This window comes from Melanotaenia boesemani, chromosome 13 (genome assembly GCF_017639745.1).
Source record: "Melanotaenia boesemani isolate fMelBoe1 chromosome 13, fMelBoe1.pri, whole genome shotgun sequence".
NCBI lineage: Eukaryota > Metazoa > Chordata > Actinopteri > Atheriniformes > Melanotaeniidae > Melanotaenia > Melanotaenia boesemani.
The window spans coordinates 31,324,106-31,396,194 of NC_055694.1; the positions used below are offsets into that span (position 1 = coordinate 31,324,106).

Sequence of the window (72,089 nt, forward strand, 5' to 3'; positions counted from 1 at the left end):
GTTGAGTTGCATGGTTGAGATTCACATTTAGGGGAGCACAAGGATTTGTGGTGTGCATGATCATATACAGTATGGGTGAGTCCGGGACAAATTTCCAGGGCCAAATTTTTTGTCCCAGTCCGCCCCTGCCTAAAGGGTAAACTATCAATCACAATTTACCCTCACAGAGATACACACTTCCATTCCTGAGAAACAGGTGATGATGTAATAGTGCTCAGGTCTGCCTGAGATCTCATTTTAAGGGTTAAAGCAAGTGTCGATATTTCTAATAAATATTTCTGCACCATAGAAATCTGATCAGTCAATAATATGATTATTACTGGTTTGTGAAGATAAATTTCACAATAAAGTTTCAGTTTTAGTTGTATCGTGTGTTACTGGGGAGTCAGTTTGTGTCCTGTAGTGACCCTGCCTGGGTCCTCCAGCCAGAATGTGAGCCTCCTCCCCTCCCTGGCAGATCTCCAGAGACCACAACACCGACAACCTTCCCCCAGGCGGGCTGCCGGAGTTTGCATTAAACAGGGACAGTACCAAAAGGACAGAGGAAGAGGAGGATGAGGGAACGAGTGAGCGAGTGAATTGAGGAGATGAGGAGAACTAGAGGTATAAAAATTTAGAGAGCAGAAAAAAAGAGTCACCGAAGCTGAAAGGATTCACTGTGACGAGGTCTCCAGTTGGCCTCTCAGTGTCTTTCAGTTCATCCTGTTGTATTTCTTTCCTTGCTCTAGTGATGCAGCTTCCTCTTCACCTACTCCTTCCTCCTACATACATGTTAGTGTTCACATCTCTTATTTACCTTCTTCCCTCCTCACCTGCATGTCGCCATCCCTGATATTAGCCATATTTAATTTCAGCCAATCTTCTGAGGAGGTTCCTCTGGTTCTGGTTCTTATCCCAGTTGCTAGAAGATGAGAAGGAGGACGCGGGACGGGTTGAAAACAAAAGAAAATTATTACCCAAGATTTTTCCCAGTCCTCTGTTTTTGTTTTTCCAAAAAGGTTTTATTTTTACCAACTGGTAGTTTGGTAGTGAAGCTGAAAGGCTTCAAACTTTTCTTCCTGATAAATCTTATAGTAGGTTTGGCTTGGTGACCATTATCCATCCCTTTAGTCCTGCTCTTATAGGCCAAGGCTGCTTGGGGTTGTCCCATGATGCACTGGGCTCCTCTTTGTTCTCTTTACTTTCCATGTAGAAATATCTGACATTGTTGTAATTACTCTTCTTCATTCTCTCCTCTTGTAGCTCAGGATGGAGGATTATATCAGAGAGAAGATTTGATGCAATCTGTGCAGCTCAGCAGGGAAGCCCTAAGAAGGTTTTCACATGTTGCCATGGTAACATGGAAAACATGAGCAATGCTTTTTGTGATAAAATGTATTTCAATACCTGACATAAACAAGGTATTTTTAAGTATAAAAAGATGGAGAGCCGCAGGTTGATCAAAAGAAACATTTCTACCCCCTCCATCCCCCTGACCTATTTAAACTGTGAAAAATAGTCAACAACAGTTTAAAAGAGAAGAGAGAGAGAGAAATATGTTCTTAAAATTAATACTGGAATATTTCCGCATTCCCATGAGTCTTTGCGGCTCTAAGGGACTACTGTAATTGCAATTCAAGACCACTAGGGGGCCACAGCACTTTTTATTTGTATTTTTACAGTTTTAAGAGAGAAGCAGATCTATCAGGATGTAATGTAAAACACTGTTCTGTAATAAAAACAGTTTTCAAGAAGAGAAAGTATGTCCATCTGATAATTGATTTCCTCAGGATATCAAAGTATGTATCATGATTACTGTTTTGGATGTGTAGTCAACACAGAGAATGTGCAGGTCACGCTGCTGCTTCAAATCAAAAATTCAAAATTGGATCAGAGTGCTTGATATCTGGAAAGCTGTTATTCTTTTTTTTTTTTGGATTAGGAAACAAACAAAAACAAAAAAAAAAAAATAAAATGGATTTGTAATCTTTACTTTCAAATAATAATAATAAAAAAAAAACAAAAACAAAACTGCCTGAATTTACACGGACCCATCAGACTATGGCCGGGAAGTGACCTACATGTGCAGAGGAAGACATGACAAGAAATTGTGGTGGGTATCCCTGCTTACGCCCCAGCGTGGCACCCATTTCACAATGTCAGTTCACGCCTCTGTATCGTCCATTGATTTATGATAATGGGCACCTCGAAGGGCATTATCCCGCTTATACCATGGTCACTTACGAAAGAAAAAAAATATTTAAAAAATTATTGTTGCGTTAATGTTGTTTTTTATTGTTAAAATTGTAAGTTTTTCATAAGAAGCGGCTGAGTGGACAATTTCGTTGTGACACGTTGCCAAGGTAATGGCTTTAACACGGAACCTACAGCTCAGTCGGCTGCATAATATTACATGACACAAACATTTCAGAGGGCGGGTGCAGCTCTTACAGTTTGTGTGTGTCCAGAGGATGATGCGACATTTTGTTTCAAACAGTCAAATCCACAGATAGTTTCCTACATGTTCAATAAGCCTGCAGGCGGCTTTCATAGCAATGCCCCGTCACAGACGGGATCTGTCATGTCTCCAGCGGCGACTCTTAACCGGTTCTAACAAAGAACCTGCAGCTCGGCCGAATGATATATTAAAGTTTGTTGTTATTGACCTTTGATGTTGTTACACATTGCACCTTTAAGCATTACATTATAAATACTAAAATGCAAACAGATGGCAAATCCGAACACATAAATAGCTCAACAACAGTGTTAAAACAGAGTAAGTTACACAAGTCTCTGTGTTTTTAAATATAGGTATGTATGTATGTGCCATATGTTAGTCTGTGTTAGTGTGTGAGTGTATTAAGGTCTTCCTGAGTCAGTGGAGCTCCATTCATCTGCATTAATTTAAATTATATAATCATGTCCAGCTCTGCACCTTCCCCTCACTCTTGTGAAATCAACCTGAATTCTTCGTGAGGAGCAACAGTAACCGACCGAAACAATCAGCAGTTCAGTCGTTCATCCAGACAAATGAATGAAGTCATTTCACTTCAGTCTCTTATTATTGAGCTGAAAGGGATTTTTGGAACTTGACTTTACTTTAATGATTTCAAAGATTATGTCAGACACAGTGGGTGAGATTTTCCTCTGGAAATATATAAATAGTAGAAGAGGGTCTTTTCTTTGAAAGGTGATTGTGTTCATACATGTCAGCAAATCAATACATTTAGTCATGTAGACATGATGAAGACAACTTGCTGAAGTTCAAATTGAGCATCAGGATAAAAAAAGAAAGGGAACTAAGTGACTTTCAACGTGACATGGTTGTTTATTTGTTTATTTAAAAGGATCCCCATTAGCTGACGCCAAGACGTCTAGTCTTGCTGGAGTCCAGACTATAAACTATCAAAGAACAAGCACTACATTAAAATAAATAAATAAATAAACAAATAAATAAATAAATAAATAAAAACACAAGAATAATAGAAAAAAATAAGATAAGTACAAAAAAATTACAAGTAAATGTACATAAAATTACACATAGAAAAAAGAATAAAGGATAATACACAAAGAAAAATACAGACAGTAAAACTGAAATATACATACACACACACACACATATACATACATACATACATACATACATATGTATATATATATATATATATATATATATATATATATATATGTATATATATATATATATATATATATATATATATATATATTTTTTTTTATTCTTCCATGAAAAGAGATGACATGCAAGTTATTACTTGTTGTTCGATCCTCATGGCTCTGTGGTGATCCTAACTAACACTGTTAGTGGAGATAGCAGCTATGCTAGATGGTTGAGGCAGCCTGGTGGCTGCTGGTGGGCCTGGTTGCTGCTGGACTGGTGGTTGCTATTGGGCCTGGTGGCTGCTGGTGGGCCTGGTGGCTGCTGGACTGGTGGTTGCTATTGGGCCTGGTGGCTGCTGGTGGGCCTGGTGGCTGCTGGTGGGCCTAGTGGCTAATAGTGGCTACTGGATCTGATGATGGTGGTCATACCAAGCTTCAGTGTACTATCAAGATGACGATGGTAAGAACCGCCCAACAAGCTTCACTTTTGCTCTTCAGAAACCTACGGGTGACGTCACGGAGACTCCGTCCATCTTTTATATACCGTTTATGGGTGGATGCAGCCGACAAACCTACAGCAACTGTGATGCTGTCATATCAGTGTGGAGCAAAACCTCTGAGGAAGGTTTCCAACACTTTGCTGAATCTATGTCATCAAGAACTGAATTAGATCTGAAGGAAAAATTGGGTCCAACAGGGTATTAGAAGGTGGACCTGTGTCGATGGTGAAGGATGCTTAATTTTTGAACATCATTTGTAGAATTGTAGCATTGTTTAGCCACCATTAACTAGAAATAATTGAATAAAAGAGCAAAATCACATCAGTTTAGGTTCTTTCTAACAGTTTTCATTCATTTTCTACTTTGACATACAGTCTGGAGATGTTTTATTTAATGTGGTGGTTCATAGTCAGAGGGGCCAACCAGGACGTTTTGCTTCATTCCCGATGGAGCACTCAACATTTGGGTCAGCGTCAATGGAAAATAAAAAGAGCCAACATTGACTAAAATTACTCTGTTTAATCTGCTCAGTCAGCACATGTTTCACATTCTAAACCTGGTTTCTACCACCTAAAGCAATTATACCTCCCAGTTTGTCAAAGGTTAGGTCAGGACTAATGTTTAATTCACACTAATAAATTATTGAAGGGCTGGAAAGCGCAGCTGTAAAAACTTAAAAGTGCTGAAGTGAAACAGCTTAAAAGTGATGGATTTTTCAACAGAGTGAAATGGGGACAGAGTATGTTGTCTAAGGACAAGAATGAGATGATGCTTCTGGTTATTGTTATGAGATGTGTTGTCAGCAGGTTGCCACGTTAAAATGTCAAATCACCAGCCATAGGATGTTCTTCAAATGTAAGTTAAAGTGAAAAAATTGAACAATATCTTTAAACCTTTTGAAGCATGAGCTGCATGTGCAGTAAAATAATCTCTTTGTCAAAAGTTTTTACAGCCTGTGAGCAGCAGATAAGAAAATCCTGAATCTCAGTCAGGAGGACTGCAGAAAGGATAAAGATGGACTCTCCATGAAAGATTCAGAGGTTTTACGAAGCAGACTGCATTCACCGGGGGAGAGGAAAGAACAGCGCTGGTTCTCATTCTAAGAAAAAGACTAAAACAAACAATTCTTGTTTTCAAAACACTCTACACTAATAAAAACATTGTTCTGAATATTTATACTTCTGCTAACACATTGTCCTCAATGTAACTTTAACTCTTTCATTCGTAAATTAAAAAAAACAGCACCACATTTTTTTTTACAATATTTTACATCTACAGACATGTACAATGATGATTTATCAGTGGTAAATGGTAAATGGACTTGTACTTATACAGCGCTTTTCCAGACCTACTAATGTCCAAGGAAATGGTTCACTTACAGAAATACCATCCTTACCCATGCACATACATAGGTGTCCACTGTTCACAATAACTATTATGTATTAAAGGATCAAAGAGACAAAATGCAACTATTACTGACATCTAGTGGTCAAGTTGGAGATAGCAACCATCTCCAGTGCAATCCAAATGCATTTAAATTAGCAGGCTAAATCTGAATGGAGAAGAAAACAAGCAATTTTACAATCAATCACAGTGGTAACGTAGTACTCATCCTTGCTTAGGGAGTCATTGTACAAATACATATACATGGTTTTATTTAAATAGTTTCCCCTGTCATCCATGCAAATTAAATACATGCATGATATGAACTCTGCGGCACCTCACAGCCTCCTGTCTGTCTGTCATCATTATCAGACAACATGGAGTGCTATTATATATAAACAAATGTTGCTGAAATGACTGGTCACATGATCACTAGAGGGCGCTTAACAACAAAATGATGAGAAGTAAAAAGCTGGTGAGCATGCTGCATGTGGAGATGACAGACTCAAACTGCAGCATCACAGCACACGGGGATGCTGAACCACTCTGTGTCTCACATTTTAGACGCCTAAAAAGCCAAATCACACAGACAGACACGTGATGTCAACACACGCACACACATGATCAGCATCAGGGAAAGCTGGAGGTGGGGGAGTGAGAACGAAGAGAAAAAAAAGAGATGGTTAAAGGAAAAAAAAAAAAAAACAACAGACCCACAAAAATAAGGGAAAGGCAGAGGGAGAGGAGGAAAAAAAACCCTGAATGGATGCTTGAACGCGCTCTGCTCTCAGCCAATCAGAGCCTCAAATTCCCCTCCTCCTGCATCCGGGCTCTGTGATTGGCCAGTGGGAGCAGAGATGCAGGGAGCCAGGGGAGAATAAAGAAGAAGCAGCAGAAGAAGAAACTGTCAGATGAAGACGGCTGTTTTTCACACTTCCACTGCTCTCTCTTCCTCTCTCAGTTTGTCAGCAGCTTTTCTGCCTCGCTCGCCCCTCTCCGTGTGTTTTGCTTGCCCATGCCGCTTCCTGAGGAGAGAGAGGGCTTTATTTAACGCGATGGACCTGCAACCCACCGACCACAGCTGCTGCAGCTGCTGTTTACCCCGCGGCATCATGGGAGCTGAAGTCTCCTGGGCGGCGCAGGAGGACAGCTGATCAGCCAAGGATTGTGGGTCAGCAGAGTTCGGAGTTGTGAGCTGGTGGGCAGACGAGGCTCAACAAACTCACTCTCTTGTTCTGACTCTTCTTTCCTCTCTGCTGCAGTTTCTCTCATTCTTCCTCTATCCCTCCTTTCCTTCATTCTCTTCCTCTCAGCTTTTCACCATTCATCTTCCCATTTCTCTCCTCCGTCTCCTTCCTGACGCGTACCTGTCTGAGGAGGAGGAAGGATGGGTTGTCGTCTTACTCGGAACAAGGTGAGTGAGCTTGTGCAGGTGTGTTGGGGTTACACAAGGGGCAAGAGGAAGATATACAGCACAGCAGAGGAGGAGGAGAGGATGGATAAATGTGATGTGAGTGTTGTTGCCCACATGACCTGTTCCCTGTTAGACTGCTATAGACATGTAGGCACAGAGATAAACACACAAATCACTTTAACACCAGATAGCACCAGGAAACCTGGACCAAAGCCGAGGAAGAAACTTTGATGAAAGCAGTTACAGAAAAGAGGATGAGGAAGCAATGGATATTTTAAATATATGAAAACAGCTTTTTCTCATGGATTTTTTTCAGCAGTTAATTACGAAAACAAATCATTTATTGATTACAAGCTGTACCGTCATTGTACAAGAATACAACAAAATTCTGTCTGGCAGCATTTCTTATAGCAGTTACAATGTCTTGATAAAAAGAAAAGCTATGTAAGTAATAATGCTTCCACCAGCAGTCTCCTCACAATTATTAGGAAGAGGCTGTGTTTAAGTCTGTTGGTGCAGGCTTGCATTACTCTGAGTCTGCCAGAGGGAAGGCTGGTGAACAGGGAGTGCCCTGGGTGGGCGGGGTCATCCCAGATCTTTGTGGCCCGTCGGAGGAGACAGCTCGAATAGATCTCCTCTAGACGTGGGAGTGGGGAACCAATGATCCACTGAGTAGTCTTGATGACCTGCTGAAGTTGTTTCATCTCTGAAGTTGTTTCATCTCGGATGCAGTGCAGTTGGCGTACCACACTGTACATCTATACGTCAGGATACTCTCTGTTGTGCAGTGGTAAAAGTTTTCAGCAGGGATGGAGGGAGTTTGTTCCTCCTCAGTGTTCTTTGGAAAAAGAGTTTGATGCTGGGACTTTTTAATAATGTGGGTGGTATTAGCAGTCCAAGAAAGTTGAAGTTTGTGACCCGCTCCACTACTTCTCCATTGATGTTCAGGTCTGCGTGCAGTGTGGTCCTCAACTTCCTGAAGTCAGTGATGATCCCTTTTGTCTTCTTGACCCGGCCGTCAGTGCTTGGACCTCCTGTCTGTATGGTGCCTCGTTATCGTTGCTGATCAGCCCCACAACAGTTGTATCGTCTGCAAATTTGATGAGTGTATTAGAGCCATGGGTGGCAACACAATCACAAGTGTACAGCATGGACTCAGAACACAGCCCTGAGGAACACCAGTACGGAGAATGATGGTAGAGGATGTGGAGGTGCCCATCCTGACATGCTGGGGTCTGTTAGTCTGGAAGTTCTTGATCTACAGATAGAGGGAAGTTCCAAGTCACAGTTTCTACAGTTTGTTGATCAGTCAGCTGGGGCTGATAGAGATAAATGCTGAACTGAAGTTAACAAACATCATCCTGATATCTGTTTGGAGGCTGTCACTGCGGCTGAGAGCACTGCGGAGGGCGATGGAGATTAGTGATGGGATGTTCGGCTAGTTTTAGTGAGCCGAATCTTTTGCCTCGGCTCCCAAAGAACAGCCGGCTCTTTTAGCTTCCGATCAGATCTTAATTTAGAATCTTTTGAAGCCCCATAATTTACCTTAACTTCACAAAAATTAATAGTTTGTATTTTAAAAACCCTTTTGTGTTCAGCATTTTTAACAAGAAGCTTTTTAATTGCTTCCTTTTGTGCATTTATTCTGATACAAAACTACTTACTTTTGTTCAATATTTCAACAAAACTCTTTTATCCAGTTTCTCCCCTCTGCAAGTAGGGTTTGAAGCCCTGCCACTGACTCCACATGCCTTTAACCAGAATAATGGAATAAGTTCATTGAACTTTCATATTTCTGTGATCTTTGTAACAGAATATAAAATGGTTTTTAAACTGCACTGATTGCCATTAATCTGGTGGCTTCCTTCCATCTTCATGGCCTAACAACGGGTGGAGGAGTTTATGTACCCCAGGGTCTTGTTTAGCAAGGCTGATTCTGATAGCACCTACAGTGATGTGTAAACTTTGATATAGCTGTTGATTTACTTACATATCCTTGTTTTAATGCTCATCTTTGGTTATAAGTTTCCTGTGAAGGACATCTGGACTCACCCTGACGGGATGAGGAGCTTTGTCTTCCAGGACAGATTCAGATTAGACTCACTAAGCTGTAAGTGAGTTAATTGTAAGCCAGGTGAGGTACTCTGGGCATCTGGCTAGGATCCTTTCCAGATGCTAGCTGAGGTGTTTCAGACATGTCCCAGTGAGAATAAAGTTACTGGTGTGCCTGGTAATGCCTCTGAGGAAGTGGTTGGTGAGAAGGAGGTCTTTTTGTAGAAAATAGATGACTCTAGTAGAACATACAGAGTTTTGTGGTGCTCATCACATGTCCTGATGAGCAGCTGCCAAATAGCTTCCAAGCTACCATCAGAGCATCTTCACTTACAAGAATCTCCTGAAGATTAATCTTTTTAGACATAACCTCATCTCCTCTCAACCCAAACACCCTGACACACTTGTATTTGATATCCACCCAGCATTTTTTTTTTGCTTCATCTGTCCTGGAGAAGAGACCAGAGTGGACTTTAACTGGACCTCTGATGGACATTGTCCTGGGTGAACCATCGCCCAGAATCACGTCTTTGCACTCTGCATCACATTTTCTTCAAGAATCAGCTTATGTTCGGCTGCTTTCATTATTCCCTCAGGTCTAATCAGTCTGTTTGTCCCTGCTGCTGAGAAGCAGCCCACACCAGGATGCTGCCTCCACCATGCTTCACTGTATGTTTCCAGGAGATGAACTCAGTTTTTCTGGAGTCAAATTTTTGTTTCATCAATTCAGTAAAGTTTGAACTCCAGGCGGTCATCTGTTCTTTAGACCAGAAAAATCTGACTGATGTCCATCCTCTGTGTCAGAGGTCTCCTGGGCTTCAGGACTGTCGGTTCTTTCCTTGGTTTCAGAGCTTGGCTGGTTTTGTTCATTCATCATAGTTTGATCGTTCAGTCCAGAGAAAGTATATCTATTTCCAGTGCTCTCAGTTTAAACCATTAACCACGGTTGCGTGATGCTTACATAAGAACTGTTAGCAGGTTTAAGATAGAGTACAACCTTCCAGAACAGCTGACATGTGCACTTTTTTTTTATTACTAAATGACCTGACTAATTAGAATTAAGTTGCAGCTTTGTCATCTTTTTTGTAGTTTCCTGGCAGCTGCCAACAATACTGAAGACTTCGAATGAGACATTAGCTGGCAGAAATCCATTTAAATAACCTCATTATGACAGAGCACTGCCTCACAGAGCTGCTCAGTCTGGTTTCTGTCAGCCTCATTCAGACTGTGAAGTACTCACAGGCACATGAGTAATTTGTTATTTGAAGGAACATCAACTCTTTTTGTTTTTGATATTCAGAAAACGTATTTGTTTCCAGCTGAGAACCAAAACAGATAATTTGACTGCTTCAGCAGGTTTTATTGCTCGGCATTCGGGGTGACTGGAGTAGTTTTTGAGAATTTACCTTCACTACATCCGATACATACAAACAGTTTTTGATGGAATATTTAAACAAAAGCTATATGTAGGCTAGCCTGTCAATGCACTCTTTAAAAAAAAGAGATATTTACCTCTTTTAATAAATCAGTTTAACCCTTTAATGCCTAGTGTCCTCTACAATGGACACTGTTTTTTAGGATATTCATGGGTGTGGATGGTATATTTGTAAATTAGCCACTTCATTGGACATAAGTGAGTCATTCAATACACTGACATTATAAAATTTTATTAGGGCTGTTAAATGCCTAAAATATTTAATCAGATAAATCACAGAAGAGCTGTGGATAAATCGATAATTCATACTTCAAAGTAGGGCTGGGCGATAAAACAATAACGATTTGTATTGCAAAATAACCTTTTCTCAATATAAATGTGAGGCTATTGCGATAGAACTCAAGTAACAAGCAGCACGAGTGTGGATGTTTTGGCAATGGAGAAAATTAGTGTTTCGTCTGGAGAAAAACTGACTGAGAACTTGGGTGACCAGGTTACTGAAAAGGACACAAATCAAGGTTTGAATGACAAAGACACGGTCGAAAACACCAATAAACATGGTCGAAAATGACGGATTTAAGCAGCTAATTAAGGTAATTGACCCTCGTTACTAACTCCCTGGGCGTAAACATTTCTCCCAGACTGCACTTCCAAAGCTTTATTCAGAGTGCCGAGAGATTGTTGAGAAGGAGCTGCAAAGTCTGTCAAACTTTGCTACCACATGGTCAAGTTGCACGTCAGAACAATACCTTAGCCTCACTTTTGTTTTTATTCTATTTTATTTCATTTTTATCATTTAAAAACAAGCAATTTAAAATAAAATATATAAGGAGAGATTCCGAGAATTTGCTTTTAGTTCCTAGCTTATACATTAGAATAAAAATGTTTATACTGTATGTCCATTTTATGTCTGTTATCCTGGAAAACCTGATTTTTAGAATTAATATTTTGTTTTAAAATGGAGTTGACCAAGCAATTTAGTGGTCCGTTTTGTTTGTGTTCTCTTTTGAAACTTGAAAGCTTTTGCCTTGACTTTTTGTTTAATTTGTACTTTTTTTTAGTTATCTGAAACAGTTATATCATGTCCCTTCAGTACAGCCGTCATGTTTAACCTAAGACAGAAAAATATTTAAACCCAAACAAGCTGCTGATGATTTCATATCTCTCTTATGAGCGATGGAACAATTAAATTGAACAAATTTAGTGATTTGATTTATATTGTGATATTTATCGCTGAAATGAAAATCAACTTTGCCTGAAATTACAGCCTCAACAAGTTCTTAACGCTGAGATTGCAGTGCTTCGACTTGAAACTAAAACGCCTTTCTGCTCTGTCAGCAAATGACAGCGTTTCTATTGATGTTTTTTTGTTTGTTTGTTTGTTTGTTTTATACTCTTGGTCCCTCCTAAATATCCCGCTCTGGTCACACTCATAGGCGTCTTTCACATCACAGTGCTGAGACAGTAAAATGCAAAAGTTTTGCTGCGTTCTGGCCTCTTGTTTACACAACAACAGAAGTTTGACTGGATAAAGGTTTGACAGCGGTCTCCTGGGTGAAATTTTCTCACAACGCAAGGAAGTCCCGTCAGCTTAAACTGGAAATGGAAACTTTTGGGAATGATGACGTCTCACACTTGCACCCTCAGACTCTACTTAACCCTCGAAAAGCACAACAACAACAATGGTGGACCTCCGTGTCATGTTTAAGCTGCTACATCTTTTTTAATTTATTTGGTCTGGGGAAGGAAAATGTGGTTTTCTGTAGAGTATTTATGCTTTTCAATGAAGACGTAGAGGTTACATAAGCCATGTAACTAGCGGATGGCACATTACGCTTCTGTTGTGTTGTTTTTTTGTGGTTTTATGAGGATGATGTTGTTTCACTGCCCACTAGAGGCCTGGTATGTACACTACATTGTTTCTGGTCCTCCTTATGTTTTCTCCTGCATGGACATAGTTTTCATTTCACTGTTGTGTAAAGGCATTTTTTTTTTCAAAAACAATAAAGGAAAAATATTTGCGTTTTGCATGGAAACAGTGTTGAGTAAACAAGGACATAGATACAACTTTTTCCTGCATCTTCTTCTTCTTCTGGCTTTCTTAAACAATAATTTGGTGCATTACTGCCACCAGCTGGTAAGAAGCGTGCACCAGAACGTCAGACGTGACGGCTGAGTTGTTAATTGTGTGATAGATCAAATGTGTCATCCTGTACATGTACTAAATAAATAAAATAATAAATACACAAAAACGTGTTAATTCCACAAATGAATCTCTTTCTATTAGCATGTTAATTTTGACAGCACTACTATATCTACATTTTATTTACCAAGTTCCTTTAAATAAACAGAACAAGAAAATGATATACGTAGCTATGTTTTTTTAAAGTACAATATTTAAATTATATAACAACAACAACATATTTTTAATATTTTATAGAATAGATAAAAATAAATTCATTTAAAAGTAAAATTATATTGAAAAATAAATAAATGCATCACGTGAGGCATCAGAGTGTTAACAAAACAATCAAGTTTGATATGTTTTGTCGCACTAAGCCAGGGGTCTGCAACCTGTGGCTCCAGAGCCAGAAGTTACTCTCTGGACCTTCCACAATGGCTCTTAATATATGCTTAAAAAATGCTAAAGAACTAACGAATGTTTTTAAGTATAGAGTTAACAAGAGGAAAAAATGGCTCTTTGGATAGTAAAGGTTGCAGACCACTAGATTAAGCAATGGTACATTTAGCCTCATTTATTCTGAAACACTTTGCATCTGTCATGTTTTCTGTTGTCACATCTACAGTTCCACAAAAAACTGGGAAAAAATTTTAAGATTTGAGAAGAGCTCATAGTTTTCCTTGTAATAAAAAATATCTCAGTTTCAACCTCTGATATATAGTTTATGTTCTATTGGAATTAAAGTATAAGTAGATGAGATTAGAAATAATTGTATTCTGTTTATTGATATTGTACACAGTCTTGACTTTATTGGATTTGGGGTTGTATATTGGCTGGTTGGAAATGAAGACTGGCTACTTCTATTAAGTTTGATAAATTAATCGTTCAGTTTGCCATATTTTGTTCTACTAGATAAAACAATGATGCTTATTGCTTCATTTGTTCTGAACCACTTTGAATCAGTCCAGTCTGCTGGTTTCCATGTACACATATGTCAATAGAAGCTCTGCCAAGTAGAGGAAGGTTTCTATTCAACCAAATCCAGATGGGAGTTTAGTTTAATGTGATTCAGGAAGTTTTAAAGGCAAAATAAGTAGCACTGACCCCTAGTGTTTCAAATCAGAACTGCAGCTGAAAGAGAAAAACATGGAGAGCGTCCCCCCCCCGGAGTGTTTCGTATAGGTTGCCGGTTTGTGAGAGGACGGCTCTTTTATACAGTCTATGAAGGACGGAGAACATAGCGCCAGCAATCATCATGATGAGGAGCAAAGTTGATTCCCACACACAGGAAGTTGCTATGCTTTGCAATGCAAGCGCCAATATCTCGCCCTAATTTACGAAAAATGCCACGCAGCAGCAGTTTTCCCATAGTCTCACTTACTAAATTAATTTGATAGTAATTTCATAAGTTTAAAAGGACAAACACACTTTTCACTTGGCCCAAACATCATTACATTTGTTGTTGTAAACTAACAGGCCACCAGTTTACTTCACTAATACATCCATACAGTCACACAATTAATTTAATGAGAGCCAAGAAATAAATTAGACTAAAATCTTTGTAAATCAAGATAAACTTTTCGGTTAATTTAAGCAAAATTCTGGTGCTTACCTGTGGAGGAGAAACTTTGCCAGCTCTGACTTCTCCACCTTTCAAAAGATTCTCCAGTATTGATACTCGTTTTATTCCGTTTTTGGTTGTTTGCTGTTTTTAGCAGGATGCCGGGGCTTTTTAGGTTTTTCTGAAACTATTTCTGGTCCGTTTCTTTGACCAGCTTCCATACCTGCACGCTTCCGCTCTTTTGCCAACATAAAATACCAAACGCTGCCTTGTTGTTGTTTGGCAGCCGTGGAAAGTCGCATATGATTGGTTAAGGAACCAGGAAGTTGGAAGGAGCAACACAGTGCACCCAAGTTATTCCAGCACGGAACTCTTTTTTTGAAGGAGAAAAATTTGACAAAGACATTGTTGATGTAGGAGACAGATTGTTTATAGTGAAGCTTGTTTTTATTTATTATTTTAAATTATTTTTAAGGAAAAAATCCCAATTATTCAGCCTTTAAGTGTTGAGAAACAGAGACTTCAGTGCCTGGTTGCTGCATAGCTGTGCTCTAAATGAAGCCTGAGCAGGACGTTGAACAGATGAAGAAGCTTCAGCATCACTGGAAGCTTTTCTTGGAAAGTGGTTGTTTGCTGCTTGTTTCTCCTGGATTCTTAGTAGTGCTGCTGCACCTCTCCGCTTGTTGTGGTACGAAGCCACATCTTAGTAATTGCCGTCAGTTCTGACCTTGTAGCCCATCCATGTTTTCACTTAGCGCCATGTCTCCTGGCTGAACGCTTCGATGATCAAAATGCTCCACTTCCACGAGCTCTTTAACCATTCAGAGCAGAACAGTCTGCAGGATGAGTGTTTTCTGGCTCGTGTTTGTCTGGAACGTGCGATTATCTAGCATGCTGAAGGAGGGTCTACCCTTGCTGCACTGATGTGGTGGGGCATGTCAGCAAACACCTTATCAGATGACAACATGCAGTAACACACATAGTTCATCAGATCAAGACATCTGAAGCAGCAGAGCATGAACATGCAGAGACAGACAAACAGGTCATAGCTCCATCTGATGGCTGCTGAGGTGACCTGAAGTGTACATGACATGTAATACAGGATGTTCACAGTCAGTCACTGCACATATCAGTCCACACATAACGCTGCTTTCTGTAGGTCCGACAGCGAATGAGGACCCACAGAAACACACTGAAAGGAACGGATGTGTACAAGCTTAAAGTCAGTTTATTTAGATTTCCTGCTAACTGAAGAGACCATGAATATAACACAGAAGTGGCACTGGAGGCTCTGACCCCAGAAACTAAAACACTCACCACAGGTTTCTGTACAGGTTCCAGATGGGGACTGGAGTCTGGGACCTGCACTCCAGTCACAGTTAAGTTGCATATAAAGTGACTTCAAACTCTACACAGACTCATTAGGAAACTACTTTAAATTTAATTCAAACTGTTTTAGTGATAGTGACCCATGAAGGCATGGAAAGACAATTTTGTCCTCCTCATCCTCCTCCTCCTCCTCCAGTGACCTGTCAATCACCTGAGTTGGCACCTAGGGTGTCCAATCAGATTTCAGAGTTGGCTGGCGCCACCCTGGCCACCTCTTTAGGTTTGCCTATGATTCAATGGTGGTGTAATTCTCAGTATTTTTGCTTGAAATGACCATCCTTAATCCAAACCTGGTGTCTCTGGCTTGTGTCCCAGTTTCATTTAAACCAGCTTCGTAGGTTCTGCGTCATCCTCCTGAAAAGTGTGTGAAGCTGCAGCTGTGGAGGATCGATGGTTTCCAGGCTGCTGTTTAAACTCAGATGAATCAGAGCTGAGCTTTTCAGTTCTCTGCCAGGTGGAGGCTAAAGTTTTGCCACTCAGCGGATCAACGGGGATATTCGATGGCGATGGCTAAAGATGCGAGTAAATGTTGGCTGCGTCTGTGCTAACAGTGTTGCAGAGTGAAGGGCCACACTGTTGATCTGTCTGAGCTGAGGGCTGCAGAGATTGACAGTTTGACATAAATGGGTGGTGGTGCATGCAGGGCTCACGGCTCTGTGCTGCCAGTGGTGGTGGAGTACAGCGCACCCATTAGAGCTCCATTACCGCTGAAAACAGTGCAAACAGAAGAATTTTTGAGGCTTATTTCTGCAGATTTTCTGTGATTGTGTGATGTGCGCCAACAGAGCCAGTCTGCACACCCTCTGCGTAATCCAGCATGAAAATAAAGCAAACACTCCCGTTCCAGAACATTCGGTGGTTTCATTCAGTCATTTTATAAAAGCTGACATGTACTCTTTGTGTGCACAGTACAAAAGAAAATGTGACTCACTCTCCACTTTACACAAATCACACAGCTCACAATCTCTCCACTTTACACAAATCACACAGCTCACAATCTATTTTCCTCCTGTTTATTTCTGAATCTGCACCACAGATGTTTCTCAGAATGTTCTTCACTTTCTCCAGCAACACATTTTCTAACCTTTTCCTTCCTTTCCTTTTCACTTCAAGCCATTTGTGTATCAGTTGCAGCAGCCCATAGTTGAGGTAAGCTCTCCTTTACACTACCAGTCAAAGGTTTGGGATCACACTCCCATTAAATCCAGTGGGAAAATGATCCCAAACGTTTTGACTGGTAGCGTAGATCTGTTCAGGAGTGACATTGGTGAACTTCTGCATGGGGAGGGTTGGTTTTGTGGCTTGTTTAAAGGACATAATAACATGAGTTAGTTGCTGTTCGGTCTGTGGCTCTTGTGTAACGTTTGGTCTCGGTGGGATCTCACTGCTTTACAGAATCACAAACGGTTTTAATCTACATTCAAAGATTAAATAAAAATATTAAATGTTATTATTGGTATGAATGTTTAAAAGAACCAAGGTTTGTGTTAAAAGGGTCTAAGATGTCCGCTGGAGACTCTGAATCTGGGCTCATGTCTACTCGAGTGTGTTGGGTGTGATATCGACACCAGTGCTGTCACAATCTGGCTTTCTATCACTGGCTTCCATTTGTGTTTAGAAGATGTGAATAATAAGGTGAACAGTAAAGAAAAATAAAAAGTATGATGGATGGTTGGATGGATGGATGGATGGATGGATGGATGGATGGATGGATGGATGGATGGATGGATGGATGGATGGATGGATGGATGGAACCCAGTTTCTGTGTCCTACTGTACGTCTGAAGTTTGACATTTGAAGTTAAACTTGCTGGGATGGAGGTTAAATTACTACAGAACTCTAATCTGGATTGTTTCTCTCTTTTTTAAAAAAGAATTACTTCAGCTGTTCAGTGAACAATAATGTTTAACCATGGTTTTAACAGACATTTTCTCTGATATAAAATCCAGTTTTAGTTGCATAAAATGTGTCATTCATGTAATCTTAGCACTTTGACAGAGAAGCTGCTGAGAGTCTGCAGTGTGATTGGATTTATGGGCCTGCAGTGACTGAATTTCACTGAATCTCATTTGTTATTCTGGCTGAGTTTCATCTAACTTTCAGCATTTGCCACTTTTTGCACGTTAACTGTGATTTTGTGCTGAGAAAGAGGAGTGTCACATTTTGTGAGTTTTGCACTTTGAGACTCGGGGAAAACTGAGTCAAAGCATCATAAACAACAGCGCGAGGAAGAGGGAGACGGATGAGGAGGGCGAGGCAGAGCGATCAGTTTGTGTTACTGTCAAAGTGCATCCGAGCGCGACACACTTCTCCAGGGTACAGCACATCACTCTCCGGCCGCTGTGTGTTTGTGTTCATGTTTCTGCATGTGTGGGTTTGTGTTGAGCTGGTTTCCACATGTATGAACCTGCATGTCTATGCGGGTATGCACATCTGTGTTTCATCGTTCATGTCTGGTTGCATTGTTTAGTGTGTCAGATTTTGTGTGTGTGGCCCTCGGCCTCGTGCTGAGTGAAAAGACTCCAGTGCAGGTCTGCAGGGTTACGCAGGGCTGAATCCTGACCTACATCATGCTGCATCTCTGTAACTCGACGGCATCTTAACTTGCACATGTGATGTTAGAACACAAGCAGCCAGCGTAACGCTGTGAACTCAGCAGACGTAACGACTAACCGTCCTTCAGGGCGAGAGCTGTCCTTTTGTGTTCCCAGTTGATAGAATGGTGACATGCTCACATTTTACACTGAAGCTCCACTTTTTATGTTAACTGAAGGTGAGAGATGATCTGCTTTTTAAGATATACAAAAGATGAATAATTGAATAAAAACCATAGATTTTAAAAACAAATTCCTGTTGAAGCTATATTAACTCCATAACATGGAAGGAAAAGTAACACCTCTTTCGTTTTTCAAATCATTTACAACCCCAATTCCAAAATAGTTGTGTAAAATATCAATTAAAACAAAATTAAATGATTTTCAAATCTTATCAACCCATATTTCACTCCCAGTAGAGCAAAAACAACATATCAGATGTTGAAACTGAGACAGTTTACCATTTCGTGGAAAATATGAGCTGAGTGAATCTGACGGCAGCAGCATGTCTGTAAAAAGTAGTTCCAGGGTGATGTTCAGCATGGTGTAAAAAGTAGTTCCAGGGTGATGTTCAGCACGGTGTAAAAAGTAGTTCCAGGGTGATGTTCGGCATGGTGTAAAAAGTAGTTCCAGGGTGATGTTCGGCATGGTGTAAAAAGTAGTTCCAGGGTGATGTTCGGCATGGTGTAAAAAGTAGTTCCAGGGTGATGTTCAGCACGTCTGTAAAAAGTAGTTCCAGGGTGATGTTCGGCATGGTGTAAAAAGTAGTTCCAGGGTGATGTTCGGCATGGTGTAAAAAGTAGTTCACAGGGTCATGTTCGGCATGGTGTAAAAAGTAGTTCCAGGGTGATGTTCGGCATGGTGTAAAAAGTAGTTCCAGGGTGATGTTCGGCATGGTGTAAAAAGTAGTTCCAGGGTGTTGTTCGGCATGGTGTAAAAAGTAGTTCACAGGGTAATGTTCGGCATGGTGTAAAAAGTAGTTCCAGGGTGATGTTCGGCATGGTGTAAAAAGTAGTTCACAGGGTCATGTTCGGCATGGTGTAAAAAGTAGTTCCAGGGTGATGTTCGGCATGGTGTAAAAAGTAGTTCCAGGGTGATGTTCGGCATGGTGTAAAAAGTAGTTCCAGAGTGATGTTCGGCATGGTGTAAAAAGTAGTTTCAGGGTGATGTTCAGCACGGTGTAAAAAGTAGTTCCAGGGTGATGTTCGGCATGGTGTAAAAAGTAGTTCCAGGGTGATGTTCAGCACGGTGTAAAAAGTAGTTCCAGGGTGATGTTCGGCATGGTGTAAAAAGTAGTTCCAGGGTGATGTTCGGCATGGTGTAAAAAGTAGTTCCAGAGTGATGTTCAGCATGGTGTAAAAAGTAGTTCCAGGGTGATGTTCGGCACGGTGTAAAAAGTAGTTCCAGGGTGATGTTCGGCACGGTGTAAAAAGTAGTTCCAGGGTGATGTTCGGCACGGTGTAAAAAGTAGTTCACAGGGTAATGTTCGGCATGGTGTAAAAAGTAGTTCCAGGGTGATGTTCGGCATGGTGTAAAAAGTAGTTCCAGGGTGATGTTCAGCATGGTGTAAAAAGTAGTTCCAGGGTGATGTTCGGCATGGTGTAAAAAGTAGTTCCAGGGTGATGTTCGGCATGGTGTAAAAAGTAGTTCCAGGGTGATGTTCGGCATGGTGTAAAAAGTAGTTCCAGGGTGATGTTCGGCATGGTGTAAAAAGTAGTTCCAGGGTGATGTTCGGCATGGTGTAAAAAGTAGTTCCAGGGTGATGTTCGGCACGGTGTAAAAAGTAGTTCCAGGGTGATGTTCGGCACGGTGTAAAAAGTAGTTCCAGGGTGATGTTCGGCACGGTGTAAAAAGTAGTTCCAGGGTGATGTTCGGCATGGTGTAAAAAGTAGTTCCAGGGTGATGTTCGGCATGGTGTAAAAAGTAGTTAGGACCAGTTGCTGGAGTTTTAGGAGAGGAATGTTGTCCCATTCTGGTCTGATGCAGGATTCTAGCTACTCTACAGTCCTGGATCTTGGTTGCTGGATTTCTGCTGCCATGATGCTCCAGATGTTGTGTACTGGTGAAAGGTCTGGACTGCAGGCAGGCCAGTTCAGCAGCTGGACTCTTCTCCTGTGAAGCCATGCTGCTGTGATGGATGCAGGATGTGGTTCAGCATCGTCTTGCTGAAATCTGCAAGGCCTTCCCTGAAAGAGACGTTGTCTGGATGGAGCAGATGTTGCTCTAAAACCTCCATGTACTTTTCAGCATTGATGGAGCTTCACAGATGTGGAAGCTGCCCACGTCATAGGCACTAATGCAGCCCCATCCCATCAGAGATGCAGCATTTCACCTGTCCACTGATAACAAGCTGGATGCTCCCTCTCCTCTTTAGTTTGCCTTGCATATTTTGTGTTTGTTTGATATGTTGTTTGTGTACTTCCTTGGGAATTAATGCTACGTGTTTGCAAGCTGTTTTACAAGTAACCAGTAGGGGCAGTGTAGGGACCAGTTTTACCAGTTGTAACATTTGACGATCGACAGCAGTTAAAACTGAGGAAAAAAAAAAGAAGTTTACAAGACAAGACATTGTGTGCTCGGTTTAGGGGCCTTACATATCATGTACAATCTGTCTGTTTATTTCTGCTGTGATCTCAAAACTAACCTCCTCTATTGTCACTATGTTCATCATTTTGTTTACTCCGTACACATCAGGAACTCTATCAGGTCTGAGTTCTTTACTCCCACCATAAACATCGACTGCTACAAAGTCTCTCTCGCAAAAGACACAGTTGACCTCCTCAGGACTTCCAGCAATAATAGAGCTTAAAACTTTTATTTTAGTGTGTTTTTTGTTTATTATAAAAGCCCAAATCAGAAAGCCAAGAGCAAATGACGAGCATATTTTCCTTCTCAGTTTCTAGCAGGATAGTCAACATTTCACTGTATAAATTTTTAGGCTACACCACAATTCATCCAAGATGTCAACCAATAAAATCTTTATGTTCATAACAAAGTACATTAACTAGCAATTGCCATTTGACTTGAAAATTAAACAACTAATTTAAACGCTGACATTTTATCTTAAGCATGGAAATTAAGTTTCCATTTTTCCTTTGAAAGGGTTCTGAGTCTGAACATTTACAACTAATCTGCTGCACACTGGATTTTTGTCTATCTTTGAGCCCAAGATATCGAAACTACACTAAGAAAAGTCTGTAAAAATATGGCCAAATGTAAAATGGAATTTTCAGTTTTAACTTTTGACAGTAGTTTTAGCTGTATTTCTTTAACTGGCGCATTGCATCTTGGGAACAAGAAACTTAAACATATCTGACTCCTGTGTTCTGAAGTCATTTAACACAGCTTCTTTTGTGTCATAAAAATACATGTACACCTTTTTCCAGATTCATAGATCCATGGTAGTAAGCATGCAAAGACAGCAAGGGCTTATGGGAAATCCATATTCAGTTTAACATCCTGTGATTGTTACCCTCTAAATTTGAATTAAGTGTTTTGCTGGGTCCGCTCCTTTACCTCAGCCGGGCAATGATCCGGGGAGAATTGATGACGTTTAAATGAAGAAGAAAGCTGGTGTAAAGAGGCTTTAGTAAAACAAAAGAAGCATGGATCTTTCAGGGTGAAACTGATGACAAAAATAATAAAAATTTATCAATAAAGCCATCATGTTGTTTGCATTTCTTTCTTTCTGAAAAGTGTAACAATGTCGATTGGAAACCTCTTAACATTTAAGGAGAATGACTGTAACAGAACTGCCTAGAGCAGCTGAAAAGAATCATAAAATCATAAAAGTAGTTGTTTAAGGAAATATATTAATGCAACATTATTCACTGAACTTAAATTAAGACCAAACATCAACACTTTTTTTATCAAGTTGGAACATTTTTTAAGTTTATCTACAAACCGAGGCAGATTTTTTTCACCCATGTGGTTAAAAGGGGCGTTCTAGCTGAGAAAGCTGTCGGATCTGAGTGAGTCATCCCGCTGATCCCCGGATGATCGCTTAGAATAGAAATTGCAATGAAATTACAAAGCCCACCTGGCTAGCTGTTGGGTCGCCCGGGCGGTAAATAGAGCGAACCCACTGCCTGTGTTTTGTTTACATTTAGATGATGTTGTTGGGACGTTCACTCCTGATTGAGTTTTTCATTTTTCACTGAAAGCTGAAAGTTGGCTCATCAGTTCACAGAGCAGAACGGGAAAAAAACCTGTAAGGGCCCGTTTATGCTCCCTTACATACGTAAATAGCGACATCTGTTTCAAATGTTGTCATACGTCACCGTCCTCATACTTCATGCATGTTTTTCCATTCCATGGTTGATGAGTCAATTCCTCCACTAGTGGGCAGTGCTGAGTTCGGAGTTCATTCCCGCGAGCCGACGTCAGGTTCAGACACCGTTTGGCAGCAGTAATGCGTTGCGATAAAGTCGTTTCCAACTGCCCAACACGCCCTAAACACTTTCTTCAAAAACTGCCGCGATTCCTACATTTGCTGCGCTCGTCTTCCTTCTTCTTCTTTTTTGTCCTCTTCCTGATCCTCTTCTTCTTCTCTGGTTTGTTGCTTTCGCTGGTCGCATTGCAGCTATTCTTCTCAGCACTGCCTCCATGAGTTCCGATGGTATTGTTCCGTCTTCTGAGTCATCGATGCAGAAGACAGACGAAACTGTCTGTCCGTCTGCATATCCGCCTTCTGTGTCGAGCATAAATGGGCCTTTACTGGATATTTTACTGGTACTGTTGAGTCAGTGTTGCTCTTCGAATGTACAAAACATTTTGTCTGTTTTAATGAAAATGTGGAGATCCAATACTCCTGATCGCTTTGATACGTATACAGCACTGTTTGTTAAATGAGACTAGGTTTCCTCCAGATACATATTTAGAATAAATCAGCGCACACACAGTGCAACTTGACTGGTTAAGTGAAATTTTTCCAACTCTAAGGTCCAGTTTGCAGATTGAGGGCTTCAAACAGCAAACAGCAGTGTTCTTACAGGGCTTTAATAATCTATGAAACTTATGATTTCATACATGTACAAATCTGATTTATACAATTCTTTTCCAAGTCGTCCCTCTTTTCTTCATCTTTTAGTTTGTCTGGTGTATAATGAACATCCCAGCCTTATATGATCATTTAAAGCATGCTCTACTGATATAAAACACATCAGTGGTCTGATATCAGGTCAGAGATGGTGATGGAAGTGGAGATTTCAACTCCAACACATTAGCAGCTCTTCATACTAATTAACAGACCTACAGCCAGAGGAGAAAATCACTGAGATCAGCTGCTGTTCAGCTGGAACATAAACCTGCAGATAATCCTTTCCTGGTGTCCAACTTATGCAAAATGAAGCTGTTTTTATCTTTTCAGAAAAAGCCCATGTGAATCATATGCCACGTTATGTAACACAATTGAAGTCAGTCACGGCAAAAGTTAGATCAAAACCTTGTATTGGAGATCAAACTCCTACTTCCACACTGCATTTATGCTGCCTCCATCCTTTACAGAAAACACCAGAAGGAGCAGAATACTGCTGATCTTTAACAAACCTGCCACCTCTCTTACAGAATCAATCCCTGACATTAAAGTAAAGCCCACAGATGCTGCAGTTATCAACATACTCCCACGACGCTGCTGCATATTTAGATTGAATATCTGTTCATTCAGTGTTTCTTCCAGCTCTGCAGAAAGGCCTGTCTTTAGCTTTCCTTCTTCTCTCTTGTCAGGCTAAAACTCGTGAACCTTCACGCCACCGACACCGGGAGGAGCTGCACTTCGTGGACGAGTATGGCCAGCCAATCACTGTGCAGGTGGAGGGTAAAAGGGGGCATGGTCACAGGAGGCGGCGGTCCCGTTGTGCCATCGAGTGCAGCGCCTCCACAGAAAGACATTGGGAGGCTTTGAGAGCCATGGGGCTGATGGAGGGCGAGGAAGGCCAGGGAGAAGGTTATGGTGCAGGGTAGGTACCAATGAAAGGATATGATGGAGGGTGGGACCTGGGGGGACAGAGCCACCCATGCTGCACTCATGAGGGTCTACAAGGACCTGAAGCCATGATGGGTGCAACATTTCATCCACTACTCTTTACCACATTGATCCATCAGGAACAGGAAACATTTGGACTCATCAGACCATATGACCTCCTTCCTGTGCACTATAGTCCCATCTTTATGTTGAAAATGAAGATTTTATGTGTGTGTGTGTGTGTGTGTGTGAGTGTATGTGTGTTTTTCTTAAGGCTACACTGCTATTTAATCTTAACAAGATTAGAGTTAAATTCCACCTGAAACATTGATTTAAATACTGAGTTAAATCCAGGTCACATTTTTATTTATTTATCTATTGATTTTTGGCCAGCCAGTATGAATCTTGTCTTGTTAAGCTTATATTCACTTATTCTCCACTTTATAAGGTCCACCTGTTCACCTGTTTGTTAACACAAATATCTGATCATCCAATCACATGGCAGCAACTCAATACCTTAAGTCAACAGAGTGAAGACGACTTGCTGAAGTTCAAAGTGAGCATCAGAATGAGGAAGAAAGGGATTTAAGGGGCCTTGAACGTGGCATGGTTATTGGGTATTTCAATAACTGCTGATCTGCTAGGATTTTCACACACAACCATCTCTAGGGTTTACAGAGAATGGTCTGAAGAAGAGAAAATATCCAGTGAACAGCAGTTGTCTGGATGAAAATTAAAGTTACAGTTAAAGCCCTACCTGCCCAAGTATGACTTAGAAAAAGTTATTCACCTGCTCATTATGTCCCGTATTGATTACTGCAACTCCCTATATTACGGCATTGACCACACATCTCTACATCGACTGCAGCTTGCCCAAAACGCTGCTGCTCGGTTGCTTACAGGGACACGACGACGTGATCACATCACCCCTGTGCTCGCCTCTTTGCATTGGCTTCCTGTTATGTTTAGGACCCAGTATAAGATTTTATTAATTGTTTTTAAAGCTTTAAATGGTTTGGCTCCCTCGTACTTGTCAGAGTTGCTACACAAGCATGCTCCAGCAAGGACGTTGAGGTCCTCTTCACAGCTCCTACTGAAGGTCCCAAATGCCAGACTTAAATCCAGGAGTGACAGAGCTTCTCTGTTGCCGCTCCTAAGCTGTGGAACAGACTTCCCCTTCACATTAGAGCGGCTCAGTCTGTCGCTGGTTTTAAGACTTTACTCAAAACCTACTTCTTTGCACTGGCATTTGAACAATACTGAGCTTGACATTCGCATGTTTTATTATTTAATTTTATTCTAGTTTTTAATTCTAGTTTAGTTGTTTTTATTATTTTATAGATTTTATCTTTTTATCAATTTTTATTTTTATTGGTTTTTATTGTTTTATTGTGTAGTGTTTATTTTAACTGTGGAGTGTTTTTGTTCTGTTGTTCAGCACTTTGGGCAACTGCTGTTGCAGAAAATGTGCTATATAAATAACTTGAACTTGAACTTGAAAATGGTTCCAACCAAGGTCTGCAGAACACACAACACGTCCAGCCTTGAAGCAGATGGGCTCCAGCAGCAGAAGACACACCGGGTGCCTCCTGCCAGCTAAGAACAGCAAACTGAGGCTACAGTTCACACAGACTCACCAACACTGGACAATAGAAGATGAAGAAACGTTGCTGGTCTGATGAGTCTCCATTTCAGCTCCACATTCAGATGCTAGGCTCAGAATTTGATGGAAACACCATGAAAGCATGACACTTTCTGACTTTGATCAATGCTTCAGGTTGCTGCTGGAAAATTTTAATAGTGTGGGGGATATTTTCTTGGCCCACTTTGAGCTCCTTTTTCTGCCCCACCACAGCTGCTAAATCTATTTCCAAGACCTTGTTAAATCGATGTCACCAAGAATTAAAGCAGTTCTGATGGAAAACAGGGTCCAACAGAGGTACTAGCAAGGTGGACTTGATAAAGTGGATGATGAGTGCTCACAGGTCATTTTAGGAGACAGTTTGTTGCATTCTTTTTTAATAAAGTTGGCTTTGTCAGCAACTATGTTGCTGAATATTTTCCAACTTCCTGTAAATTGGCAACAGCACTGGTGCTGCTGTACCTCACAGTGACTTTTGATACAGTCGACCATGCGGTCCTTGTATCTCACCTGGAACACTCTCCTATGGTTTAAGTCATACCTGGCAAATAGGAGCTTTTCTGTAATAATTAGTGATCTCTGCTCTTCACATGCATCCTTCTCATGTGGGGTGCCACTGGAGTCTATTCTAGGCCCTATTCTCTTTTCAATGTATTTGCTACCTTTGGGGTCAATTATGAGAAAATATAATCTGTCTTTTCATTAATATGCTCATTGTTTGCTCGTATACTTGCCCATGAGACCAAATAAAATTACCGCACTTACTAGGCTACTGGATTGTATAAATGATGTAAAGCAGTGGTTGGCACATAACTCTCTGTGGCCCCTTTTTAAATCACATGTAAAAAATCTCAGTGTAATATTTGACAGTGGGTTTAAATTTGATAAACAGACTGGTTCTGTTATTAGAACAAGCTCTTTTCAGCTCTGTCTTTTGGCCAAAGTGAAGCCCTTTCTCAGTCAGCAGGATCTTGAGAAGGCAATCCGTGCATTCATAAGTTCAAAACTGGACTACTGTAATGCCCTTTACGTTGGCCTCAGTCTGTCTTCAATTTCACGTCTCCATCTTGTACAGAACTCTGCTGCCCGATTTTCAACAGGCATCCAGACGTGAACACATAACACCATGCTGTCATCACTCCACTGGCTTCCAGTTCATTTTAGAATTAATTTTAAACTTCTGTTGTTTGTTTTTAATGCCATTAATGGCCTGGCACCCTCCTACTTGTCTGAGATTTTAATTATCCGTAATCATGGTGGGGCCCTGCGTTCTTTGGGCCAGCTTCTGCTAGAAGTCCCAAGGTCGAGATACAAACAGTGGGGTGATCGTTCTTTTGTTGTTGTTGCTCCAAAACTACCCCCCAACATTCGCATCACTACTGATCTCAGCCTTTTTAATCAAAGCTGAAGACACACTTTTTAGATTGACTTTTATTCCGACTAGTTGGAGTTGGAGTATTTTGTTATTCTTTTTGTGTCCATTTTATTCACTTCTGGAAGGTTCCTGGTAAATACCCTGCAGCACTGTAGCACTTTCCAATTGTGTTTCTATGTGTTGTTTTAATTATTTTATGTTTTTATGCATTGTTTTTATGTACTTTTTATGACTGTTATAAAGCACTTAGAGCACCTTTTGGTTATTATAAAGGGCTAAATAAATAAAAATTTGACTGATTGAATGATGATGAATGTTTTGTTGAAGTCGTAACCATCCCAGTAGCAACCACTTTGGTTTCAAAGTAGTGCCAACAAGAAGAGATTTACTCAGGTCCCATCTAACTGATGACCTGGCAGCTGCTTCTTGGTTAAATTGGTGAGGAATTTAGACCTAAACACGGAAAAACATATATTAACAAGGTTGGCACCCAGTTAACAGCACAGAATCTGATAGATATCCTGTTTATATGAACATCTTTAACTAATATCTTCAATTTAAAATAACAAAAGAGATTCAAGCAATTGATTGAAAAGAGAAAAGCTGACCTGGGAATGCCACCTAGGGTTCCCTAGATGAGCTAGATAGTTTTAGAGATGACAGAAGATCAGGAAAAGGATTCATTATGTACATTGCAGCTCTATTATACAGTTTTCCACTCATCCTTGAAGCAGAGATCGAAATAATCTGGCAATGATATTGTGGAGATACTAAATTCTTTTCAACATCAATTCCTGATGTAACCTGATCTCTTCCACCACACAGGCCTTACTATGGGCACATGAGCGTGTCACCTGACATGTACCGTGCCAATGGTCACATGATGATGTCACCTGATGTCTATCCGCCCAACGGTTACATTCCCACATCACCAAATGACCAGCACCCAGGTAACAACTACCTGCCCAGTGTCTCGTACAGCTTGGACCACCTGGACCGACTGGAGTACCAGGTGATTTTATTTCTGTGGTTTTATTCTACAGCTGGGGTCTATGTCAGGGATCATCATCTCCGGACCTCTTGAGCCAGAGTCCTGCAGGTTTTCAATGTACCCCTGCTGCAACACACCTGACTCAAAAATTGGGTCATTAAAAGGCTTGGGGAGAACTTAACAACAAACTGTTAGAGAACCATTTCATTTGAACCAGGTGTGTTGTAGCAGAGAAACATTGAAAACCTGCATGACATTGCCCAAGAGTTGGTGGTCCCTGGTTTATGTTGTGGTGTCTGATGAAACAATCCCTAAAAGCAACACAGTTCGTGTTACATGGGGACAGGGGGATTAAACTCCTCAGCATTCCCGGTAAGGTCTATTCAGGGGTCCTGGAGACAAGGGGTGGAGGGTCCATCAGATAGTCAAACATCAGATTCAGGAGGAACAGCATGGATTTTGTCCTGGTCATTATACCGTGGACCAGCACTACACTCTCAGTAGGATCCTTGAAAATACACGAAAGTTCGCCCAACCAGCCTACATGTGCTTTGTGGACTTAGACTTAGAGACATGTGCTGCAGCTCCACATCGAGAAGAGCCAGATGAGGTGGCTTGGGCATCTGGTTAGGATGCTTCCTGGACAACTCCCTAGTGAGGTGCTGTGGGAATATCCCACCTGCAAAAGGCCCAAGCAAAGAACCAAGACAAGGGACTTTGTCTCTCAGCTGACCTGGAAATGCCTCCTGGGGTCCCCCTGGTGAACTGCAAGAAGTGGTCAAGGAAAGGGAAATCAGGACTTCTCTGCATTAACGGTGCTGCGAGACCCAGCCTTGGATATGCAATACAAAATCGATGAATGCATGGATGGTAACAGAGTTTAACTTTTTGGATCTGTGTTTCCCTTTCAGGGTCCAGAGATGATGCCCTATCAGCCAAACTCAGAGAGCTGTCTGATTGGCTGCTATAGTGCAGAAGAGGTGGAGCCTAAAACTTTCCCCAGACAGGTAGTTGGAGAATCAACTCTTTGCTTATTTTTTGGTTTAACCTCTTAAGCCCGACGGAACCACCGGTGGGTCCAGCAGGTGTAAACACAAGTTCATGTGTGTAAAAAAGTTACTTTAGTGATGTAAGGATATTTTATTTACAATGTGTCTTAAAGAAGAATACCTAATGCCACTAAATCAACTCTCCAAGTGCATTTAGTCAACAAAGTATTTGTTTAATAACAACTTTAATGTACATATGCCACAAACAAAAGCTAACCTTCACATATCACAGCTAGCCTTATCAGGTACCATGCTTATCACCAAATACAGCACCAAATCCCAAAGCTATTCTCACAAACAGCAATATTTTTTATTTCCTTACCTGTTTGTGATCATTTTCAGTTTATCCACATTGTTCTTCGACCAAAACTCACAGCGTAGTAATCCATAATCATGAAACTGCGTCATGCGCTAACATGTCATATGCTCCCATTCACAACCATTTTGTTGTCTTGTTGTGGGTCTTGGCAGTGTAAATAAAGTTTGGTCAAATTCTACATCTTACAAGCTTTCCAACGATATCTTACACTTGAATGACACTTTATCTGTCAGGTATAAATACTTGCGCGTAAACAAAGGAGCATCATTGCCATTTTGCTGCAGTTACGCACGCGGGCGCACCGGAAAGAGTGAATATCGAACAGCGTTCATGTCTTTGCTTCATTTTGACTTTTTATGCATTTAGAACAAAGGATAAAAGCCAGAAACATGTCCATACACCGTGTTAGAAGCTCTGGAGGAAATACATACACAGACACAGCACAATTTGGCACAGTTTGGGTATCCAAATGGAGAGTCCGCCTGGTACTAGCCACATTAAAACCTGCATAAAAGCTATGAGCTTTGTTCTATTCTCATGAAACTTTGTACAGTTGTAGTCAAGGAGTTGCTGAATGCATGCAGTGGTATCTTTATGCACAGAATGATTTCTGTTATGATGTTTTCATCTGTGTTAAAAAAACAAATAATTCGGCGTAGATAATTTTTTTTATTTTTACCTATGGTTTATCACAATTTGCACAGACATATTAACATTCACAATGTTTCTGACACTGGATTTATATTCCATAGGGTCTTACCTATCCATTGAGACCAAGGTTATGTTTATTGACCTGAAAATTACGGAGTTATTGTTGATTGGTGGTCTGTTCAGGTGAACTACACCTCCAAAAACCTTAGGGTTTAAGTGGTTAATTTAGTTTTTGAAAAGAACCCTGAAACTTAAATGGGTAAACTCAATTTCTTATTTATGGTCCCTTTAGCCCGACTATCATCCTCCCTGGAGGTCCGACCGTCCTCTCAGCTACCTTCCCCTCAGTGAGCTTGACAGTGGGTTAGGCTGTGGTCCGGACAGCCCACACCACCGAGTGGCGCTGTCTGAAGCTGAGACAGATGCCATGTCATCACTGCCGGGCCACACCCCTTCCTCACAAGGCTCCTCCTCTTCGTCCGAGTCCCTAATCTCCTCTGAGCCCAGCGACTCTGGCTTCCATAGCGTTAGCACCGGAGAGCACAGACGGCTTCACAAGATTCATGGAAGCCACACTCATCGCCAAACTCACCACCTTCGCTCAAGCCACTCCCCTCGAGAGCAGAGAGGACGCTGGGATTTGGAGTCCATCCCTGAGTCCACTCCAGTGACCCACACCGGAGCACCACAGGCATCCCGCTGCTCTGTGGGGAACAGCACGACCACAACGGTCCACTTCCACCGAGCTGAGAGGAGCCCTACTTTACCTCGGCACAATTCACCACCATCACCCTCCATTGGTAAGTGAAACTACAGAGATCAAAATAAGGAAAATAAAGGCTGTCAAATTATTAAAATTTTTAATCAGGTTAATCACAGTTTAGAAATTAATCATTATTAATCACAATTCATGACTATGACCGAAATATGCCTGTTTTTACTGTATTGTATTAACAAAAAGCGCAAGTCACTGCTTACAAATATTTACTGTTTACTGATCTTCCCTTGGGTAAACGTGAGATGTCCAAGGGTCAGTAAATGCAGCATATAATGTACTATATATATATATATATATATATATATCATCTTCTCTACCATGTTCTAGATCATGATGCAGAATTCATACAGCATCATCTCACCAACCATCTCCATTGTTACACTATCTGTCATAAAACCAGCAGATGTGACGACTGAAGTTAAACAACCAACTTTGCTAAAGAGCCTCTGATAAAACCGATCTGGCTAAAACAGCTAAGAACACATTTTTCTTTGTGCAGCAGTGATAAAAATCCTACGATGCAGCATCACCTAAAGTAAACAACTGTTGATAAAAATAGATCATTGGTTGTTTTTCTGTTGTTTTTTTTTTTTAAGTTTTCCTAACTTTTTTTTTTTTTTTTTTTACATTAGATGATCACTTGAGTTGTAATAATCAGTTCAATAGACTCGCCCCTTCATATCTGAAGTATAAATCCTTTGTTACCTGTGACAACTACTGTGTTACAGAGGGTCCTGCCAAAGACAGTACTTTAGGGTACCTATGTGACCATGTGAACCGTGAACCGCTAGATTCCTCCTTTTCAGCTGAACCATAAATGCAACAAGAAAGACTTGTCACAGAAAAACCGATCAGCTGATCACGGACAGCTGGTCATGGAACAACAGGAGGCAGAGCGCTGTGCAGACACAGAAAGGACCACAGAGCAACTACGTTTATGCAAAACTCTAGGAAAAAATTTTTTAAACATGCGGGAAAAGTGGATGTGTGGAAGCCTCTCACCAGGAAAAGTGAGAATGTTAAAACAGCACTATCCTCTAGGGGGGCGTCACCCATGTGTTGTTCCATTGATGTTTGATTTATACTCAAATCCATCCATTGAGCCAGCTGGATCCTTATGTTTCCTCTTGCCTCTAGCCACCTCCATGTCCTGCCATCATAACAGAGAAGTGACAGATGTATGGAGCTTGTCATAATGTGCATGCATTAAATGCGTTAAAAATGTTAGTGCAATTAATTACATGAATTAGTTCCTGCTGTTAACACATTATTTTTGACAGCTTTAGAACAAATACAACTTACAGATCCCTGTCTGCTGTGCTTCAGCTCTACCTCCTCTACTCTTGTCTGCAGGTTGTCGTACTGAGCCCTGTCAGCGCAGGGCGATGTGGTTGGAGCAGCAGCAGGGAGGACGCGGGACGGTAGAGGCTCCGGGGAGGAGTCAAACAATCACAGATCTGAGTGAAGGACAGCGACGCCGCAGGGCGAGTCACCCCAACATGACAGACCCCAATACTATGAGGAACACACACCAGAACAGTTATCCAGGGACAGCCAGTAGCCCGATGGGTCCGAGGAGCAGGGCCAGTTATCCCAGTAACTGTCAGCCTACTACTACTCACCTCAGCATAGACCGAACCAGTCTAAACAATCATCAGAACATGCTGAGAAATAGCCAAAGTCCAAACCGGAGCAGAGAGGATGACTCCCTCTCCAAGAGGCCTGGATCTGGTTCCAGTGGAGTTTCAGACTGGCGAGGCTTTCAGACATTAGGGAGTCGCACTGAGAAACCTAAAGATTCTTACGCACCTGTCTACAGCACACTCGGAGCCCCTCAACGCAGCCCTCGATCTCCAACTTCTCCTCGCTCTAGGCTGTCCAATCAGAAGTCAGTTAGAAATCAGTTGCTCAGAGCCCGAGCTTATCGACTGGCCAGGGAACGCAGTGAGGTCACAACAGATGAGGAAGTACGAGGAGAAGGAGCAGGAGAAGGAGAGGAGGAAGGGGAGGATGGTCGATGGGCTGGGCGATACTGGAATCGAACAGAAAGAAGACGTCACTTGGCGTTGTCACGGCAACACCGTGAGAGAAGGGGAGGAGGGGAGGAGCAGGTGGGTGGAGGTCTTGGGGCACTGTCATCTCAGACAGTACTGGAGCTGAGCCACATGAAGCAGAACCGACTGAGGAACAGCAAGCTGCTTGATGATTGGACGACGGTGGAGGAGCTGCTGACGCATGGGACACGAGTCGAGAGCGACAATCAGCTCTGTCCCAGTCCTCTGCTGTCAGTTACTACAGTTTGACGGGAACAGCCACTGACTGATGATACTGTTGATAAAACCTCCAATCTGTCACAAAGGTCCAGATTCATTAAAGGTGCATTCAAACTAGGATAGTCCGTAGGACTCGTTTCAGTTGGGCAGGACATTTTGAAAAATTTGACATCTTTCTTTGTTTTAATTTGCTTTCACACTGCACTTTATTCAGGTGGATCAAACTGCCTGAACAGCTACTTGCTGGGGGCGATATTCCTGGACACAACTGACCAAAAAAAAAACAAAAAAAAAAGAAAGAAAAAACTGTCTCATTGATTGGCCAGAACTGAAATTGGCTTGTTCACCACAAGCAATACAGCAATAACAATTTTATGCAGACTTGGAGTTTTGGTTTTTACTTTGGTGTTCAAACCTAATACAGTTTTCAATGAAACCAGCAGGAGAGGCATCCAGAAATCCAGCATGTTGCATTACGACGTGTTTTATGTCACTTTATCTCTTTAGTACACTGGATGGTCTATTTCAGGGGTGCCCAAAGTTGGTACTCGAGGGCCACTGTCCTGCAAATTTTCCAGTGATTCCTGCTTCAACACATCTGACTCAAATGACATTGATCCAACAGCCTATTAACATTTGCACAATGACTCGTCAGTTTGAGTCAGGTGGTTTAGGAGCAGGGACGCATCAAAAACCTGCAGGATTGTGGCCCTTGAGAACCGGAGCCGGGCACCCCTGGTCTTTTTGCTTTCACACTGTAATTGAACTGCACCAGGGTTCACTTGTAAGTGAAACGAGACCCCTGGTTTTCAACCGACCCAGTTTGCTTTTTAGACTGCATCAAAGTGTAAATGCATTACTCCAGGGATCAACCCTGGTCCTTATGAGCTAAAGGTTTGTGCAGAACTTTTCATTTAGCTGCAATGTGTTATTGTAGGAAAACATGTGAAACCTGCAGGACAGTAGCTCTCGGACCAAGTTTGTTTAAAGTAGACCAAACAGTGCCAGTGTGAATGCACCTTAAGACTGTATGAAAAGCATAACCTCTAATGCAGTGATTATCAACTACATAAACGAAGCAAATATCATGCATCCTTCTGATAATTAATATGATTAATTTTAACTGGTTAATGAACCACTGGTCGAGTATTTTTTCATATGAGCATGTATTGTCCATATTAATTCTCTAGAGGCAGAAATGGCTTTAAAGGTTTGTTTAATCATAATTGAAAAAGTTGTTTCCATCCTGCCCAGCTAATGTCAACTTGTTACACTTAATTTTAACTTAAGTCTGATATTACCTTCACTCCAGCTGATTTTTATCCGGAGGGTCCTTCATTTTGCCTCACCAATTATCTGGCACCAACATTTCTGCCTGTCTAAATTTAGGGCTGTAGATCAGGAGGAAGAACAATCGGAAGAGTAGTCGTCTGCCATCCAGAAAATCAGTGGATTGATTCCAGGCTTCCCCCTAACTACATGCCGCAAGGCAATTTATTTGTATAGCACACTTCATGTACAGGACAATTCAAAGTGCTTTACATAAAACAAAAGAATTACAGATCTTAAGAAATAGTAAAAGCCCCCCCCAGCAGCAAGAATTACATAAAGTTTCAAAGAAAAGACACAGCGTGCTTGCTTTAGGGTCTTTACATAACATCTGCAATACTACCACTGTGTTTTTTTTTTCTGTCTTGATATCCTAATGAATCAAACACAAACCTCCTCTATTGTCACCACGTTTGCTTTGTTCATATCCTACAAATTCAGCAATTAAAGAGAATTGAGTTCTCTAATGCGCCCCCTAGTGGAATGTCCCAGAAACAAGAGTAGTACACAGGCAAGAATGTGTACAATTGAGCTCATGACGGAGTTGGCTGCCAATGCAAACACAAGGAGAAAAAAGCAAGTATATTCTCAGCCATAGTCCCTCCAGCGTGTTTACTAATGGACAACTAAAATATTAAAATCTATTTTTTTTCCTGAGCTTAATCAGCCACTTAAACAGCTCAAACAGCTTTTCTTTGAATAGCTTTATTAAATTTAAAATGTCCACAATTACCAAGTTATTGGTCAATAATAATTTTTATTACATTATTGATTGCTACAAGCTCCTTACAAATTATCACCACATTGACGTTTGATATTTTCAAATGGATTATGCTCACGATGGAGGGGGTTGTCTATGCAAGGTTAAGAAACAAATAAAATTTGGATTATGTACTCACACCACCATATGGACTCAGGCAATGATCAGTCTCTTTTTCAAGAGAAAGAAAACCACAATTACATAATACAAGAAACAAAATCTTTCAGACAAGCTGTTGAGCTGAAACAACAGAAAAGATAAAAGAAAGCTGCAAAACTGGCGCTTCTGTCAAATCATAAAATTTTGACAAGCTAACAATAAAATATCCATCACAGCATCACTGAAAGAAGCAGGTAACCACAAGAAAAACCTGAATTATAGTTTAAAGAATGCAGGGAAGCTGGACTCCCACTGCAACCTTAATGAATCTGAACCTCAGCTGTGACTTGTTTGACTGCAGATCAGATCCTGGATGTGTGACCTGAAACAGATTTATAATATTCAGAGCAATGAAACGTCTGAAAAATGTGGTCAGAGGTAAAACTGATGCTTAAAGGGACGCTTCCCCTGCAAAAGGCTGACATGAACAGAAATCATGACCTTGGAGACATTTTCAACCTGAGCTGGAATTAAACCAACACTAAAGTTTGAGAACAACTTCGTGTTAAAAGCTTGCTGCGGAGACTTTCTGCAGGCTTGTATGAGTAAAGTGACTCTAAAGAGCTGCACAAGACCGTTGAGATCCTTCACACACCAGACTGCCTGTCACTGGCATCAAATATCATGAGTGGTGACATAAAATGTCAGAAGATTTCTGCACCTCCGTGATCAAACAGCATCTACATCCGCTGGGATGCTTTTCCACCATAGTGTTGTTCTTTAGTCCCCACTGTCACTGCTTTCTCCTGAGTCATTTATTGTTTTACTCTGCAAACTGTCACAGAGTTGGTAAGTGAGTGTGGTACCATCAAATCTAAAGGATTCACCACCTCCATGCAGCCATGAGTCAATCAGAGCTACTCAATCACAAGAGTTACAACGTTATTAAATAACCAATTGGTTAAAAAAAGAGATAAATCTGAACCTATTTCCATGATTTTTTCCAATTGAAAATGTCAAGTAAAAAAAGAAGCAAAGCCTGTAAGTTCATATACAGAACAATTCCAAAAAGGTTGGGTTGCTGTGTAAAATCTTAATAAAAACAGAATGTGATCTCATCTACCCATATTTTATCCCCAATAGAACATAAAGAACATATTCGATGTTAAAAATGAGACATTTTACCATTTCATGGCAGCAACACGTCTGAAAGCAGAAATCCAGCAACCAAGGTCCAGGACTGTAGAGCAGTCAAAATCCTGATTAGACCAGAACGGGACAACATTCCTCTCCTAAAACTCCAGCAACTGGTCTCCTCACTTCCCAGATGTTTACAGACAGTTGTTAGAAGAAGAGGAGATGCTACACCATGCTGAACATCACCCTGGGACTACTTTTTACAGTCGTGTTGCTGCCATAAGGTTTACTCAGCTCATATTTTCCATGAAATGGTAAAATGTCTCAGTTTCAACATCTGATATGGTAATAATATATGAGTTGATAAGATTTATAAATCCTTGTATATTGTTTGTATTTACATTTTACACAGAGACCCACCAATTTTTTAAGTTGTGGTTGTATTTTCTTTTTTTTTCATGCAGCTAGGGAATAAAACTGAAAATTTGCAGAGGTGTTTTCTTTGTATATTTCAGTTTGTAGTATATCTGAAAATGTTGAGATGTGAAGTGGTGAAACAGTGTGCAGACTGAAGGGTTCATATCACCACTGCATGCTTGATTAAACAAGATGTCAACAGCAAATTCAGCCAAATCGCAATGCTTTTAATATTGAAATGAAAAGCTGAGACTTAAATCAACCTGTCAGGATATCAGTGATGTCATCCAGGTAGATGAGATCAAATCAGGTGATCTGAGTGGAAACCTGAATATCTGTCCCAGATCCCAGCTATGACAAAAAAACTCTGCTCCTTGTGTCTGTTCACAAGGGCTGCCACAAACCAGTATGATTGCAGGGAGGGGCAGCTGGTGGAAATAATCTTATAAACATTAATCAGGGTTAAATAATGATGTAATTATGTGTCATATAATAAAGCTGTTCAATGCAATTTTGTTAAATAAAAAAATGTTAATTTATTTTCATATTCTGTAAGAAATTAAAAGGAAATGAAATCCTAAGAATGGATTCAGGTCATAGAGCTGGACTAGAGAATATATTGGAGGATTTTTTTTTCTAAACTGTGTGTGTGTGTGAGTGTGTGGGTGTGGTCATGGAAGAAAGCAAAGTTTGATACTAACTTGTCAGTAGAGATTAGCCAAAGATATTGTGTAACTTTGGTATGTGAACAATTTAAACAACCATTACTGTAAAATGTAAATGTATATTTTAAAATCATAGTAGTTTTGATATATTTTATGTTCAGTTTTGCCCTGTGTGGGTTAATTCTGCTTTTCACCATCATCCTGCTATGCTAGTAGTCTGTGCATACATGTTAGCGTACAATCAACTGTTAGCATAAACTATTATAGCAGTCTAAGCATAGCATGCTAACTCATGATTAGCACAGAAAAAGAATTCAGTGATCCCTTGTCATAAATCCTTTTCACATATTCCAGAAAAAGCAGGCAGCTAGCTAACTGCTAGCTAGTCACATCTGTTTATGTTGGATTACCTCCTTTGAGGCAAAGCAAGTCTGCCTCCAAACTCCTTCCACACCAAAGATAATTAAGAAAAAGGGAAATAAGTAGGAAATTTGTTCTGCCTGTGATTCCTTACATGTTATCTGAAATGCTGCCAACTTCAGCTAACTGATCTTTTTTTTCATAAATGTGTTGTAGGAAATGTGTTCATTCTCTTTCATTATTAGAAGAAAAAAAAACACATCACTGTGGTGCTGAGCTCAGCATAGAGACCAGGGATCGGTCAAAAATCTTATGCTAACTGACTAAACCCTGCTGACTACTGAGGGAGACGTATGTGAAGGACGATTTATTTGGCACCTTGAATACTGTGACGACTGTCGCACAATTTACTGCACCAGGTCAATACCGGCATGCATTTTTGTTATGTACTTAGTGTATTTAAACTTTTTTCCCCTCAATAAATAAACACTAAATGCCTTCAGTTGTGTGTGATCTAATTCTTAAGGGTTACTAATATTGTGACGGCCTTGTGTCTGTCATATCGATATCTTTTATTTTGAGATGTTGCAGGGCTGCTTAGGAGCAGCTGGAGCCTCAACAAAGAATCCAGGCCCCTGCTCTCTGCACTCTTTCCAGCAGGGTTTCCTTTTTTTTTTGGTTTGGTTTTGCTTTTCCGTTTTGCTTTAATTAAATAATTTTAATAAGTTTTGGTATCTGTTCCCATTTTTGTTATTTGCCAGGTTGTGACAGTATAAATGCACCTCTCACCTTATCAGGTCCACCTTGCTAGTACTGGGTTGGACCACCTTTCTCCCTCAGAACTGCCTTAATTCCTGGTGTGATAGATTCAACAAGGGGGCGGAAACCTTCCTCAGAGGTTTTCTCCATATTAACATGACAGCATCACACAGTTGCTGCAGGTTTGTCGGCTGCATCCATGATTAGAATCTCCCGTTCCACCACATCCCAAAGCTGCTCTACTGGACTGAGATCTGGTGACTGTGGAGTCCAGTGAACTGATTGTCATGTTCTAGAAAGCAGGTGATGATGATCTGAGCTTTGTGACATGGTGCATTATCCTGCTGGAAGTAACATGATGCTACACTGTGGTCATGAAGGGATGGACATGGTAAGCAACAATACTCAGGTAGGCTGTGGTGGTTAAACCAGGTCATGTTGGTACTAAGGGGCCCAAAGTGGACGGGGTGTCAATGGCCACACCATTACACCTGCAGCAGCCTGATGTGTTGATCGAAGGCAGGATGGATCCATGTTTTCATGGTGTTCCCACCAAATTCTGAGCCTATCATCTGTAAGCAGAGCTGAAATGGAGACTCATCAGACCAGCAACGTTTCTCCATCTTCTGTTGTCCAGTGTTGGTGAGTCTGTGAATTGTAGCCTCAGTTGTAGCCCCTGTTCTTAGCTGGCAGGAGGCACCCGGTGTGTCTTCTGCTACTGTAGCCCATCTGCTTCAAGGCTGGACGTGTTGTGTGTTCAGAAATGCTGTTCTGCAGACCTTGGTTGGAACCAGTGCTGATTGGACTACCTGTTGTTTTTCTATCATCTCCAACCAGTCTGCCCATTCTCCTCTGACATCTGACATTTTGGTCCAGATAGCTGCTGCTCACTGGATATTTTCTCTATTCAGACCATTCTCTGAACTTCAGCAAGTCGTCTTCACCATGTGTACATGACAAAATGCATTGGGTTGCTGCCATGTGATTGACTGATTAGATATTTGCTGATATTTCTTTGTGTATATCATGGCCATCCATGACCCTTGGGTACATGTGCCCATGTACTGACAAGTCAGCTCAGCAAGAGCAGAGGGCACAGAAAGGAACGTTAACAGTATTTTTGGGGAGTCTGGTCTCAAATGTTGACATGTCAGCAAATAGTAAGAAGTGGAGCCAAATAATCAAGCTAGTATACAAGTACAAACGTCTGCAGTTTTCTGAACAGCCACTCTGGACCTAGAAACCAGTAAATCTTCATAAACCTCAATGTTACAATGTTCATATTCACAGCAGAAATGAACATGCTGCAGCTTTAAGTATGTTTACCTGCACTGTAAAAGTCTGTTCTTTAAAAAGTCCCCCTCTTTCTAATGGACCAGGGTTTGACTGTTTGGCCCAGTAAACTTTATTCCAGATTGACCTGAAAAGTCCAAACCAGTTAAGCTGAGGTGTGGCCGTTGTTCCCTGAGTTTTGGAGTTTCATTAGTTGTAATCAACAGTTTTAGCTGCTTATGTTTAAGTATGACGTTTCATCAGCTGCTGGTGAGATAAAAAGTTGTGTTGAGGTTTGAGTGGCTATTAGATAAGTAATAAATGTACAATAAATGTATGAGATGCTTCTCCAACCATGTTTGCATTTTATCTAGTAACAGGTGGCGGATCCTGCATCAAGATGCATTCCTACACCCATACAGAGCCTGCACCTCTTCTACAACATTTTTTTCCCATGAACAGAGCCATTGGCTTATTTAACTCCTATTGAATCAATACATGAAGCAATAATTGGGCTAATAACTGATTTATCTGAGTGTGAGATATTTAATTTAAAAAATCCAATCCATGGACATACAAGATAGGTCAATAAATAAATCATTTAGCCTTGAGTGGTCGTTTACTCCTCCTGAAGCTTCACCTATTAACGAATAAAGTGTATTTTCATTCAGACGTTACAGCACCAGAAATGGTTGCATTCATGACCTTTTAACAATGTAGGAAAACCCTGTCCCTCAGTTCAGCCTCATTCCTGATTAATCAGACATCTGCCTTTTCTCCAGCAACTCCTGCAGACTCAGAACTGTCTCATCATATCACCATGACAACGGTGACTGACAGCACTCCGGCTTTGCACGTCACATCTTTCACTAACAGCCATGTTGGTGCCTCGGCCCTGCTCCATGACCGTTGCTATAGCAACTGGTATTTCCACAGCAGCTGATGTCCCAGCTCTTGGCCTCGTCACCATGGAGATGTGTTGTGGAGCAATTATTTACAGATAACACCTGTCAGCTGAGCAGAGACCAGCAGGAATTTTTAAGCCCACCTGAACTGGGTCTGAGTGGGTTTGGCCTGGACCAGGTCTCAGTCCAACTGGCCCAGAGGACATGATGCTGTTTTCATCCAGTGATAAAAACTGAACTCTGTCAACTCTGTGTGTAAGGACCTGAGGAATGTCAAACTGCGTCATCACACCAACACAGGCTGAAGAGCGACCTCTGCTGGTCGGAAGGAGTTACTGCTGCTGTTTTAACAGGGAGCACGGAAACGGGCAAAGAGTCATTCAGGAGGAGCTTTTGGACGCAACAGGTCAGAGTTCAGCATTAACATAAATCAGCAGTAGACAATAAACATAGAGAGATGGCCACATTAAAAAAAATATATTTGCAAACATCCTACATGCATGTGTAAACCATACATGTTCCCATATTTTTCCTCAAAAACTGACTTCCTGCCTCCCGAAAGACTGTTTATTATAACAATAACAATAAAGATGTTCAATATATAAAAATATAATAAACACTCAAGATAAAAACAAGACAATTACAACTTAAATAAAAAATTAAAATGAACCCATGACCCTGCGTTGAAATAAGCAGGTATAGAACATGGATGGATTAAATTAAAATTCAAATAAAAAAGTGAGCTGACAGAAACTTAGAGCTCTGAATAAGAAAAAAGTTGGATTGGTTTAAAAAAAAAAAAAAACATGGACCATGTATAGTGAGGGTGTGGGGTCGGATCAGGGTTCTGTGATGGTACAGGGCAGGGGTCGAATCTACGGCTCCAGAGCTGCAAGTGGCTCTCTAGACCTTTCACAATGGCTTTTAATACACGGCTAAAAATGCTAAACAACTAAAGACAGAAGTTTGAAGCCCCCCCCCCCCCCCCCCCCCCCCCCCCAAATAATTGCACTGAATTTCCACAACATAACACTGAAAGAACCAGTAAAAAAAAAAAAAAAAAAAAAAAATATATATATATATATATATATATATACATATTCTCTCTCACCTTCCAACCTGAGGTTGGAAACTTTGGGTTTTTTTCCTCACAAATATCTACATCACATAGAAGATCGTCTGTCTTTCCTCTTTTTGTGAAACGTTTGTTTTTATTTTAAAACCTAAAAATAGAAATAAAAATGTGGTTATTCAAATATGACAGCAAATTTCCTATAGTAGATATTTATCAAAAATTCTAAGTTGTCTTTTTTTTAAAAGATCTTGTAACATTTGCATCTCTTTATTTAGAAAAGCTGAAAGAAAAATGGCTCTTTGGACTGTAAAGATTGCAGACCCCTGGTATTGGGGTTGGATTATTGCAGATTTTACAGCAACATGTTATAAATCAGCTTTTTATTGCAGCTTCAAACATGAAAACATGAGACGAGAAGTTGGTATAAATTTATTTCATAAAAACATACTTGTATATAACACTGCAGCAGAAATGTCATAATTATGAAAAATCCATATCTGAAATATTCCAGCTGAATTTGTGCCGAGAAAGAAGATGTGAAGAGTGACAGAGGAGGAAAAATAACCAAACAGAAGCTTCTCAGACTGAGACAGAAACAACTCAGACCATAGATCAGTGATAAAGATGAACAAAGATTCCCAGAAGTGAAGCTTAAATATCTGTAAAAGCTGTAGGAGGACCACGTCTCACCCGATCATTGTTACCAAAATACACGTTTCAGACACAACAATCAAATGAATAAACACAGCAAGTGTATAAAACCTGAAGGTAAACCATGTGACCCCTTCATTAAGCAGCTGTAGGTATGAAACAGGAGTTTCTGCAGAACCAGGACTGGAAACTAACCCAGACAAACTGGGGAAAAGCCAGTGGGCACAATCACCATGAAATGTCGCAAAGTCCACTCTGATAGAAAACTCAGCTGTGACCCCGTTTTAAAGGTTGACATTAACACCAGCAACAATCTCACCACTCTCAGTTTTAACTGGACCAGGTGGAACCAGCTGGGTGGAGATGGCCGTTTCCCATCATGCACTGGGGTTGTGCAGCCCTGCAAATCTGCAGACACCTGATTGTGTTTTTATGAAGTCATCCAGCAGTCTGTTCCACCGGACTGGTGTTAGTGAACTAAACCCATCAACCAGAGAGGACTAAATGGCTACTTCAGCTGTTCCTGTGTCAATTGCTGCGTACGTACAAACATTCACCCAAGCTGAAGTGTTGCAGGGTCACATGAAGAAGAAGCAGGAACTGAGAGGGCGTCTCAGTCACACTGAATGCATCCGTTCTGTCTGCATCACACTGAGCTTGTAAAGTGCTTTTATTCAGGTTCATCTCTGTGCTCCGCACACCGAATGAATATCTGAGCTGATCAGACCAAAGTCTGACACCTGAAATGGGGGCAAGGCTTGAAATGTCAGCATGATGCAGGACAAGTGCAGAAATCTGTACATGTGCATAGTAAGTCATGTTTAAAACCACAATTTCCCTCACAAACCTTTCACTGTGTTTTGTCCCTTATTATTCACTTCTTTTAAACTGAAAACAATACCTCAGTTCGGCTAAAAATAAACGTCAGAAACTCTGACTCCTTCCTCATTTTTCCTGCCGATTTGAATCAAACCTCTCACATCTATTTTTGTCTATTAACTAGTCATCACTGCAGGTCACCAGCATCACTAAAACCACAGGTTTCCATAGCAACCGTATCTAAGTTATGACTGAGGGCAGCAGCATGTTGAAGTGGTGAGTCAGTCCAGTCGTGTTCTGAGTTCTGAACTGGCTCCTGATGATGAAGATCCATCATGATTTAACCCCAAAACTAATTCAAAATGAAGGAAAACATCCAGTAAATAGTCCCGACCGTATCCAGGACTTTCATGTAGGTTTTGGTGCAATCAGATCCAGAAGATGCTTTGGATGTAGAAACAGTTCAGCATCAGAATGATGACGATGATGATGCCTGAACAACCTGCTGCCTGTCTGAGCTCTGGAAGGTGCTTTGTGGAGTGTCTGGATCCTGGCGGTGAGTTTAAACCAAGCCAGGAAGTAGTAACGTTCATCTGTCCGACACAGGCAGAGTATAGAAAGCTTTGAAGGCCTGAACTGACCTTAGGTCAGATGCATACAACTCTCTTCCTCGACTAACGTGTGTGCACACGGAGCAGAAATGATCTATACAGCCATGTTTAATAATAAATCTCAGCCATCATAAAACTACTCACACAAACCTGATTTTCACTCTTTTTAAAACCATGAGTGCATGCAGATCTCCTCTAAAACAGTCCGAACTGCAGCTAATCAGACTTAATGAAAGCAGCAAAGAAGAAGCAGATGAAGCTTTAACGGATGTGAAACTGAGAAAATAAATTTATCTATTTTCTCAGTTCTGGATTCAGAACCAAAACAAAAACAGCTGATTGTAAAAGTAAGAGATGAAATGTGAAAGGTTAGAAATGGCTGACAGGAAGCTGAGCTGCAGGTCGAGACACATCTCAGACGTACACACGGATCACGGAGCTAATTAGCAAAATCATTTTCACACAATCTTTAAATAAGAGTTTAAATCAAAATCTGATGAGAAATGAAATGACGTCGTCGGCTTGAATCGTCTCACCTGATCTCATTTTCACATCATACCAGGGTTACACATGTAGCCTGAGGAATCTGTGCACATCCCTGTAGATATACCAGCCGCTGTGGCTTTTGTGTGTGTGTGTGTGGTGTATGCATCTAGCCTGAGGTCTCACCAAATCAGACGGTAAACTCACTGCAGTTGTTTCAGTCTAAAGGAGACCCGTCCAACATGTATGACACTTATTTACTCCACAGACCTTTAACCTGCTGACAGACACTTCCTGTCGGCGTCAGCAGCCCCGAGACGAGCCTCCTCAGAAACACCCTCCAGAACCAGATCAGCTCAGGGTTGAAACGAACCGGACTATGTTTTGTTTATGGGTTGTAATGCACCATCAGTGTTTTGTAAGGTCTGACATTCAAACTGCTAAATTAAGCTTTTTATGCTCTTAAAGTAAAACAACAGATGGGTGTCGATTATTGTGAGGAGCAACTTGAACTTTGGGCTAAATGAGGACCAGCAGCATCAAATTTCTGATTATTTTAAGGCTTTAAAAGTTTGACTGATCAGAGATTCTGATTAGAAAACGATGAAATGAAATGTGTCACTGAAAGGGTGAAATGTTTCAGCTTTAACTTCATCCTGAGAATCTCCGGTTCTCCCGTCGTACCACACGGACTGCCCGCAGAGTGTGTGTGCTGCTAACCCTTGACTTCGCTGTCCTGCAGGTCGTATTTGACCAGAAACTCTTTGATGGTTGGATGATTGTCCAGCCCCGCCTGCTGCTCCTCCAGGCGATGCAGAAGCCCCTCCCACTGCCGTTTGTCTCTTCCTGTCTGCCATGACAGCCGAACCCCCGCCTGTAACAGCGGCAGCAGCAGCGGGTGAGAGGGGAGGGGCTTGTCCTCGCCACTGGTCTGAGCTTCGGGGGCCCTCAGCACGCAGAGGGCGTGTTCACAGTGGTCCCAAGCCTCCTCCAGCTGGTCCACCTCCTGGAAACAGCACAACAGCCCCACCAAGGTGAAGAACCAATGGGAAGAGGCGGGAGGAGGAGACTGAGCCCAGTTGTCATGGTAACTTGTCCATCCCAGTTTGTGTTGGAGTCTCTTGGCGTTGAGCAGTGGACCCAAGGCCTCCTGGAAACGTCCCGCCCTCAGAGAAAGAAAACAAAGTCTTAGACTGGCTTTACTGGTACGATCATTTTCAGAGAAATAACCACGATTATAAAGATTATTATAACACGAAAACTGTGTAAAACCACATCAACACTCCATATAGGTCTTTAAGTTTGATTTACAGGGCACAAAATATCATATGAAAGTTTGCGCAGGTGAAATTGGAGCAGTACACCTAATATTTGAGGCACGTGTACCTGTGCAGGTAAAGAAAAAGCTGGCAAACTTCAGTAGTGCCAACTCATTGTAGCTGTAGTGTGTTAGTATTTAGACGCCTCTAGCTAACTGAGTTTTGTTTGCTTCTTTTGTTTCTAAGTGACTAACAACAAATCTCCATCCCAGCTGCAGCAGATGCCGACCTCTGCACCCAATCTGGAATTTAAACGCGTGCACGTGAAGCTGCCCTGGCTGATCCGTCCTGGTTTACAGTCAGATATTAATGTCTAGTAATGCAGGCAAAGATAAACATGCTTTACTGTAACATGCTGGAGACTCTTTCTGGGCACACTGACGTGTTATTATCACTGCAACACGTTAATTAACTAAGCCAACAATGATTTCATCACGTGTTAATGCAGTTTTTAAAAATTCTTTACAAAGTCTGTTCCTCACTGACTGACTACACAGAAACCGCAGGTCACAGGAGGGGAGGGCGGGTACCAGCTGGAGACGACCGCCATGTTTTTATTAGCACCACATGAAGAGGTGTCTGTCCACGTCTCCACGCTGCGTAACGGGCGGACGCCACAAAAACGGCGCTCATTTCACAGAATTAGCAATCTAGTTTTTTTAAGATATTAAGTTTTACAAAGTGGTAAAATAACTTTAGTACAGACCAAACGTCATCGCCTGGTTGCTGATCACACATCGTAACGGGACGTTTAAGAGAGAATGTTGCAGATTAACTGAATATTTAGTTTGAGGTTTTAATCCTCACATTAAGACCTGAAATTATAATCCAGTTTGTTTGTTCCAGCAGGAAAGAAGAAAAGAGCTTTGAGAAAGAAGAAATAAATTAATCCTGCTGACCTAACTTTAAATAATATCCTGAAATCTTCATCCTTCATTTATTTTTTACTTTATTACATTAATATTTAATTTGAGATTTACAGGAAATATTTTAACTGTTAATATATCACATCTGGTGAAGCAGGCCCAACAACGGCTTCTCAGCTGCTGGTGAACTTCTACTGAGGAACTTAGCCCGGGTGGTGAGGCCAGCTTAGGAGATTGTGGGCAGCCGTCTACCACATCTACACCGCCCGAGTCCAGAAGAGGGCCAGACGCGTTGCAGCCCAGCCCACCCACCCGAAAGCTGGACAGGAACATTAAAACCACCACAGAGACTCAGAGACAGCTTCTTCCCCAGAGCTGTGAAAGCAAAGGCCCCTGTAGTCCATCGCTTACACCCTCCACAGCCACACACATTAAAGACTCACACCTTCTCAGACTCACACACACACACCTTCCACACTTTATCCACCCTGTAAATATTACTGTCTGCTGGGATTTCTCTCATTTTCTGTAAACATATCAATATAGAAGTGTCTTTTATATATTTTATATTTTTATTTTTAACTTCTCTATGTGTGCCTATAATATTTCTATTTTCTTATTTATGTGTGGTTAAGCAGAGACTCCTCAAAACTTTGTTATGCTTGCATAATGACAATAAAGATCTTGAATCTTGTAAACAGAAAACTTTGTTAAAAAGCAGCTCACCTGTTTTTACAAATACTTTTAAAACAAAAACTTATTGCATTTTGTTCACAGAGCTATTTTAATATAAAAGTTTGCAATAAACCAGTTTTGAATGATCATTGAATTTTGTGCGTAGCAACGTTTTTAATCCAGATTAAATATTTTAATTGTTGCCAAGTTCTAATTAAAAACCAAAATAAACTTAAAGTAAAAAAACACTTTTATATGTGTTATAGTCTTTATAAGATTTTCTTACAAGATTTTATGACTAAATTTAACATTAATATTTAAAAATTTTGGGTTGTGCACCTGAATTATGTGCAGTTAACTTACCTGACATGTGATTTTATAGTTATTTCTTTCATTCTGACTAACTGTGTTGCCACACTGCACCCAAATTCACACAAAAAGTCCTAGTAGGAATAAGTTTGATGTTCTTTGTATTAAAACCACAAACATGCTTAAATTTTTATCTTAGTTTACAAATTTAGCAAAAACAAAGTTATAAAAAAACTACATAAAAATGCAGCAATGTACCAGGTGTTTTTTTTGTTTTTACAAACCAATCAATTATCACCATAAGATGCCACATAAAATATTTTCTCCACTCCAAAAACCAGTTCCTGTCCACTAGAGGACAGACAGGACATCACAGGTCTGAGTCCAGGGTACGTTAGTCCTCCTGTCCACCTGGTGGCAGCACTTTATTCTGCTTTTGGTGGCTTCTGGTCACTTCCAACACTCCTCTCCCTTTACCACTGCTTCCTGCACCAAACATGACGGTAATACACACTAAAGAGTGTGGCGTACATTTTTGTTATGATTATAGTTGTCATTTCACTGGTTGGTAGTGTGAAGTCCACGCTGCTGTAGAAGTTGGAATGGAGGCTCTTTCTGCATGTGTATTGAGCATAAATGAGAAATCGGTGTGCTAGTCATTATTTATTTTATTTTTACCCTTCTTGAGGGTTATCCACAAGCTTATACCAACACCGAGGGGACTGGAGTGTGCTGAGGGACTTACAGCTGGATCTGGGGATGGATAAGCTGAAACGGTCACATGATTATGACAGAAATCTACATAAATTTAATCCTGATGTAATTTTTAGATGATTCACATCTCCCACCTGCAGCTCCAAGAGTTTCCTTTTGTTCCAGTTTTCTTCCAGAAGCTGTAGAATTTAACTGCCTTCACTTCCAACAGTATCATAAAACCTGGACCAGAAGCCTGAACTCTGCTCAGTATCAAAACATCTGCTCAGACATCCCTACAGAAAAGGGAGTTACACTCTTTTATGGACATATCCCATAATTTTATGTTAGCTTGACTGAACCTACAACAGCGGCGCAGACCCTGGAGCTGTCCTGGGTGTTTCTGTCTGATCCTCTGAGGTTGACATCAATTACCTGATGAGCAGCTGTCCAGTCTGCAGGTCGCTCAGGTAGAAGAAGTGTCGGACGCACGGCGTCCCCCGGAGGGAGGACAGGAAACACAGGTGAGACAGGTACTGTTCAAACGCCCGGCTACGCTTAGCGATGGTCTCCGCCGTGAAATTTCTCCGCAGCTTTTTGCCTACACAGGTTAAAACCAGAAGATGACCACAGAGCCAAAAATCAAGTAATGATACCATCACGCGGTCTCTACGTACGTGGGAAACAAACGCGCTCCATCTGGTCTCCATAGTTACGCCGCAGTGTGGCGTGGAGGCGCTGGAAGTCGGAGTAACGTCGAGTAATGATGGCTGGAGTCTTGTCGCTGCCGCCGGACTGAACCACGTGGATGGTGTAGAGCTGCAGAGACACGGAGGCAACAACAGGCTGAATCTTCACCACGTGACGGGATCAGACCTGCAGAACTGAGACAGGATGCAGCAGGAATGTTCTGTCCGAGATAAACTAACCACGTATTTTGAAGAGCCGTCCTGCACCACGCTGGCATCCGTCACCTCGAAGAGCAAAGTGTCCATCTGCCGACTGAAGGAAGGGACCGAACGTCCTGGCCCGAGTCCTAGCAGACTCCTCCAGCTGTCCTGAAGCTGCCGAGTCAGCAGGGAGGATGGAGATGGGCCGATCGGGGACACGCCCACCGGACTAGCATCTGGACAAACAAGAGAGTAAAAGGTCACATGATCAGGAGCCTCGTGTATAAACTGTGTGTGTGGTGTATGCAGTAGTAGCAGAAAAGCAGAAGCAGAAAAATCTCACACAGGGATGGAAAGTTATTACTGAGGCAATTTTAAAAATAAAGTTGCATCATCTCTGTGAGAGAAGCTGATTTTGGGCATGTACTGTCACAGTGGTGAACCAAATTCACAAAAAACACTTTATCCTCCTTATTTATGGTATTCTGACAGTTTTCAAGCCTTACATTTAGAATATCCATCATCGGCTGTTCAGACACACAGTTGCACTACTACTGATGATATTTGAAATTTGCGAGTTTGAGCTGTTCTTAAAAGAAAACTTTCATTTGGAGATGCATCAGCTTCCTCACAGCGATGAACGGAAGCCAGCAAAAACCACTTGACCCTTCTTACGTATGCAGATTCTGATAGCGATCTTATTTAATTTGCTTTATTTACTTTGTATGTCAGTGAAATATGGAACCAATCTCTAGTTTCTTTAGTTTTCAGTACAGATGCTTTAAAACTGGCAGTATAAAAAAGAATCATGATAAAAATTGAGACTGGACAATATGATAAAATATATTGTGATAATTCTTTTCCCATATTGCCCAACCCTAGCTCTAAGATAAATGACTTTCTCCTCCATCTATAAACAGCAAACTCTCAGGCTGGCCAGTAGGCTCATGCAGGACCCCTCACTCGCTCGCCACCCTGCATTTAGAGGCTCCCCTCAGGACTGCACTGCCCAGGCTGCAGGACACAGAAGGGGAAATTCACCTTTGTCCTCACGGCTGGCCACCTCAACTCATCCTAACCCCCCCATATGTGTGTGTGTGTGTGTGTTTGTGTGTGTGTGTGTGTGTGTGTGTGTAGCATACCCTCGTTGTAACTCAGATCAGTAAAACGTCTTACAGATGTGTTTCTGCCATCAGATTCACAATGAGCTCATATTTTCCATGAAATGGTAAAATGTCTCTTTTTCAACATCTGATAGTTTTGTTCTACTGGGAATAAAATATTTTTATTCTGTTTTTATTTACATTTTACACAGCGTGTAACATTTATGGGTAGTACAACAGAAGGTGAGACACAGCTTCATCTCTGCAGAGAAAAACCTTTTGACAGACGCAGCAGCTAAACAGATTAAGTCACAAGTAAATAAACAGGTACATCTGGTCTCTGCATGTATTCCTACGCTGCTAATCTTTTCTGCCACACCCTCTGTTACCTTTGGTCTCTGGAACTGTCAGTCTGCAGTGAACAAAACAGAATTTATCAGTTCATTGATAAATCTCTCAGACATTCAGGTCCTAGCCCTGACTGAGACCTGGATCCGTCCAGAAAACACAGCTACACCAGCTGCCCTTTCTGTCAATGCAGAATTTACCCAAACACCTCACTCAGCTGGACGAGGAGGTGGAACGGGTATTCTTATTTCTAAAAAGTGGAACTTAACTTCTGTCCATCCTATGGCTACCTGCTCATCACTTGAGTATCACGCAGTAAAGGTCTCTACACCCATCACTGCATACATTCTGGTCATTTACCGCCCTCCGGGTGGCAGTATAGCTGAGTTTGTCTCTGAAATGGACATGATTCTCTCTGACATTCCTGATGTTGGCACACCACTAATTGTCATGGGAGACATGAACATTCACATTGGCAAACCACAGCGACTGACTTTCTGGCTCTCATCTACTCTTTCAATCTCAAACTGGTACAGACTCCTCCAACACACAAAGCTGGCAATACTCTTGACTTGGTGCTGACCAGAAACTGCTCCACAGCCGACCTGTCCGTCACCCCGCTGCATCTCTCAGACCACTTCCTGGTTAAATTCTCTGTCTTCCTTCCTCATGTCAATCAAGCGGCTCCAAAAATGGTGTCCTACCGTAGTAACTTGAGATCCCTCAGACCTACACAGCTGTCTGATGAGGTTTACTCTACCCTCCCTTCCCACTCAGACTTCTCCTTACTGTCTGTTAATGAGGCTACAGAAACACTCTGCTCCTCTCTCGCCTCCTCTCTGGACAAACTCTGTCCTCTGGTGTCAAAACCAGCCAGACAAAACCCTCCCAGTCCATGGCTCACAGAGGCTCTAAGGGAGCACAGAGCTGGACTCAGGGCTGCAGAAAGAAAGTGGCGCAAATCAAAAGAGCACACTGACTTGTCTGAGTACCAGCAAAAACTTGAAACTTTCACATCCAGCCTAAAGGCGGCCAAGATAGCCTTTTATCAGAACAAGATCCGCAATGCTCCCAACACACGACAACTGTTCATGGCGTTTAACTCTCTTCTATCTCCACCACCTGCTCAGCCTCCCACTGTGCTGACTGCAGAAATGTTTGCTTCCTACTTCACTGAAAAGGTTGCTACCATCAGTAACCAATTCACTTAGCCTGACCAACTCAGCCTTGCCAAACCAGCTACTGGTGCCTCACTCTGCTCTTTCCGCTCTCTAAATGAGGACGAAGTCTCTAAACTTCTAGTCAACTCAAAACCCACGACCTGTCCTCTTGATCCTGTTCCCTCTGACATCCTGCAGAGCATTTTACCTACAGTCAAATCTGCAGTAACTCATATTATCAACTCCTCTCTTAAATCCGGTGTCTTTCCTTCTGCCTTCAAGCAAGTTTGGGTTACCCCGCTGCTGAAGAAACCCACACTCAACCCAGCCCAGGTTGAAAACTACCGGCCGGTCTCACTGCTTCCATTCATGTCTAAATTACTAGAGCGTGCCGTCTTCAGTCAGGTCTCACAGTTCCTCCAGGACAACAACCTGTTAGATCCATATCAATCTGGCTATAGGCAAGGTCACTCTACTGAAACTGCTCTCCTGTCAGTTACTGATTCCCTACGGCTTGCCAGATCCACTGGTCAATCCTCAGTCCTTATACTGCTGGACCTGTCGGCTGCCTTTGACACGGTCAACCATCATATACTGTTCTCCAAACTCTTGGAGCTTGGCATCTCAGGATCTGTCCTCTCGTGGTTTACATCCTACCTCACAGGGAGATCATTCAAAGTATCTTGGCGAGGGGGCGTGTCCAGATCACATGGGTTGACAACAGGGGTGCCTCAGGGCTCGGTGCTCGGCCCTCTTCTCTTTTCACTATACACCTCCTCACTCGGTGCAGTCATTAGCTCTCATGGTTTCTCCTACCACTGCTATGCAGATGACACTCAGCTTTTCCTTTCTTTCCCACCTGATGACACAACCGTCTCAATGCGAATATGAGCATGCCTTGCTGATATCTCCACATGGATGAAGGATCGCCACCTTCAGCTAAATCTGTCCAAGACTGAGCTTATTGTCTTTCCAGTCAGTCCTTCTTTACCGCCACAGATAAGTGTGCAGCTTGACTCAATCACACTAGTGCCTACATCTTCTACCAGGAATCTTGGTGTCATGGTAGACAACCAGCTGACCTTTAAGGACCATGTTGCCTCGGTTTCCCGGTCTTGCCGATTTGCTCTCTACAACATCAGGAGGATCAGACCCTACCTGACTGAACACACGACCCAGCTCCTGGTCCAGGCTCTGGTCATTTCACGCATTGACTATTGCAACTCCTTACTGGCTTGGCCTGCCTGCATGCTCAGTTAAACCTCTGCAGATGATCCAGAATGCAGCAGCACGTCTGGTCTTCAACCAGCCCAAAAGAGCTCATGTCACTCCGCTGCTAATCGCTCTCCCCTGGCTTCCAGTTGCAGCACGTATCAAATTCAAAGCTCTGCTTCTGGCTTACAAAACAATAACTGAAACGGCTCCGGTCTACCTTCACTCCTTAATCCAGAGCTACACTCCCTCTCGAAAGTTACGCTCTACCAGTGAAAGACGCCTAGTGCTCCCACCACAACGTGGCGCAAAATCAGTAGCTAGACTCTTCTCCTCTGTTGTTCCCCGGTGGTGGAATGATCTACCAAACTTCGTCCGATCCGCAGAGTCCTTATCCACTTTTAAGACCAAGCTAAAGACTCAGTTGTTTAAGGAGCATTTCCACATTTAGCTTAACTAAATGAGTTAGAAAGATTTGTCCAGCTTTTTGGCTCAACCAAGTACTGAAGAAGCTGTGTGCACTTATGCCCAAGTTGATATTGTGTGATGAAATCGTAATCTTGGGGCTGCACGGTGGTGTGGTGGTTAGCACCGCAGCCTCACAGCAAGAAGGTCGCCGGTTCGAATCTCGGCTGGGGGGAGGTTCGAACCTTGAGGGTGGTGGCTTTTCTGTGTGGAGTTTGCATGTTCTCCCCGTGTATGCGTGGGTTCTCTCCGGGTTCTCCGGCTTCCTCCCACCGTCCAAAGACATGCATGTTAGGTTAATTGGACACTCTAAATTCTCCGTAGGAGTGAGTGTGTGTGTGAATGGTTGTTTGTCTCTATCTGTGTTGGCCCTGCGACAGACTGGTGACCTGTCCAGGGTGTACCCTGCCTCTCACCTGTTAAAATGCTGGGATAGGCTCCAGCTCACCCGCGACCCGAAATGGAATAAGCGGTCAAGATAATGGATGGATGGATGGAAATCGTAATCTTGTATTTAAATAAAATGACTAAAAAAAAAAAAAAAAAAAAAAAAAAAAAAAAATTAATTACATGCACTGCACTAGCACTACACGACAGCACCTGGGTCCAACTGGACTCAAAAGCAGTCTGACTATCACTTAATTATGACGTCCCATCTTGTTTGAATTCATGCTTGTGTTGTTCTTACTCTCAAATGTAAGTCGCTTTGGATAAAAGCGTCTGCTAAATGACTGTAGAATAGAATAGAATAGAATAGAATAATCTTTACCCATTTTCTCCCATCTTTCTCTCCTTCCATCTGACTTTCGTACTCTTCTACTTTGTTGCAGGATTTGATTTTTCTGATTGTACAGTAAAAACCAGGAATTTGTGTTAAATAATCTATCATAATATAAAAACAAAAAACGGTTGGACCAGGCCTTTTGCTCAGTCCTAGAACCAGAAACCCCTTGAATTGGAGCATAACATCACCTGTGCTGCTGAGCCCCTCCTCCATCGACTCTCCCAGGAAGTCGGAGTCGCTGTCCAGCCCTGACCCCTCGCCATCAGCTCCGTCCTCCAGCCCACCGTCTCCACTGTCGAAGCACAGAGTCCCTCCGAGCCGGTCGGTGACACACTCCTCTTCCTCCTCCAGCTCCGCCTCCCACCGGTCCTCATTAAGCACCTCTTCTTCCAGCCCGCTTCCTGCTTCCAGCTCCGCTTCCACCCCCTGACCATCTTTAAACAGCGAGCGCTTCAGACGGTCCAGAAGCCGAGATGCCATGATGCCACCTGACCACTGCTGTGGAGCGGGAGAGGGAGGGACTGAAGAAACAGGAAAATGTAATTATTATAGTTTATTACAGTCTTTATAAAGTCCTAATTAAATTACATTTACCCAACAAAGTGTTATTAATGGTTTCCAGTTCTTATCTAGGAGGCAAATTCATTTTGCATGAAAAGATTTCTTGAATTTTCTTACACAGGAAGTAGACTACAACGCAAAGAGCATTGTGGGTAAACAAAACTGAATGTGTGTGTGCAGGACGAAAGCTGGGAGAAATGTCTTGTGGTCAGACATGGAAGAACATGGTCAGAGTTCTAAGACCGCTGGGATCTGATGCAGCTCCTTGCTTTCCTGTAATGTGGTAGAAACAGAAGTTGTCCTGCATTTACAAATAGATGAGCCAGTTTTCTTCTTTGCTGTTTGTGTTCTCCTTCAGTAATTACTGATGCAGCGCCACCTCTGGCAGAGACTGTACTTCATGTTATTTAAAAGGTCCAGTTCGTTGGGGTAAGTGTCGTGTGAAAGCAAACTCCAACTGGAAAAGTATTGCAACCCCCAACTGAGTCCTCAATCATACCGAGTCTAGTGGACTATTAGGTCTAAATTCACCCTAAAATTTTCCTGTAGGAAAAATCATCAGGAATTACACAAACATATTCACTGGTATGCTGATGACACCCTGCTCTTTTTTTCTATTAAACCAATCTGTTAAGTCTCAACCTTGTCTTTAAAACATTGAGGTTTGGATGAGTCAGTTTCCCACTTATGAATACAAGCAAAACTGAGGTAATTACTTTTGGCCCTCAAAACCTTAACGAGTCATGACTGGATGGCATTAGGATGACTTCCTGTGAAGAACCTTGGAGTTACTTTCAGTCAGAATTCTTCTTTAAACGGGTTTCTAGGCCTTCTTCCTCCAGCAAAACGTTAGCAGAATTAAAACCAAGGATAGATTTTCTTTGTGTCAATATAACTTTTTAGTTTGCCCAGAAAGCTGCAGTGAGAGTACCGACAAATATCGTATTTCCCCAGAGTTGAAGCTGTTAAATACCCGTAGACAAGGTCTCTTCATAAGAATGAAATATCCTGTCCAGAACAAATTTGTTCTTGTTCTTCCCACTTGAGAAAACAAACTAGAATCTGTTCTCATGGAGTGTGTTACAGCCTTTACCTTGTCTGTATTGGTCTACAGTGAAATTAAAACAATTCATGATCCTTTTCTTTACTGTCAAAACCCTAAGTGGCATAGCTCTATCCCACATTAATGATCTTTTTGTTTAATCTAAGCCAACAGGTTTTCATTCCAAGAAAAATGAAGGCTTGCTTGTGGTCTCCAGAAATTCCAGGTCTAGAATGGGAGGCAGAATCACCAACTATCTGGCTCAGTTCCTGTGGATCCAGTTCCTAGTCTAGGTACCAAGTGTTGAAACCTTGTCTGTTTTTAAGACTTGACATAAAACTTTACTAGTTTATGCTTAGCTTTCTTACTCACACTATCTGCGTGTGCATCCTGTCTACTGGCTATAACACTTAAAACTCCACTAGATCTCTAGCACCCCCGAGCGCTATCACTTATATCATCAACTATTTCCCAGGAGCAGCAGTGTGTAACTATGTGTGGTAATTTGTGATGATTAAATTAATCTTTTGGTGATCCATGGAAGTTTCCCAGGCTTTTATATCCCATCCAGGAGGTTTATGATCCAGTAAACCATTTATTCAGAGACTATCTGGTAAATCCACAAAGACCGATCCATGATAACACCATTATTTATCACATTTTTATTATAAAAACCATCATGAGCACCAATATGTTGCTAAAAGACCTCAATTTTGACATGAAAATTATGATGAAGCCTCTTCCTGTCAAACTTTCCACCAATTAGAGAGCTTAAATTGATGGTGATGTCCAATCAGCAGCAGCCAAAGATCAACAAGTGAGCAGAAAGTTCTATGTGTGTCTGAAAAGAAGAAAAATAATGCTCCTCTATGGCTGGAATAAAGTCAAGAAGACGTTTCAGATGCACAGTGGTGCCAAAAAGCAGCTGAGATGGAGTTGGTTTTTTGAGGATAGCACGTAAACAGTAGCAGAAATAACTGGAAATGAGGATATGTAAATATGGAAATAGTTTTTGTTGTGTGTTTGTTTCAAAGCCAATATTTTTTCTCCTGAAAGTCAAGACTTTAGAGAATGATTTGCAGATGAGAAAAGGTTTGGTCACTGTTGATCTGTGTGTTGTTTCTACAAAGTTCTGTTAGTAATAAATTCTGCTTTCTTCTTCTGGTCGGCCTTTATGCTGCTATATCTATTTATACATTCATTTTACATCATTTTAACCTCAGAATCTGACAGCGGAGGCTGTCCTAAAAACATCATGTCTGCATGTTGACTGGGATTAAAAGGGCTGAGCTTCTACATGCAGTTTTACATAAAAAAAAAAAAAAAAAAACAAACAAACAAAATAAAACAGAAAAGTGGGTGGAGCAAAGATAGCAAATAAATAAATAAAATTGCTTGGAGTTTTATGGGTTGATGACATGAGGGAAAATATTCAAAACTCCCTTGTGTTTTTGTCAGTTATTGAAGATTCAGTTATGTTCAGGGTGAAAATTAGACCATTTATTTTCAGAATCAGGGTCACTAAAAAACTATGCGGTACCATCTGAGCTGAGCAGACACAGAAGGTTGTGCTGGCTTCAGTTTCTTAACTGGCAGCTTCAGTGAATGGAAATCATGTCACATTAATAATGCAGAGACCTGCTAAGTCAGCCTGCAGCAAGGAAAACCACACATGGCCTGGCTTCGGCCCTTCGCTGCACTTCCTCAGGGTCCCTCACTCAGATTCAGCATTTCCAACAGATGAAAACACACTTCAGGAGCAGCATCAGTCACTTCTGAACACAAGCTGCACAGAAAGGAGGGGGTTGTTGGGATTATTTGGAAATACTGTTCAGGGGAGAAAACAATGACTTGCAGTCCAACTTTTATTAAATCAGTCATAAACAAAACAACTATGACCAGCCTGCAGCTGTTTGACACTTTACTAACATTTCTCTGCTTAAGTTGAGTGTTGTGATGTTTTTCCTACATTTTATAACTTTTACATTTTTGCTTTGGGTTATTATTATTTTAGCTTCTGTGCTTTGTTATGCATTTTAGTACAAACGTTACCTCACATTAAAATAACATTTTGTGCTAAATTGATTAAGCAAGATGGATAACGATAAGAATTTGCGTGGTGTCCCTGAACGTAGCATTATGATCTGATGAGCTCATTAACACCCCAAAGTACGACACAAATAACTTTAAATAAACAGCGTAAAAACAGGAACACACAGTTTGTCTGAAAGAGTTTTAAAGATGAAGAATAACGGAATTGACTCAGCAGTTCAACTTTAACATAAAAACTAACAACTTTGTTTAAAGTGTGTTCAGTCAGCGATAACGAAGGTTAGTTTGCGGTCAATCCGGAAGTTTGAATGTTTAAAACTGTGTCAGTTGGGGGGTTTTTGGTTAATAAAATAAAGTTTATTGATCCACCTTCCAAATTACAGCCTAATTTTAATTTTGGCTCACTGATGTGGCTGCGAGGCTAACGGCTAATTAGCTATCTTGCAAAGTTAGCAGAGGAGCTAACAAGTTTGTTTCCACTCTTCCTCACAGTACTGCTGCTCCCCACGGACTCACTTTAACCTCCCATGTTTGGACAACTCACCCTGGACACGAAGCGGACTCTCCCCTCTTCTGTTAATCCATGTCAGCTTGTGTTATTTCAAGTTCGAAGGTACATCGATCATAGTGTAGGAAACGGACAGTCCTGTTGGGGTTTGTGGGACCACATACCACTGACTTCATCCTGATTCCTGAAGCTTTCCCCGGCTGTAGCCCGCGGGAGGAGGCGGGGCCGGTGGATGACAGCTGTCACCATATGTGGACATGCAGTACTTAGTTCCGTCCAGTAGAGGGAGTAGAAGCAAACACAGACACCTGTAACCAGTGGAGGAAAAACTACTTTATGTGATTGCAGAGGTGTATTTAATTCTTTTGAAGCCCAAGGCAATTATTGGCCCTCAAATCTCCCAGTTTTTCACCATTTTTCTACCATTGTTAATCTAAGACCTAGTTTCCACTTATCTTTCAAAGTCTTCAGTCAGCAGTGATGTCTAACTATATAAAACACAAAACAACTTTTAATAAAATAATTTTTATTTATTATTTAATTTCATTTGATATATTTTTAAGATAATATAAAAATGTACTTTATTGTTAATTAATAGGGATCTAGTTCTAGTATCAATGCAGACCCTGTTTTTCCAGCACGATCTGATACAGAATCTTTTTACTGGACCTTCTTGCTCTTTGCTTAGTTGGAGACTTTGAGCATTACTTTTTGTTAAGCATTCAGTGCCCCTTGGTAGGTGGGGTCCAAGGTGATTGGCAACCTTTGCCTGATGATAAAGTTCCTCTCAGTCAGGTTACTTTTCTTTTTTACTCTGCCTCTAATTGATTTTTGGTGGTTCACAGTCACTACACTGACCATTTTCAAGTAATAAGCTTTTTTTTTCTTTCTTTCTTTTTTTAAAAGCCACTTAACCGACCCATGAATCATTCAGGCTGAACAAATGCTCCTAACTCAAGGGATAAACCAAAGTTAGCAAAATAAAAAACTGTTTTAAACTGGATCTTTAGGCTCTTTGTTACTAATATGATCAATTCCCAGCACATACTATTTTACTTTTATCTGTATATCTGTTTTTTTTTTTCTTTTTGTTTTTAGTCACATTCATATTCTCTATTCTTTTTTATGATTAGGGTTAGTGTTCTTTCTTTCTGTAACACCAAATGTAACAACCACTTGAATTTCCAGAAGAGGGACAGTAAAGATAACCTTGACCTTAACCAGCAGCCTGTCACAAAGACACATCATTTGTTCCCAATTCTCTAATTTCATCTGTAAAAACAGCAAAGATCAGACAATTTAACAGAAAATGGGATTTCAGCAGCATCAAGGCATCTTGGTGACTGAAACTGAACACATGAAGGACAAAAGAAGAAGAGTCAGGACTAAAAAGCCATCACTGGACAAAAACACCTAAGATCCGGAGAGATCCAAGAGGATACAAGTCTCCGTATCCGCGGCACTTCCGGACTGTTTCCGGGTATATACGGGAAGACTGGTGTGTAACAGATCCTATTATAGGATACCCTCCGTATACACATCTATAATAAATCCTAGTATGGGATATGCCGCGGAAACACATCTGTGATAGATCCTAGCATTGGATACCCTCCATATACACAACTTTAAGAAATCCTAGTGTATGGCATTCTCCGTATACACGTCTCTCGCAGATCCTACGTCATATTCTCCGCATTCGTTTCTGTGACAGATCCTATAAGATATCCTCCATACATACGTCTGGAACAAATCCCATTACCCACCTCATATACAACTTAATTTTGCCCTCTCTGATGACCCTCGTTCATTTTTACCCCTTTAAATTACAGTTTGTTTGAATTATTTATTTATTATTCACTATAACCATGGCAACAGAAACTCAGACGCCGGGCTGCAGACGCGCCAGATCATGTCTGTGAGGCATTGCTATGAAAGCAGGTGCAGGGCAGCAATCTTCTTCCCTTCTCTCCACTGATCAGGTCTAATACAAAAGCTGCGGCCAACCGAGCTGCAGGTTCTGTGATAGAGCCGAGACACGCCAGATCACGTCTGTGACGGGGCGTCGCTATGAAAGCAGCCTGCAGGCATTTTTAACGATTTAGGAAACTATCTGTGGACTTTGACTGTTTGAAACAAAATGACGCATCATCCTCTGGACACACACAAGCTGTAAGAGCTTCACCCGCTCTCTGAAATGTTTGTGTCACGTAACATAGTTAAGCAATCATCTCCCTTCTCTCCACTGATCAGGTCTAATACAAAAGCTGCGGCCGACCGGGCTGCAGGTTCTGTGATAGAGCCGAGACACGCCACATCACGTCTGTGACGGGGCGTCGCTATGAAAGCAGTTGTCGCATCATCCTCTGGACACACACAAGCTGTAAGAGCTGCACCTGCCCTCTGAAATGTTATGTTTGTGTCCCCAACTGCGGCCGACCAAGCTGCAGGTTCCGTGTCAGAGCCGGTTGTCTTGGCAACGCGTCAGAACGCGCGATATTAAATAGTCCACTCATCTGCTTCTTGTGAAAAACTTAGGATTTTAACGGTAAAAAAAACGACAATAACACATAAATAATTTATTTAATATTATTATTTAATTTATTTTGTATGTGACCATGGTATAAGTGGGATAATTCCCTTCAAGGTGTCCAATGTCAACGCGAACGCCTCCGCCTGGATACGTCGTCGGGCATTAGGTATACATTTTAAAATACATAACAAATCTCATAACCCAACTCGTACACAACTGAATTTTGCCCTCTCTGGTGACCCTCGTCCATTTTTACCCCTTTAAATTACATTTTGTTTGAACGACTCATTTACTAAGTACGGAAGCGTGGTGCTGTCACCCAAATTAAAAAAAATCGGACCTTATCACGTTATAACGTAATATGTTTATTGTAAAAATGTAAAACGTATCACGTTATTACGTGATACTTTATTGTAATAACGTGAAACGTATCACGTTATAACGTGATACTTTATTGTAATAACGTGAAACGTATCACGTTATAACGTGATAAGTTTATTGTAATAACGTGAAACATCACGTTATAACGTGATAAGTTTATTATAAGAACATAGCCTGTACTGTATGCAGATGTTGTTACGATCTTTATTGGAGCAAAATACATTTCATGGAAAATATACTCATCAAGCAGAAACTTTTCAGTTCTTTTTGACAATGATTAATTGTTCTACTCTGGTTTATTGTTGTACAGAAATGTGGGACAGTTATGAGAAACACGTAGGTCACCTGCCTGCACGCAGTGAGACGGTGTGTGTGTGTGTGTGTGTGTGTGTGTGTGTCTGAATTGCCACAGAGCAGGCATCCCCAACTTGGGACCTCTTGAGCCAGTGTCCTGCAGGTTTTCAGTGTGGTTTTATTATTTCCAGAGAAAGTCCTAATTTACTACATGGGATTAAGTTTGACTTCATTGGAGAGATTTGATGAAGCTTGGAGGACACTTGTTGACGTTGCACTCTTTAAGTAGACAGGACCACGTCTTTGTGTCGGCAAATTATTTCTCCCAGTCCCAGTGGTGCATATAGCCTTTATAATTTTCATTTTTATTGTCAGGAGACAACATATTATTAACTGAAAGCAGCGCGCACACTCTATTGCCACTCAGACACATGCACGCACCGTCTCACTGCGTGCAGGCAGGTGACGCACCGTGTTGCTTATAACGGTCTTGTGTACAATAATAAACCAGGTCTGCACCAGCCTCTTAACGACCCATTATTTGAGTCAGGTATGCTGCAGTATGGACATACTGAAAACCTGCAGGACACTGGCTCAAGAGGTCCCAAGTTGGGGATGCCTGCTCTGTGGCAATTCAGACACAGGCACGCCCCGTCTCACTGTGCGCAGGCAGGTGACCTACGTGTTTCTCATCCTGGTATTTTCCACAGCGATGTTATGGCATCATGGACCCACCAGGGGGTGCTAATACTGATTTCTTTGCTTGTGTTATTGTATTATTTCTGAATATCAACATGTTGATTTAGATGTCAATTACGAACTTGTTTCACACCGAAAAATAAAATAAAATAAAATAAAAAAAAAAAATCTTGGCGTTCCCATGTGGTCCCAAAGCTCCATAATATAACTCTCCATGAGAAGGTCCCAAGAAGAAGCATGTTTTACTACATAAAAACAGAGGTGGAAAGTAACAAAGTAACATATTTACTCAAATTACTGCATCTAGAACGTATGGATCTTCTGAACTCTTTTCCAAAAGTAAAAACAAACTGTCTCTGAAACTCAACACCGGCCTTCCGGCCACAGCTTCCAGCCTTTGTTGTTCAGAGTGAAGAGAGCGCAGATTGGTGCTACAAACTTTGAAAATCCTCCCCTGCTCAAGCTGAGCAAGCGCTTTACAATCTAATGTTGTAGTATTCACTTGGCAAAATATTCTGTGGGGCGTGGCACTTTATTTATTTTCTTATATCGCCAGTCACTGTTTGTTAATTTAGACAACTGACTATTTATGTTTGTGATATAAAGAAAAAAGAGCACAGTTTTGTTATTAAGGAATTGCTCAACATTTTCAGCATCATGGATACTTTGATTTGGTTTTATTTTCTCTCTTTTACTGTAGAGTTTTAAAAGTTTATTAAAAACAGTGTTGGATTGGATTTATCACTCTTCTTTTGTTTACATCAAGTAATTTAAAGTAACTATGTAACTTTTACTCGATCAAATTTAGTACTTTTTACTTTTACTTGAGTCGATCTTTGGCGTGTACTATAACTTTTACATGAGTAGAATTTAAGCAAAGTAAAGATACTTTAGCTTAATTACAATTTTTCAGTACTTTTCCCACCCCTGCATAGAAAATGCTAATGACATAAATTCCCTTTTTTTCTTTTTTGCTAATCTTTTGCACATGTCTACCTCACAACAGTTTATGTAGCACACTGCACATTTATGTACATATGATAAAAAAAAACTAAGTAAATTTTCTATCTTTATGTTTATCTTCTATCTAGTATGGCATTCAGTGCAGACGGCAAAGTAAGAATTTCATTGTTCGGGGAAACTTGTTTCCTTTCTGGGCAAATGCCAATAAACACTTTGAATCTTGAGGACATCTAAGAAGTGAACCAGTGGAGCTGTGGACTGTTGTGATTTGTTCAGGTTTGCCAACAACACTGGGTTTACTACTGCTTTTAAGGACAATGTGCTGGAACCAACATTCCACAACAGTCCCAGCAAACCAGCCACTCACCCTCCCCCAGCAGTACAGGAGATGTGGCCTCTTTGAAGCTGCTCACCTCTAAAGGTCCTCCCACCCCCACCAACACCTCTTTGTCCTGGAGAGAGGGAGACAAAATGTCTTCAAGAGCCTACTTATACTTGGAGCCATATTCCAGCACTAGGGTAGAAATAGGGGGCTTATGTCCTGTAAAAACTGTTTGTGTTCTGTTTTGTTTGTGTGTGTGTGTGTGTGTTCTTTTTTCACTTTTATTGTTTTTGCTAATCCCAAGACAAATTCATTGTATGTGCAAACTTACTTGGCAATAAAGACCTATTCTGATTTTGAAATAGTTTATTAGTCAGAGTTGCTGAGTAAAAATAAGAAAATGACTTGAAGTAGCCATGAAGTCGACTTCAATCATCAACATGCTGACAGTCACTGAGTTGTCCAGTGGGTTTATTTACTAAGAGATAATTCTTTTTCTTTTTTATTTCTCCTGTGAGCTAGTACCTGGTCACTGTTATGCTACATTCATGATATGTCTTTTTGATTTGGTTATCATTTAAGAAGTCTTGATGACTAGCAATTCTGTTTTTGTTTTTTATTATTTATTTATTTTTTGGTTTATTTTTGTAAAAGTTTGAGGAGATTTTCTGGTGTGTTTATGTACAAGTGTAACAGTTTGTTGTCTGGTGATGTTGTGGATTGAGGGTCGTTGATTCTGTCTGTGATGTTTTTGTCTCCTTTCTTCTTTCCTTTTTGCTTCTCTTTGCTGTCTTCCTTCTTTTTCTGTCCCTCCGGTCAGGTCCAGCAAGATTACATAGATTCCGCGATTCAAAGTAAATAAATAAATTAATCAGATTATGAAGAGGACCCTTACCTATAAGCCTCCCCTTGGCAGAGCTAATTTGTTCAGGATGATACATCAACCAGATTATCATTTTGCTGCTATGATGGACAGGACAAGTTAAAAAAAAAAAAAAAAAAAAAAAAACTGTCATCATCAACTTTGTGTAGAATATTAATGGTGGACAGTTAAGAAAAATTGAAAATATGGTTTGTTACATATTTTTGGAGAAACAACAAATCTTATTCCAAAATCATTTAAAAAATGGCAAAAAATGTAATCTTTAAGTTATTAATACTGTTTTAGACTAAACATATCCTTGACCTTAAATGCATCTCAGTGATGACAGTGGAACAACAATGCTTAGTTTCCTCCCTAATTCTTGAAAACTTAACCTTAGTCTTGGTATCACAACGGCCAAAGATTCTTTTCAGTGGAGGTATGTTAAGTTATTAGTCCTAGCTGGGAAGTTTGTTCTCTGCGTGTAACCCATAGTGTTGTTTATGTTCTGTTTATTTATTTTTTTTATAATTCATTGTTTTTACACCATCACCCCAAAACAAATTCATTTTTTGTGCAAACTTGTTTGGCAATAAAGACACATTCTTATTCTGAAACAGTTTATTTCGCTGAGATGCTGAATAAAAATAAGTATCCACTCAACAACCAAGTAATCAGCTTTGTTTGTTAGAAGATAATAATCTCCTGCTTAAACAATTGAAAATAAAATATACAGAACATAAACTGTATAGCAAGGGGATCAAGTATTAAGTGATATTCAATGAGACCAGTAAGTAAATTAAATCTAGGAGATATACATAAACATATATGAAAAATCCAGGTGTGTATATGCATATACATTTAACCATCAGTTAAAGTAAAGTGAGGAAAGAGTCATCTCAATGAAATAAGAATTTTCCCAAAGTAAACTTAGTTTTTAAGGCTTTTGAGTTCTCAAGACAACTGAGGTTGGAGCTGTATTGAAAAAGATCTTGTAGAAACTGTGAAGTTCGGCTTGCTGTCAGCCCTTTTCCTTTTATGAATGTGAAATTTCCCTGAGCAACTACTAACAGCAGGTCGCCGCTCACTCTCCTGTGAGATCCTGCTCAACTGTCGCACATCGTATGACGTCATCGATCAGCGCCAATGTAGTTCTGCGCTGCGCTTCTCTTTATTGTCGTGTTTTCAATTACAGTTCACGTCAATAAATTGTAAAAGTATCCTTCGGACAAAGCAAACGACTCTTCTTCGCCCAGACCCAGAGGACACGGAGATAAGTGTCGATGCCAACGGACGATTAATACTTTAATTCTCACATTTGGCGCCCAGCTGGAGCTAGTAGCAGAGCCTGCCGCTCAGTCACATCGGACATTATGTGGAAGTAAGTTGATACTCATTTTTTTAGGCCTTTAAATTGTTTAAGTTGTTATAGATAGTGAGTTACTTAAGTTTAGCTTCACAGACAAACTTACTGTTATACCCATGTCAGTGAAACTGCAGTAACTTTATTTGAAACTAAGATGTTTCGCTAGCTTTTATGGGTTCATTCATCGACCATCGGCCATTGTTGCGACACGTCCACGTGATCGCCATCTTTGTCCTGGCAAGTAAGCTCCTCATTAAATGAATACAAGTGAACGGTTGTTTCATTTAAACGGGATTAAATATAAAACGTTTGTACATTTTTTTTGTGTGTGTTTTAATATTTATTTTATGGTTGAATCAGTTAAAACTGTTTCTTAATTGTTCAATAACCACTGACAGACAATCGAGTGCTTATTGGGATTAAAGTAAGTTAAAAACATAATGGGTGGACAAAATTACTGTCAAAAGTAAAGGTAAAACCGGGAGTAAATTTGGGTGGCTTCTTTTTTTTTTTTTTTTTTTTTTTCTTTTGTTTTTTTTCCTGTGTAACACAATAGATATTTATATTATAATTCTCTGGTTTAAAAGGTGTCCCTATATAAAGTAGTGAAGCCTAATTTGTTGTACATCAATACATCCATATTTTTTATTATAATGTAGATAAAAATGGCACAGAATGTAGATTTTACTCAGTATTTTGATAGCCATTGTCATTTTAAAACACCAAACAACAAAAACTAACACGATCACAGACTGAGACCTGCGTTTGTAACTAGAAGAGACTAATGATGGAATTAAGCTTTGTTTAAATCCTGCATATTTACATTATAAATGTATATTAATATACATTGTGCCTTTTTAAGAAAAATAAACTCAAAATCAATAGTAGAAACAAACGTTCCCGATCCCATGCTAAGGCTACAGGTCAGTGGAGAAATAGGATTTACATGCTTTGGTTTCTGTAAGGCCTTGGTTCTAATTTTCACAATCAATACCTAAAATGTTGCACCACATATCTGAACATGTTTCAGGGCATTGTGCAGTGTACACCAAGACATGGACAAGATGATGGCGAAACTGGACGTGACTGAAGCTGGAGAACTGGAGGTCAACTGGTGGTGGTAGCAGTAACAGAGGAGCTGTGGAACCACACACTTCACAGCATTTTCCTACATTCAATCTGTAAGCTGTTTACTAAACCTTCTTGTTATTGTTGTTGCTTATATGGGAAAATATTGCATGTTCACTGGTGAGTTATCAGTCTGAAGTTCCCTTAGATAAAATGTGTCCACAACCACACAGAAGCAACTTATTTTAGAATTATTAACCACTGTAATGAGGTGTAGATTTATTTATTGATCTTCTTACTCTTTTTACAGAAAGTTTCTAGAACTGTCAGCATGATGGGGATCGCGAGGAGACCAGAATGCCTGTACACCCTGAGGTGGTTGGATATGTACACACCAAAAACACTATTTTAAGCAGCTCAGTACAACTATGCTTGGTAGAGAAAACTGTTACTTGGTAAAATGTTTTCTGTATGTTGTGCAATGAGCAGTATGTATCTAAGTGTGTGTGTATAAATATATAGCTTACAGGTAGTACAGAATTATTACAGTACAGAATGCAAGTATGACGGCTACGTCCCACAATACACCACATGGGATGACGTGCTTTCCTAAGTTCTCTTAATTGTTTGATCAACACCATCTTGTCCTTTTTGTCTTTTGTTGACAGGAGTGAAATTAATGTTCATGCAAAGAAAATGTTTTTCTGAAGTGGTTTAAACAATAAGGGACTAAAGATGGAAATTAGCTTTGCTAAAGTCATTCATAATTACATTATAAGTGTATATTAATATGCAAAAAAAAATCTATAGAAACAATCCTTGTTCCCTTCAGTGACTTAGAAACATGGGATTCATATGCTTTGATTTCTGCAATGATGTTCCAATGTTTACAATCAAAAACTGACATGTAGGAAAACACACTTGTAAATGTTTCAGGGCACTGTGCAGTGCACACCTGAAAGTTGGCAAGGTGATGGAGAAACTGGTTGAACTGACTGAAGCTGTGGAGAACAGATTGGCTGCAGGAGCAGTAACATCAGCGACTCTGCAGCAGATTCCTACAACCCATCTGTAAGTTATTCACTAAGCCTTTATTGTTGTTTTCATAGATTTGAGTAAAACAGATCTAACGTGCATCTTCATACACTGTTACTACTGTTACAACCTAGGATCCACCACCACCACCACCACCACCTGGAGGCTTTGAACATGCAGAACCACTGTGATAAATATCCACACATTGTCCCTATTTTAGAAAAAATGGTAAGGCTGTATGTTAAACTTTATGGAGTCACTGCCTTAGTCAAAATATGTCTGCAAACACAGGCACAAGCAAAAAACAGCTGTACAAGCCGCTGTAATGTGGTGTTTCAAAAGTTTGTCAAAATATTTTTCTCACATGATCTAAATTTTATCTGTTTGTGATATTGGCTGTTTTAGCGTGAGGTAAAAAGGATCCACAGGAGTCTGGAGGATGGGCACAAATACAGAGGAAATGAGAGGTAAGACATCTAATACCATTTAGTAGTCTGTAAGTTGATTACAAGATATGTATTTTCTATGCAGCATCACCTTCAGTAGTTATATATTCATCAGATCAGAGACTAATGATGCTTTAGTCCATCTTAAATTGACTCAGATAAAAAAAAAAATAATGGCACTTTGATTTTACATATTCACTAACGAATTTTCAGAGTAGATTTAGTATTTGTCATGTTTCATGTTGCTTTGTTGTGTTTTCTGTGATGTAATCTGCAGATTCACGTCTGAGCACAACTCCGGTGGCACAAATTCAATGTTGTGGACAATTGCAGATGAAGAGGAATGTGACACCTCTTTGATCAGAAGTAAGTTATGACTCTAAAACTTGTTTAAGGTTACTTCTAAAAATAATGCTTTTCTCTCCAAAGAAAGACAATTTGTTGAAAAGATCTTTCACATATTAATGTGTCACTTTTTGTGTTTGTAGGAGCAACAGATACTTTGAGAACATCAGGAGGGAATCTAAGTTGTCAGAAGACAAAGTGGAAGAGGATCGGAGGGCCAAAGCTCTCAACAACCGAAGACATAGAGTGAGTTGAATCACTTATAGATTTGTTTATTTTTAAGATCCTTTAGAATGCATCGGATTTGTGATTTGCTTTTGTATCACATTACATTACAGTTTTATCTCTGAATACAACAACTGAAATGTGTTGTATGAACTGTGCATAAAGATGAAGTTTCTGGCAGTAAAAATGTTTTATTATGTTCATTTTTTAATGTATACATTTAAAGTGTTCTCATTGACCTATAAATGTCATTCTCCATTGAGAGTAATATCTAATGTTTTCTGTTAAAGCTTTTCAATTCACGCCGATCTGCTGCTTGCTCATCTTAACCAATGAGGAGTACAGATACCTGGAACGGACGCCTGCATGCATGATGAGCGACGAGGAGACGGACACTGAAGACAAAGACGTGTGGAAAGCATATCCACCTGAATGGAGGGCAACAAGACTCACGGATATGTTAGAAAGGTGTCAGCACCACCTCGTTGACCTACAAAAGATGTCCTCCAGGATGGTGCACCGGAGAGCGCCCAGTGGTGTATATAGCCAGAGGCAGCCGCTGAGAGGAATCTGATTCATTTATTTGAAATAAAACTGTGTGCTTTAATTAAGAAAAAAAGAAAAACATTGGTCTGTTTTTCATGTCTGACATGTTTTCATTCAGCTATGCAGTTTTGTAGATGCACCTGATTTATTAGACTGCTTCATTCTATTCTGTTCCCACTGTTCAGTTAATAATGCTGATATTCTGATGCATCTAAAGCAAACTAACAGGATCTGCAAGTGACGTCCGGAAGAAATAGGAACACATCCAGCAAAGACCTAAACCAGGACCTGAGAGATCATGCGTGTAGCTTCTAGTCAAAATGCAGTCAGTCTATAGATGTAGATCATCAAATGCTACTCACAGAGAGGAGAAACCGGATCAGCCATCCAAGATGAGGCATCTTATTTTTCTGAATGCCAACCTGCACTGAGGACATTAATGCTGCTTTCTTGAGTTTGGTTCTTGTTCTGTTTTGTGGATTTGTTCGCTGTATTTTGTTCATTTGTGCAATTAAAGAGTTTCGTTGAAATATTAAACAAGTTTGTGGTTTTGTATCAGAATAAATGCACAAAAGAAGGCAAATATAAGGCTTCTCGTAAAAATGATGAACACAAACTGGTTTGTTAAAACACAAACCATTAAATTTTAAGAAGTTAAGGTAAATTATGGGGCTATAAAAGAGGCTAAATGAAGAGCAATTCGGGAGCAAAAAGAGCCGGTTCTTTTTTGGGAGTCGAGGCAAAAGATCCAGCTCTCTGAAAAGAGCCAAACATCCCATCACTATCAGCTACATACACTGACCTCTGACTCCACCCTACAAACCCCCACTTCATTTGGCCTGTAGCGAAGGTTACTGGTGGCATCCTTTGCAGCCTCTTTTCTCCCAGAATTCCTTGCACACAAGATGACTGCAAACGGTCAACAAAACTCTGAAGAGTTTTTGTTTACCTCACTTTAGTAGTTATGTGATAAAATCAAGTACATAAAAAACATGTTTGTTAAACTGTGGCATTAAAATTCTGTAATATTTGATATTTGTGGATTTGTAAGGGACTTTCTAGGAACATAACTTCAGAAAGCCTTTTTTTAATTTGATTTTTTAACGTTATTACTCAGTTTGTGTTAACGTTCACTAAAGTGTCCTATGATATGCAAACCTAGTCATTTCAGAGGTTCACGAGATTCAACTTCTTATGTTGCTTCTGTGGGAAATTCTCGTCGGCTAGGTAGGCTGTCATTTTACAAACAGCACAGACTACGTAGGACATTCTGTAGCCTACGTAGGCTGTGCACTCCGAAGAGTGTAGACCTGTATTGTGACACAGCCGTTCATTCTTCTTCTGCTTTTTTGTTCCCTTTCTGATCCTTGGGATTAAAATGTATCTACTCCCCGTTTAAAAAGCCTGCAGTAGTGTGAAGGACAGGAAGCAAATCCTGTTCTGCACATTCACAAACTTGAATTTTTTTGGGCAAATTTATATATATATATATATATATATATATATATATATATATATATATATATATATATATATATTTGTTTTTTTGTTGTTGTTTTTGCAGGATGACAAACTTAATTTACAAATGCAAACTGAAATTATTTGCAAACGTTTATTTACAGCTGCATAATATTTATGACTTTATATTGTGCCCACAGAGTCTCCCTTCTCATATAGTCTCGGATGGGTTTTGCACTCATGAGCGGTTTCAAATCCCTCACTTTCTCTGCAGTTTGACACATTAATAAGGTGAACTGAAGACCAGGTTCATGTTTTGGACTGATGGTCTTGATGTCCTGGGGAAGAAGCTGTTCAAGAGTTTTAGATCTACAGAAAAAATTCCCATGTTTATCTTTGGAGTGATTAATGAGACGCTCAGTGCATAAAGCCTGGTACATACATAACAATTTTTTAATCTTATGAGATTTTTCATTGGTTTAAGACCTCACATGTGAAGATTAAAAAATCAGACATTAAACAGTTTCGATCATAATGTGTGCGCTGATAATCTAATCACAGAACAACGCACACATAACGATGCTGTCCCGCAACTCATCTACAATCTGGTCCTCTGAGCCGGACAAACGAAGAAGAAACATGGTAACAACCAGAAAACACAACACACAGCATGGAAGAGGATATATAGGACGAGGGAATGATGGTGGTCTTGGGACTATTGTTAAGAGAAAAAGCCAGACCTGAAACAAATAACAGACTGGAGGCGGCGTGAACACGGACTTTATTTACTTCCTTGTTCCCCAGCCAGCTCGCTCTCTGATACCACGTCACCATCCACGCAGTCAGAATGCACGAGTCGTCGGCGTTCCTCAGAAATCGGCTCTGATATATTGAACATGTTCAATATTCCCACTTGTCGGCTACGAACCGTTTCGAAATGGATTATCGGGACAAATCGGCTCATAACACACCACAGACCACATGATAATTGGACGGGGAAATCTCACGATGATCGGGTGTTTGCTGTCCGAGGTCGGGAAGAGGCAAAGCCGTACAAAAACAGCCCAAAAATC

The 72,089-nt window shown here is 40.8% G+C and overlaps 2 protein-coding genes across 3 annotated transcripts; one reads left to right on the forward strand and one right to left on the reverse strand.

Annotated features, from left to right (window-relative positions):
- Positions 1-6,406: 6,406 nt before the first annotated feature.
- LOC121652381 lies at positions 6,407-33,194 on the forward strand. Its single transcript, XM_042005153.1, has 6 exons — positions 6,407-6,894; positions 23,832-24,064; positions 27,912-28,098; positions 28,989-29,084; positions 30,389-30,896; positions 32,228-33,194. Exons 1-6 carry the CDS (start codon positions 6,868-6,870, stop codon positions 33,175-33,177), a joined length of 2,001 nt encoding a protein of 666 aa, XP_041861087.1. The 5' UTR covers positions 6,407-6,867; the 3' UTR covers positions 33,178-33,194.
- Positions 33,195-42,341: 9,147 nt separating this feature from the next.
- On the reverse strand, positions 42,342-58,663 carry snx21 (sorting nexin family member 21). 2 transcript variants are annotated; one of them, XM_042004047.1, is made up of 6 exons: positions 58,513-58,663; positions 54,502-54,834; positions 49,281-49,477; positions 49,029-49,170; positions 48,787-48,952; positions 42,342-45,655 (listed from the first exon to the last, which is right to left on the reverse strand). In XM_042004047.1, the coding sequence occupies exons 2-6, from the start codon at positions 54,791-54,793 to the stop codon at positions 45,205-45,207; spliced, it is 1,248 nt and encodes a 415-aa protein (XP_041859981.1). In that variant the 5' UTR covers positions 54,794-54,834; positions 58,513-58,663; the 3' UTR covers positions 42,342-45,204. The 2 variants fall into 2 exon arrangements, with proteins under 2 accessions (XP_041859981.1, XP_041859982.1); XM_042004048.1 differs by lacking the exon at positions 42,342-45,655 and adding an exon at positions 47,699-48,647.
- Positions 58,664-72,089: the final 13,426 nt, after the last annotated feature.

Coding starts and splice junctions, on each gene's coding strand:
- snx21 (XM_042004047.1), bottom strand. CDS start 54,793: ATGGCATCTCGGCTTCTGGACCGTCTGAAGCGCTCGCTGTTTAAAGAT. Junction 49,171..49,280: donor ACGGCTCTTCAAAATACGTG/GTTAGTTTATCT, acceptor GTGTCTCTGCAG/CTCTACACCATCCACGTGGT. Junction 48,953..49,028: donor GGAGCGCGTTTGTTTCCCAC/GTACGTAGAGAC, acceptor TAACCTGTGTAG/GCAAAAAGCTGCGGAGAAAT.
- LOC121652381 (XM_042005153.1), top strand. CDS start 6,868: ATGGGTTGTCGTCTTACTCGGAACAAG. Junction 6,895..23,831: donor GTCGTCTTACTCGGAACAAG/GTGAGTGAGCTT, acceptor CTCTCTTGTCAG/GCTAAAACTCGTGAACCTTC. Junction 29,085..30,388: donor CTAAAACTTTCCCCAGACAG/GTAGTTGGAGAA, acceptor TGGTCCCTTTAG/CCCGACTATCATCCTCCCTG.